Source organism: Cannabis sativa, chromosome 4, assembly GCF_029168945.1.
Source record: "Cannabis sativa cultivar Pink pepper isolate KNU-18-1 chromosome 4, ASM2916894v1, whole genome shotgun sequence".
NCBI classification, from domain to species: domain Eukaryota; kingdom Viridiplantae; phylum Streptophyta; class Magnoliopsida; order Rosales; family Cannabaceae; genus Cannabis; species Cannabis sativa.
The window spans coordinates 32903783-32975871 of NC_083604.1; the positions used below are offsets into that span (position 1 = coordinate 32903783).

At 34.1% G+C, this 72089-nt stretch overlaps 3 protein-coding genes across 3 annotated transcripts; 2 read left to right on the forward strand and 1 right to left on the reverse strand.

Moving 5' to 3' along the window:
• Positions 1–23465: 23465 nt before the first annotated feature.
• LOC133036893 (uncharacterized) lies at positions 23466–24615 on the forward strand. The gene is made up of 2 exons (XM_061113665.1): positions 23466–23488; positions 23781–24615. Exons 1-2 carry the CDS (start codon positions 23466–23468, stop codon positions 24613–24615), a joined length of 858 nt encoding a protein of 285 aa, XP_060969648.1.
• Positions 24616–25383: 768 nt separating this feature from the next.
• On the forward strand, positions 25384–26232 carry LOC133036894 (uncharacterized mitochondrial protein AtMg00310-like). The gene has a single exon (XM_061113666.1). The coding sequence runs from the start codon at positions 25384–25386 to the stop codon at positions 26230–26232; it is 849 nt and encodes a 282-aa protein (XP_060969649.1).
• A 1815-nt stretch (positions 26233–28047) lies between these two features.
• LOC115712907 (translocase of chloroplast 34) lies at positions 28048–37980 on the reverse strand. Its single transcript, XM_030641322.2, has 8 exons — positions 37812–37980; positions 37107–37210; positions 36860–36967; positions 36622–36746; positions 36262–36526; positions 28838–28906; positions 28584–28745; positions 28048–28449 (listed from the first exon to the last, which is right to left on the reverse strand). Exons 2-8 carry the CDS (start codon positions 37203–37205, stop codon positions 28339–28341), a joined length of 939 nt encoding a protein of 312 aa, XP_030497182.1. The 5' UTR covers positions 37206–37210; positions 37812–37980; the 3' UTR covers positions 28048–28338.
• Positions 37981–72089: the final 34109 nt, after the last annotated feature.

The following is a 72089-nucleotide window of genomic DNA, read 5'->3' on the forward strand; positions in this document are numbered from 1 at the left end:
TTAAGTAACTATCACAATTATCAACCTAATGAAGATGGGTATAGAACTTTAAAATTCTCCCACTCAATTAAGGTAGTGTGAAACTTTAACAAAGAACTTTCAAAGGTATCATACTTTTACTTACAATAGTAAAATTGAAATGGAACATACAATCAAGATCAAGAATTTATATTGACAATAGCTGACTCATTATATTACTTCTATGTTTAAACAAGATATGTGTTACATAGGGAATTGTGGAATATACTCCACCCCTAAGAATATACATATAGGGTACTATGGATAATCTCCACCCCTAAGTATATAAAGATTATGATCCACCCCTAAAGGTTGTAAAGATCATGATTCTCTTAGTGTGATAGAGTTTATGTGAAGTTGAATACTATCCAGAGTTCATTAGATATAAAAGATCGTTGAACTGCATAGTTTTCTTAACTTTTCTCCACCCCTACCAGATCATAAGATCCTTTTATTAAACAAATTCTTAATAATTGTATGAGAATTAACAATTATTGATAAACATAGAAATAATTTCTAGTGTTTATATAATATAACTCTATGAAGAGTTGTAAATATTATAGAATTTGCATCAATAATAAAAACACTTACACATACAAACATACAAATATAATGTGGTAATAATTGATGAAGATAAAATAAATGAAGCTCAATCTCATAAATTGCAATAGTGAATTTCGAAAAAAAGAAACTTTATTAATAAAAAAATATTGCAACAATATGAGAGAAACAGGGATAAATATCCCTGACTAAAATTTGAAATCCAAATTGTTTTTTAAATTAAAACAGTTAATTCAAAAAAAAAATGAAGAGCTTCATCTTCATCTGGACGATTTCACCCTTGGTCTAGCTTTCTGATCGAACTCATTTGAGTTCAAGTAGCTTGGCCTAGAAGAAGAAAACAAATAAACAAAGCTAGTCCAGAATCATAAATCCAATTGGATAATAATTCACTAAAACTCTTAAAGTTTATTAATGGAAATACCTTGTTTCTTTGCAAGAAGTTTAGGACACTGGGGTTTCCAATGACCTTTTTCATTGCAGTAGAAACACTTTCCTTTAAGTGTAGCATCACCAGAAGGAGCAGCCTTTTTATTGGCTTTTGTTCGCTTCTTGGTGTTCTTCCACTTCTTCTTCGATTTGGGCTTTGAAGCAGAGGCAACATTTGCTTCAGGTTTCATCGTCGCATTACCATTACCAGGATTGTGAGGTTTACTCCCTTTCTTCTTGGGTCCTCCAGTCAAATTTTCATAAGTTTGAAGGTCATTGACTAATTCATGAAAGTCAATTTCCTTCTTATTCATGACATAATTTGATGTGTATGGTAGAAATGCTGGAGTCAGGCTATTCAAGATAAGACTAACTTGAGTAGCACTGTCCATTTCAGCACCATGATCCTGGGCTTCTTGGAAATAACTGGACATGAGGAGAACATGATCACGCATGTTTTGATGAGGTTCCATCCGTGCGTTAATGTACTTCTTAGTCGCGTCAAAGCGTGACTGAAGTGATGCCTTACCGAATAGCTCATTTAACTTCGTCATAACTTCAGCAGCCTTCTCAGTTTTAGAAAACTGAGTTTTGAGGGTGTCAACCATGCTAGAAAGCATAAAGTATAGAGCTTTGTCATTTGCTTTCTGCCAACGCTCATACTTTTCTTTCACAGCTTTGGATGCATTATCCCCAGGCACTTCAGGTGACGGCTCAGTTAAAACAAACAAGGCACTTTCTCCTATGAGAGCAATATTAATGTTCTCATTCCATTTATTAAAGTTAGATCCATTCAGCTTATTTTCAGTCAACAGTGATAACATGGGATTCATTTTGAAAAACAGGATACTACAAAATAATAGAAATCAACAAATTGAAATTAAATAATGGTTTAACATACAAAATCAATTCAGAAATTATAAGCACATAGCAAGTAGGAATGATATGAGAAAATACTTAAAAAATTCAATCCTAAATAATTTCCAAGGTTTTCAACAAACTGATATCAGTGTCCCGTTTAGGCGAGAGTCAAAGCTACCATCCATTGAATAGAGTTGTCAGCTCATCTAAAATGTTAAACATTCTAGCAACCTTTTATTAGATCAAGATCAGAATCCAGCGTTGTCCCGTTTAGGCGAGAGTCAAGGCTATTCTATCTTATGAGCTTCTACCATTGTTTCGCAATTTGCAAGTCAAATATGGTCGCCACCATTAGGGTGATCTATACCATATAAAACACTTACAAACCACTTATCATGCGAGATTAAACGGTGCGAAATTGCTAATGAACGTTCCTCCATTAGGGAGGATTACTCACTAAAACAAACGCGGTGTAAAACCCACAATGCAGATCGAATATCTTAATAATAATAAAGCTCATTGTTTAAAATGTATTTTCTTTATTATTCTAATAAATAAATCTCATTAAATTCTATTTAAGAATTAAAATTCAAAAATAAGAATTTAATATAATATTTATAAAATTATACTTAGATGGTGATTGAAATAAAATAAATTATTTCCATCTTAGTAATAATCTTAAATATAAATATTAAGGAAATTAATTTAAGTTGAATTAAATAAATAATTAGCAACTTAAAAATTTCCTTTGAGAATATATTTATTGGGTTCGAAAATTTAAAGTATATAAATATACAATTTTCGAAAATAATAAAAAAATAGAAAAGAAATACTTCAAGCAAAAATATCATCTATCTAGATTTTCTTTGACTAGTTAATTCAATTTCTAATAATATATATATATTTTAAATTCACTTATTTTAAATTAATCAATTAAATGAAAAAATCATTGTCTTGAGTTGGTCCAAGAATTAATTAAAATAAATAATTAATTTACAACTCAATCTATTTTTCAAAAAAAAAAAATCGAAAATATTGCATAATTAAAATGCAAATTTCGAAATTGATTAATAAAATAAAGAAAAATATATATATTGAAAATTATTTAAATTTAAGTTAAAAAATTAAATTTTAACCTAAAAATAATTTTCTATTTAATTAAGTGTCATGAAAAATCAATAAATAGTTAAGTATCATGATGAAAATCAACTTAGATATTTAGATTCTTCAAGTTAATTAAATGTATTAAATTCAAGAAATAATAATTAAGTGTAGAGAAGGCTTAATTATTAATTTCTATTTAATACTAGGAAAAATATACTTAATAAAATTGTACCAAAATTAATTATTTAAATAATTAATTTCACAAAGTATGATTTTCCTATTTAAATATTAGAAATAATAAGTAGTCTAGAAATTACTATCTAGAAAATATCTTATTTGACTAAGTATCTTTTCAAAATTTGAAAAATATCTAATTTAAGTTATATAGAAAAAATCTAAAACTTAAATAATTTCAAATCTAGATTTAATTAAATATCACAAATTAAGTTGTAACCACTTAATTTGAAGATATCTTTTGAAGTTAATATTTGAAAAGATATTAACCAAAAAATATCTAAGATATTCCATTTCAAGTTAATATTTGAAAAGATATTAACTTAAAAAATATCTTAAGAATCTTTAATAACTAATGCCTAAGATTCCTCAACTTGATTTAAAATTTAAATCAAATATTCAAATTTAAGTTAGTTAAGAAAAATCAGTTGATACAACTAATTTATAACTTAAATAGGAATATTTAATTAAATAAGCTCCAGAAAGAATCTAGTTAGTTAAAATTCTATATTTAATTAAATACAAGAAAAATACAAATAGTTTGTCTAGAAATAATATCTAAACTAAAAGTGTTTTTCTTAAAATTAACTTTAAAATATTAAAATGAAAATAAATTTCATATATTTTAAAAGTTAATTATGTTGCTAATTCAATTTTATTAGGTCAAACTAATATAATTAACCTAGTACAGTTTTTCAAATCAGGCAAATGGGCCTTCACAATTGGGGTAGTTCATGTGAGGGGGTGCTGGGTTCAGTATGTCGTACCCACTTCTATGGCTCCCAACTCTCACACGAGGCCCAAAAGAGAGGAATTTAACCTTAAAATGAATAACTGTTATTAATTGAATAGGTCCAATAACTAAATGGACCTAAATAAAATCTATCATGGTGTGACATTTTATTTAGCAACAATCTATATGCATCTATATAATAAAATAAACATATAGGCTCACACAGGCACACTTTGGATGGATCCTATCATGTTGCTAGGTCATACACAGATGAAAGAAGATTGTAAAATTTACCTGTTACAAATTATTAACTTGACCAAGGGAGCCATCAGATCATTAGATCTGGCAAAAAGTAACCATGGCTATTTGCAATCAAGTAATAATAGGTTTTTAAAACTTACACACAAGCTAAAAACACATACTCCTGCAACAAGGTTAGCTGGATAGTTGGAAGTAGGATTTATTTAATTTTAAATAAATAATTTCGAAAAATAAATAATTAAAAAAAAAAATTCGAAAAATAAAATAAAATTAAAAAAAAAATTATTTCGGAAATAAAAAAAAAATTCGAAATTTTAAAAAAATATTTAAAATTAAACCTACTTTTTGAAAAATTAGGTTTCAACTAACCTAAATATCATTTCAAAATTTGCTAACTACTTTTAAAAATTAAATGTTATTTTAAAAATAAAAATTAAATAAAAATTAGAAAAGATAAATGAAATATCTTTTCAGATTTTTTAATTTAATTTAAATAAATAAAATAACAAAATTTAAAAGTTTGCAAAATATCTTATATCTATTTAAAATTACATGATTATAAATATCTTATTTTAAATTTAAATAAGGTCAAAATATCTAAAAAGATTTAATTAAAAAATCTTAAAAGATAAGATATTATTTAAAAAAATATATCTTAAAAGATAAGATATTTTAAAATATCTTAAAAGATATTATAAATATCTTAAAAAATATTATAAATATCTTATAAAATCTCACCTTAAATTAAAAAAAATAAGATATTATCAAATTTAAAAAATAAGATAGATATTTAAGCAAGAAGATAAATACTAATTCTATTTGAATTCAAATTACACTAATATCTTGAATTAAAATTAAAAAATATTAAATTAATTCAAAATGATAATTAGAATTGAATTAGGAATAGTAATAGTATATATACAAAACCATACAAGGTATGAAAAATTGAAGAAAAAAAGGAAAAAATCGAAACTGTACGGACAGTTCTGCGATCGCAGGAAACTATCAGCACAGCCCCGATTTTGTCAAATCTTCAAAAAATCATAACTAATTCAAATAAAATCCAAATTAAGTTCTGTAAAAGGCTAACTTGCTTAATTTTTTCCATACTATCCAATAAAAATAATTCCAGAAACGAAATCACAATTATTTTTCACGAAAATTTCACAAACATCAATCAATCATCAAATAACACTCAATACAACATGATACCATCCAAAAAAACATACAAACAATCGTTTTAAAGTCCAAATTACATGTAAGTAAATCAATTACCATGGCTCTGAGGCCAGTTGTTGGATATTATTTTACCAGGATCTTAGATCTACTCACAAGTATGTTTATTAACATCCTAAATATGAACTTTCTAAAACGATAAATTAAACACATATAAAGTTAAGAAAACCTTACATTGATGCAGCGGAATAAATGTCTCCTTCCACTCAGATCTCTAACCCTTAATTCCTTTCTGTAGCAGAGTATAATCAAGATCTGAGCCCGAATCTCCTTCTTCTTCAAGCTTTGATCCTTCACAGTCTTCCAATCTATGATTGAGTTACTGCTTGCTGTGTGTGGGCACTTACTCTTTCACTAGGGTCATGAAAAAGATGAAGGGAAAAGAGAGAGAGAGATTTCGGCCAAGGTAGAGAGTGAGGAAGGCTCAGTTTTCTGAAGAGAGAAATTTCTGTTAGAAAGATGATCTGAAAACTTATGTTTTGACTGAGCCATCACTTTCTATTTATAGGCAACTACTAGGTTTAGGTTAGGATTTATTTGGCATTAAAATAATGAAAATATTAATTTGAAAAATCTATTTAAGTGGTCGGCCATATGGTGTTATTGGGCCTCACTTAATTTTGCAATTTTATCAAATTTTATCTCTATTTTCTCAAAAATGCCAATTTTCAAATTCTAACCTTTTAAATGCCAAAACTAATTATTTAATAACTAAAATAGATTATTAAATAATATTGTCATTTAATTTAATTATTAATTAGACATATAAAGTCCATTAATAAATAAATAAACCTAGAAAACTCTTTTCCTTACAATTTCACCCCTGCTTAGTAAAAATTCATAAAATTAGACATAGTCTAACTTTAGAATTATAATTGACCAATCACGAATCAATTAATGAGTCTTACAAGCAGAATATTCTCAACTAGAATGGGGACCATGGATCTATATGCTGAGCTTCCAATAAGTGAACCAAATTTACCAAGTAAATTCCTACTTATTAATTCTTCGTTGAATCCACTCTTAGAACTTAGAATTGCACTCTCAGACTTATATAGAGCATATTGTATGTTTCACGATACCAATATACTATCTCATTTAACCATTGTTATAATCTTATTGTGATTTAAAGATCCTCTATATAGATGATTTACATCGAGATGGGATTTCTTTACCGTTCTCACCCCTCAATGTATTTTGCCCCTTAAAACACTTAGCTACCTGTAAATGGTGTTTAGTGATCTAATAATTAGTCAGTTAAACAAGAGCTCATCCATTTACTTCTATTTGCTAAGCTCGAAGGGAATCATCACTTAACTTCTATACACCAGTAGAAGCTATAGATTCCATATTTATGTTTAGCACTCCCACTCAATCATACTATCATGTTCCCAAAATATACGTATCACCCTGACCCAAAGGTAGGCTTAACTAATAAATCTAAGAACATGAATAGCACTCCTGAGTTGAGCCCAAGCATATCAGGATTTAGATTCTTTTAATCTTAAGATCAACTACTGATATTGACTTGGAAAGATATGTATAACGGTAAGTTTGTAATATCTTAACTTAGTTGCAATATCGGTCCAGTCCAATGTATACTCCATACATTCGAAACTAGTATACTTTACTAACGTCCTGGAAAGAACATAACACTTACTCCAAGTGTAAGTACACATCATCGCTGATTATCACATTAGTGTAAATCCAATAACACTGATGAAACAGGGACCAAAACTTTTGATTCATATGATCACAATCACATTCCACTGTGTTGACGATACTGTAATTGTGAATAAACATATGATCTGGATTTAACTGATTTTGTGTGTATGAATGTAATAAACATATTAAACATATTAAACCATTAGCATGTAAAATTCATGCAAACATCAATCACTTCTAATTTCTTATGTTGATTACTAATCAGATTGTAAAGAGTTTTATTTAGGGCATAAAACCTAACAGCATGTTAGTAGCCTGATAGTAGAATAGGCGCATGTTTCGTTTTTAATTTCCAAATTAAGCGGCATTAGTAAGCTCACCTTGAATACGACCTGATATGCCAACTCTTGGTTTCGCAGGCGGTTCTAGTCTGATGGACGCCAGGCGGACCACCAGGAGTCAGGGCAACTCAGTGGGGTCGAATCAAGGTCAGGGAGCTCAGTTTCCCCCACCTGTTAGGGGCCGAGGTAGAGGTCCCCGAGGCAGGGCTCGTGGTCGGGGTGATGAGAACCCACCACAGGCTGCCCAGGCTCCCCCAGCCGATCAGGGAGCCCAAGTGGGAGTTGCGGTTTGCGGAAATGCAAGCCCGGATAGAAGAACAAGACCTCGAGATTCGCAGGTTGAGACGAGCAGGTGCTCTGCAGCCCGGTGCCCATAGTTCCGGTGGCACCGCCCTCGCCGCCTGTGCCGAGATAGTGGTGGCGGCCCATAGATTGGAACCCCTGTACGAACGGTTCCGGAAGCAAGCACCTCCGGTTTTCCTGGGAGGTCCGGACGTGATGAAATCCAAGCAATGGCTGACGGTGATTACCAAGATCCTGAACTTTATGGGTGTCACCGGTAACGACAGAGTGGTGTGCGCCACATTCCAGTTCCAGGAGGACGCTCTGGTCTGGTGGGACATGGTGTCTCAGATCCATGACGTCACCACCATGACCTGGGAAAGGTTCTAGGAACTCTTTAACGCAAAGTACTACAACGAGGCGGTCAGAAGCGCCAAGAGGAAAGAGTTCGCTCACCTGACCCAGCGTGAGAATATGAGCGTCACCGAGTATACTACTCAGTTTGATCGGTTGGCGAGGTTAGCCTCGGGAATTGTGCCGACCGACTTCAGCAAGAAGGAGAAGTATCTGGACGGGTTGAATGCCAAGATCAGGCATGACTTGATGATTACCACGGACGACAGCACCACCTATGCTCAGATGGTGGAGAAGGCACTGCGAGCTGAGGGCGCAGTTGGGTGTATGTCGGAGTCAGCTAGTACTCCGGTGAGTGGCGGGGCTCCTACCCCTCCTGCATCAGGCTTTAGCAGGGGGAGTAGTGGTTCGGCCATTGACCAGAGGAAGAGAGCACCCACTGCTTCCGGTGGCTCGAGTCAGAACAAGAGGTTCCGGGGAACCAGAACAGAGGGAGTCGTCCTGGTGGTACTGAGACCCGATTCTCCTATCCCGAGTGCCCTAGCTGCAAGAGGCACCATCGGGGTGAGTGCAAAGGTCAGGGATGCTTTCATTGTGGCATGCCCGGACACTTCAAGAGGAACTGTCCCCAGCTCCGATCAGAGGCACCGAGAGCTCCAGCGATACCCACTCCAGCCAGGGTATTCGCTATCACTCAGGCTGATGCAGATGCCAGCCCATCAGTTGTCACAGGTCAGCTTTCTATTAACAACTCGCTATATTCGATCTTTGTTTGATTCTGGGGCTACACATTCTTATGTGGCGGCCAGAGTCTTTAGTAAATTGGGTAGACCGTATGATAGATATGAATCAGGGTTTGGAACCCTATTACCTGGCGGAGAATTGGTTATCTCCAATAGGTGGATTAGGTCTATGTCGATCAGGATAGATGGTAGAGAGTTAAGCGCTGATCTGATAGAGATGAGTTTAGTCGAATTCGATATTATTTTAGGAATGGATTTCCTATCTAAATATTCGGCGAGCATTGATTGTAAAAGGAAGATGGTGATCTTCCAACCGGAAAGTGAAGAACCATTTGTGTTTGTTGGTTCAGTTCAGGGATCCCGGATCCCGGTGATTTCGGCCATGTCAGCTAGAGATTTATTGCATGTCGGTTGTTTAGGGTTTTTGGCCGTGGTGGTGGACACCACTCGGCCAGATACCATTCAGCCAGAGGACATCAGGGTGGTTCGGGAATTTTTGGATGTTTTTCTCGAAGAACTTCCAGGGTTACCACCTCAGCGGGAGATTGATTTCGTGATAGACTTGGCACCAGGGGTGGAACCGGTTTCCAAAGCCCCGTATAGAATGGCTCCAGCTGAACTTAAGGAATTAAAGATTTAGCTCCAAGGGTTGCTTGACATAGGGTTCATTCGGCCCGTGTGTCACCCTGGGGAGCCCCGGTTTTATTCGTCAAGAAGAATGATGGATCTATGAGGATGTGCATCGACTACAGAGAATTGAACAAGCTGACGGTGAAGAATAAATATCCATTACCTAGGATCGATGATTTGTTCGATCAGCTTCAGGGGAAGACGGTCTTTTCTAAGATTGATCTCCGTTCGGGTTATCATCAGTTGAGAATCCGAGAGGAGGACATTCCGAAGACGGCTTTCCGCACTAGGTATGGACATTATGAGTTTCTGGTTATGTCATTCGGACTAACCAATGCTCCTGCAGCATTCATGGACCTAATGAATAGAGTATTCAAGGATTTCCTCGATATCTGTGTGATTGTGTTTATCGACGACATCCTCGTGTACTCTCAATCAGAAGAGGAGCATGAGTTACATCTTCAGATGGTACTGCAACGGCTTCGAGAACATAAGCTTTATGCCAAGTTCAAGAAATGTGAGTTCTGGCTATCTCAGGTGTCCTTCCTAGGGCACATTGTGAGCCAAGATGGGATCAAGGTGGATCCCGAGAAGATTGAATCCGTCAGGGATTGGCCGAGACCGAAGACAGTGACAGAGATTAGAAGCTTCTTAGGTTTAGCTGGGTACTACCGTAGGTTCGTCGAAGGGTTCTCTAAAATTTCAATGCCCCTAACCGAGCTTACAAAGAAGAATCAGCGATTTATTTGGTCAAACAAGTGCGAAGCTAGTTTTCAGGAGCTAAAACAGAGGTTGATTACTGCTCCAGTACTAGCTTTGCCTTCGGACAAGGAGAAGTTCGTAGTATATTGCGACGCATCCAAACAGGGTTTGGGGTGTGTATTGATGCAAGCTGATCGGGTCATCGCCTATGCCTCCCGTCAGTTAAAGGATTATGAGCAGCGATACCCGACTCATGACCTAGAGTTGGCCGCGGTGGTTTTCGCATTGAAGATTTGGCGGCATTACCTTTACGGGGAAAAGTGTGAGATCTACACCGACCATAAAAGTCTCAAGTATTTCTTTACTCAGAAGGATTTGAATATGAGACAGAGGCGTTGGTTGGAATTAGTGAAAGATTACGATTGTGAGATCCTCTATCACCCCGGAAAAGCCAATGTAGTGGCCGATGCCCTGTGTAGAAAGGGTCCCGGGCAAGTGGCTAGTATGGTTCAGATCTCACCTCAGCTAGCAGAGGATATGGTTAGATCCAGCATTGAGTTTGTGGTAGGTCAGCTTCACAACTTAACGATGCAATCTGATCTGTTGGAAAGAATAAAAGTCGCTCAGATGACAGATCCGGAGTTAGTGAAGATCCGAGATGAGGTGTTGGCTGGTCAAGCCAAGGACTTTTCAGTGTCAGACAGTGGGATGCTTTTATATAAAGCCATGGTTTGTGTTCCGAATAGTGTGGAACTTAGGAATGAGATCTTTGAGGAGGCTCATTCTACCCCGTATTCTCTGCATCCCGGCACCACTAAGATGTACCAAGATTTGAAACCGTACTTCTGGTGGAGCGGTATGAAGAAGAATTTGGTAGAATTCGTATCGAGATGCCTCACTTGTCAGCAGATTAAGGCTGAACATCAGAGACCAGCAGGGTTGTTGCAGCCTCTAACCCTACCAGAATGGAAATGGGAAGATATCACGATGGATTTTGTAATATCCCAGAAAATAAATAATATTTAAATGGACATATTTTATTAAATATGTAATTACTTGGAGAATGAAGTAGGATTATGATCTTACTTATATGAATTTTTGAGAAATTATTTAAGTAAATACGTTATTTTGGGCCCGGTAATTGTGGAAATTTAGCTATGTGGTTAGCAATGTCACGACATTTAATGAAAGAATTATTTTGAGAATATCCCGGATTAAGTTAGAATTTTATTAGAATGTTGGATTGGGGAATTAGTAAAATTACCAAAATGCCCCTAGGGTTTTCTTTTAAAAAAAAAATGTGAGAGGGGTAAATTAGGAATTCAAGAAAAACTTTTTTGGTTTTTTTCCTCTTTTCTTTGCTGCTGCCCATTTTTTATTTAAGGAAGAAATTTTAAAAAAAAAAAAAAAGAAAGAAAAGCATTTTAAAAGGAAGAAGGAGCTTCCTTCCAAGACAAGCAACCTTTTTTTTTTCTCTCTTCTTCTCTTCTTCCTTCGAGCAAACTGAACCAGCTTCTTGAGGGATTGTTTTGCTTCAGCCAACATCAATTTTCAGAGCTAAACTCCATCTCCAAGTTGACCTTGCACCCTAGGTAAGTTCATCCTTTTAGTTTTGGTGTTTTCTTAGGTTTTCAAGCTAGGTTTTGTTATTTTTTTGAAAATTTTCAAAGCTGTAGGTTTAGTGAGGGTGTAGGTTTGTTATCCAAGTTAAATATGGTTTGTTAATGCATGTTTGGATTGAATTCATGGCTGTTGGGATTGATTGGTGAGTGAGAAAGCTAAAAGAAACTTGATTTCTTCACTTGAGTGTGTGATTTCAAGCTAGAGATTGAACCATTGTGTTTTGCAGCTTAGGTTATGTCATATGTATGTTAATAAACTGTTCTGGAAAGTTTGGATAGGTTTGGAAGGGTTTTGGATCGATTTTGGTGAAAAGGAACTTTTGTTCTGCAGTACGCGAGCAGGTCGGCCGGATGGGTTACGGTATACCGAGAGCCAGGTCGGCCGATTTTGCTGAGAGAATTTCTTCGGGTTTGTTTTATGTTCGGTTTGACCAGGAGTTGTGTGCTATCTGTTTTAAATTAAATATGGGATGCTTGACCTAAATTAGGGTTGTTGGGAGTTAGGTTACGTTTGATTTCTAAATTAGGGTTTTAAATCCGGAATATTAAGTTAAGGTATTTATTGTGTTTCTCAATTGTCGTGACATAGGACCGGGATTGCCTAGCTTGTTTTTCCACCCAAGTCGGCCATATTCTTGACTTCTGAATTAAGGTAAGAAAAGTGGTAAGCACCGTATGTGGTTAAAAATCAATGAATGAATGGAGGTGATCTTGATTATTATCATGATGTTAATTAAAGCTTATTAAGCCTAGGTTATTACCTAGGGTTGGAAACTTGATTATTACCGTTATGAGTAATTACTCTTGAAACCGCGGTTAGGTTTCTTACTTATCGTTTGCGTTATTGGGCAACGATAGTGACATATTCAGCTCGTATGTAACGAGTGGTAAAAGTGGTACTTTATTAAGTACCAGGAATGTATGATGTTTACGAAAATGCTTATTATTATCGAATAGTGAGTAAACATAATGGCATGAGAATAAGTTGATAATCATTTTCTTTCAATTATTGTTTTAGTCACTTTCTTGCTGAGTCTCTGTGACTCACTGGTGCTTTATGGTGCAGGTAAAGGAAAAGCTAAAGTCGAACAACCATGAGTTATGGTCACGACGGCAATGTACATACCGGTAGCGAGCGGCCGATTCTGAGGATGCTCTATTTTGATTGTATTTTGGAAAATATAAAGTTTATGTTGTAAAATACTTTGAAACCAGTTTGTAAATATTTTGGAAATAGGGGGACCCCATAAATCATGTTACTTATCTTTTGTTAAATAGTTTAAAGGTTGAGTTTTTAACTATCAAAATTTTTAATTACCCACACTTTTAGTATAATTACATCTTATATAATTATTGGTATTTTAAATAAAGTGCACACACGTGGCGTCCCTGTTGGACAGGGCGTTACAACATGGTATCAGAGCGCCAAGGTTTTTAGATCACGAAGGCGGTTTGATATGTACATTGGGTACAAGGACTGATCGACTCATGGTTTAGTAAGTTTTAAGTTAACGAACATTGTTAATTTTACGATTACTGATTACAGTTATGTCGATATCAAAATGTTGTGGGAAGGATTATAATATATGGAAATACTTATCAGTATTGTTATTACTTGGAATGTGATCGCAGGTGTATAGTTATGCACCCAAGGCGGAGTGGTAGGGGTGCCGCGAGCTAGTGGGCTCGGGGGGTAAATTTCATTGAGGGAGAGAACCACTTACCACCACCTAATTGGGAACGTTATATCTTTGTATGCAAGAAACTATTCGGCGACGGGGTGAGCAAATCGGAGAATTAAGAGAGCGACGAGCTCGGCACACTCTAATCCCGAATCTGATCCTCCGGCACCTCCCAGTAGTGCCACCGGATGCGGGAAATCGTTTGGAACCATTGTATGAACGGTTCGAAAGCGAGAACCGCCGGTGTTTGAGGGTGGTGCTGATCCACTCAAACGAGCAATGGATGAGTATGATAACATCCATTTTCGATTTTATGCGAGTTGAAGATAATGACCGGGTCAGGTGTGCTACCTATATGCTACGAGATGATGCCCGTATTTGGTGGGAGATTGTATCTCAGGGCCACGATCTGAATAATATGACACAGGAAACTTTTTGGGCCTTATTTTTGAGAAGTATTATAATGAGTCTATTAAGGCGGCAAAGGCAAGAAGAGTTTATACGGTTAACTCGGGGTAGTATGACGTGACGAGTATGCTACTAAGTTTGATCGGCTTGGCAAAGTTTGCCTCGGATGAGGTGGCTACTCGAAATTTCTTAGAAAAGCCAAGTTTATTCGGGGGCCTGGATGAACACATTGCCGGGATGTGATTGTTGCTTCTAAACAACGGGGGTTGCCGAACTTATGCTCGAATAGTTGAGTTGGCTTTAGTTTACGAGGGTGTAGAGGCTCGGATACGAAAGAAAATATTGCCGAAGAGATTCATGGAAACAATCGGCGGAGTCTTTGGTTCGGGGGTAGAATCTTGATCTTGGTGACCGCGGGGAAAGACCTAGTGAAACATCGGCGGCGAGCCCAAACAAAGATTCCGGGGGTAACCAAGGTTTCCGTCGTAGTGGGAATGAAAAGCTGGCGGACTTTTCTGAATGTCCAAGGTGTAAAAGGCATCACACAGGCGAGTGTCGAGGGCTAGGGCTGTTTCCCTTTGTGGAATGGTGGGTCATATGAAGAGAAATTGTCCACAATTGCTACGGTTAGAGCAAAAGAAGGATGATACACCCGCTCTGCTCGAGTATTTGCCACGACTCAAGCGAGGCCGATGCTTGGTCCTTCTGTGACGGGTCGGCTTTACATTCTTTGGTACTTTATTATTTGTATTAATTGATTACGGTGCGACGCATTCTTATATTTCAAGTAGAATAATTGAGCGGTGAATAAACCTAGTGATGTGCTTTCTAGAGGTTTTGGAACCTTGTTGCCCCTCTTGGGGAGTTGGTTATCTCCGGCGGAGTGGGTTCGATCCCTTCCAGTGTTTGTGGAAGGAAGAGAGTTATCAGTTGATCTGATAGAATTAAATACGGAGGATTTTGATGTTATTTTGGGAATGGATTGGCTTGCTAAATACAAAACGCCACCATTGATTGTAAAAGAAAGATGGTAACTTTTCGGCTGAGGGCGAGGACCCTTTTGTATTTGTGGGTAAGATGCAAGGATCTCGGATTCCACTTAATTTCAGCCCTTAAGGCAAGGGATTTGTTGTGTGAAGGGTGCATTGGTTTCTTAGCAAGTGTTGTGGATATTTCCGGGGAACCACTAGCGGGGCCCGGAGCATGTCCCGGATGGTTCGAGAATTTCTGGATGTGTTCCCGGAGAAGAGTTACCGGGGTTGCCACCTAAACGTGAAATTGATTTTGAGATTGATTTAATACCGGGGCGAGCACTGTATCGAAAGCTCCCTACGGGATGGCACTTTGCGGAGTTTGAAAGAGTTAAAAGTTCAATTACGGGGATGATGGATTTGAAATTTACTAGACCTAGTACTTCACCTTGGGGTGCACCGGTTTTGTTTGTGAAAAAGAAAGATGGAACATTACGAATGTGTATAGATTATCGGGAGTTAAACAAATTAACGAGTGAAGAACAAGTACCCTCGCAAGAATAGATGATTTATTTGATCGGTTGCGGGGTAAAAGCTTGTCTTTTCTAAGATTGATCTTCGATGCGGTTATCACCAATGAGGATTCGAGAGGAGGATATTCCCAAGAGACAGACTTTTCGGACCGGTATGGTCATTATGAATTCTGGTAATGTCCTTCGGATTAACAAATGCCCGTGACATTTATGGACTTGATGAAGCGAGTGTTCGGAGATTTTCTGGATGATTTTGTTATTGTCTTTATCGATGATATTCTAATTTATTCGGACTCGGAAGAGACTCACGAAAGACATCTTCGAATGGTATTACAACGTCTCGGGGAGCATAAGTTGTATGCCAAATTTAAGAAATGTGAATTTTGGTTACCTCGGGTGAGTTTCTTGGGGCATGTGGTGAGTAAAGATGGTATTTTAGTGGATCCGGTAAAGGTTGAAGCGGTGCGTGGCCTCGACCTAAGTCGGCAAGCGAAGTTAGAAGTTTCTGGGGTTAGCGAGGGTATTACCGAAGGTTTGTTGAGGGCTTTGCAAAGATTTCTACGCCTTTAGCGAGTTGACCGAAAGAATTGTAAGTTTGTTTGGACGACAAGTGTGAAGGTAGTTTCCAAGAATTGAAGCAAAAGGTTGATTACCGCTCTGTGCTAACCTTACCAAAAGGTGACGAAAAGTTTGTGATTTATTGTGATGCGTCCAAACAAGGGTTAGGTTGTGTTCTTATGCGGTCGGGAAAAGTGATTGCTTATGCATCCGAGCAATTGAAGGAGTATGAGCAACGATATCCTACCCATGATATTGAATTAGCAGCGGTTGTCTTTGCACTAAAAGTTTGGCGTCACTATACGTACGGTGAGAAGTGTGAAATTTATACGGATCACAAAAGCCTCGAGTACTTTTTCACTCGAAGGATTTAAATATGAGGCAACGACGATGGTTAGAGCTGGTCGAGGATTATGGCTTGCGAGATTCTCTACCACACGGTAAAGCAAATGTGGTAGCGGATGCTCTAAGTCGGAAAGGACCGGGGCAAGTTTGTGAACAAGGAAATCTCGGCCAAGTTGGTGAGGATATGACGAAGCGGGAATTGAATTTGTAATTGGAAAACTTGCTAATATCACCATACAATCTAATGCGATTTGGAAAGAATTAAAGTAGCCCAACAAGGTGACCTTGAGCTACGGGGACATAAGGAGAAGTTAGAGGTTTGGATTGGCAAGAGACTTTTCATGCTTATCGATGGGTTCTTTGCGATACAAAAACGGAATACGTATAGGTTGACAAAGAAATCGAGACAAGAGATTCTTGATGAATCTCATACTACACGAGTACTCCTTACACTAGGGAACAACCAAGATGTATCATGATGTGAAAGCTTTATGCGAGTGGCGGGTATGAGAAGAGGGATATTGTTGAATATGTGTCAAAATGCTTAACTTTTGTCAACAAATTAAAAGCGGAACACCAAAGGCGGCCGGGTTTGCTTCAACCTCTAAAGATTCTGAATGGAAATGGGAAGACATCACCATGGATTTTGTGGTGGGATTACCCGGAAACGGTAGGGTATTATGATTCTATTTGGGTGATAGTGGATCGATATACGAAGTACGCTCACTTTCTCTAGGTGAGGACAACGTATACGGTGGATCAATATCTTGATTTGTATATTAAGGAGATAGTTCGACTTCATGGTGCCCCAAAGTCGATAGTTTCAGATCGAGATCCAAAATTTACATCCAAGTTACGGGAAGTTTAGGCGAAGCAATGGGTACTAAGTTGAAATTCGGTACGGCTTTTCATCCTCGAAATAGATGGTCAATGCGAAAGGACTATTCGGATACTTGAGGATATGTTGAGGGCATGTATAATGGACTTTGAAGGTTCTTGGAACAAGTACCTACCTCGATTGAGTTTTCTTATAACAATAGTTATCGAGTACCATTGGCATGGCTTTCCGTATGAGATGCTTTATGGAAGGAAATGTCGATCACCTATTCAACGGATGAAATTTGAGGCCGGTGAACGTAGGTATCTTGGACACAGAAGTTTGTCCAAGAACGAGCGAGGCTATTGAGAAGATTCGAGCTCGTATGCTTGCTTCCCAAAGTAGACAGAAAAGCTACGCGGATCCAAAGCGTAGAGATGTTGAATTCCAAGTTGGGGATTTTGTTTTTCTTCGGGTGTCCCCAATGAAGGGAATTCGAAGGTTCGGGAAGAAGGGAAAGTTGAGTCCCAGATTTATTGGTCCATTTGAGATTCTTGAGAAAGTAGGTCAGGTAGCTTATCGGTTAGCTCTACCTCCTGCCTTATCTGGGGTTCATAATGTGTTTCATGTCTCGATGCTTCGGAAATATGTATACGTACAACTCATATCTTAAGTTATGAAGACATTGAGCTTCAAACGGACTGTCATATGAAGAACAACCGGTACGGATCTTAGACAGGAAAGAAAAGGTGTTGCGAAACAAGACTATTCCACTAGTCAAAGTGTTGTGGCGGAATAGCAAAGTTGAAGAAGCGACTTGGGAATTAGAGTCACAGATGCAGGAGTTGTATCCCGAGCTTTTCAGGTAAATTTCGAGGACGAAATTCCTATAAGTGGGGGATAGTTGTAATATCCCAGAAAATAAATAATATTTAAATGGACATATTTTATTAAATATGTAATTACTTGGAGAATGAAGTAGGATTATGATCTTACTTATATGAATTTTTGAGAAATTATTTAAGTAAATACGTTATTTTGGGCCCGGTAATTGTGGAAATTTAGCTATGTGGTTAGCAATGTCACGACATTTAATGAAAGAATTATTTTGAGAATATCCCGGATTAAGTTAGAATTTTATTAGAATGTTGGATTGGGGAATTAGTAAAATTACCAAAATGCCCCTAGGGTTTTCTTTTAAAAAAAAATGTGAGAGGGGTAAATTAGGAATTCAAGAAAAACTTTTTTGGTTTTTTCCTCTTTTCTTTGCTGCTGCCCATTTTTATTTAAGGAAGAAATTTTAAAAAAAAAAAGAAAGAAAAGCATTTTAAAAGGAAGAAGGAGCTTCCTTCCAAGACAAGCAACCTTTTTTTTTTCTCTCTTCTTCTCTTCTTCCTTCGAGCAAACTGAACCAGCTTCTTGAGGGATTGTTTTGCTTCAGCCAACATCAATTTTCAGAGCTAAACTCCATCTCCAAGTTGACCTTGCACCCTAGGTAAGTTCATCCTTTTAGTTTTGGTGTTTTCTTAGGTTTTCAAGCTAGGTTTTGTTATTTTTTTGAAAATTTTCAAAGCTGTAGGTTAAGTGAGGGTGTAGGTTTGTTATCCAAGTTAAATATGGTTTGTTAATGCATGTTTGGATTGAATTCATGGCTGTTGGGATTGATTGGTGAGTGAGAAAGCTAAAAGAAACTTGATTTCTTCACTTGAGTGTGTGATTTCAAGCTAGAGATTGAACCATTGTGTTTTGCAGCTTAGGTTATGTCATATGTATGTTAATAAACTGTTCTGGAAAGTTTGGATAGGTTTGGAAGGGTTTTGGATCGATTTTGGTGAAAAGGAACTTTTGTTCTGATGCCGCGAGAACGGTCGGCCGGATGGGTTACGGTATACCGGAAGCCGGTCGGCCGGTTACTGCGAGGAGAATTTCTTCGGGTTTGTTTTATGTTCAGTTTTGACCCGGGGAGTTGTGTGCTATCTGTTTTAAATTAAATATGGGATGCTTGACCTAAATTAGGGTTGTTGGGAGTTAGGTTACGTTTGATTTCTAAATTAGGGTTTTAAATCTGGAATATTAAGTTAAGGTATTTATTGTGTTTCTCAATTGTCGTGACATAGGACCGGGATTGCCTAGCTTGTTTTTCCACCCAAGTCGGCCATATTCTTGACTTCTGAATTAAGGTAAGAAAAGTGGTAAGCACCGTATGTGGTTAAAAATCAATGAATGAATGGAGGTGATCTTGATTATTATCATGATGTTAATTAAAGCTTATTAAGCCTAGGTTATTACCTAGGGTTGGAAACGGTTATTACCGTTATGAGTAATTACTCTTGAAACCGCGGTTAGGTTTCTTACTTATCGTTTGCGTTATTGGGCAACGATAGTGACATATTCAGCTCGTATGTAACGAGTGGTAAAAGTGGTACTTTATTAAGTACCAGGAATGTATGATGTTTACGAAAATGCTTATTATTATCGAATAGTGAGTAAACATAATGGCATGAGAATAAGTTGATAATCATTTTCTTTCAATTATTGTTTTAGTCACTTTCTTGCTGAGTCTCTGTGACTCACTGGTGCTTTATGGTGCAGGTAAAGGAAAAGCTAAAGTCGAACAACCATGAGTTATGGTCACAGCAGCAATGTACATACCCGGCGCGGGCGGCCGCAGGTTCTGAGGATGCTCTATTTTGATTGTATTTTGGAAAATATAAAGTTTATGTTGTAAAATACTTTGAAACCAGTTTGTAAATATTTTGGAAATAGGGGGACCCCATAAATCATGTTACTTATCTTTTGTTAAATAGTTTAAAGGTTGAGTTTTTAACTATCAAAATTTTTAATTACCCACACTTTTAGTATAATTACATCTTATATAATTATTGGTATTTTAAATAAAGTGCACACACGTGGCGTCCCTGTTGGACAGGGCGTTACAGATTTTGTGGTCGGGTTGCCTAGGACCACGGGTTTATTTGATTCCGTCTGGGTAGTGGTGGATCGATTTACGAAATCCGCTCATTTTCTGCCGGTTAGAACAACATTTACAGTGGATCAGTTGGCAGAATTGTATGTTAGAGAGATCGTAAGACTTCACGGGGTACCGAAGTCTATAGTTTCGGACAGGGATCCGAAATTCACCTCCAAATTTTGGCAAAGTTTGCAACGGGCAATGGGTACAAGGCTGAAATTTAGTACAGCATTCCATCCTCAGACAGATGGTCAGTCCGAAAGGACAATTCAGATATTGGAGGACATGTTGAGAGCCTGTGTTATGGACTTTGAAGGCTCATGGAATAAGTATCTACCGTTGATAGAATTTTCTTACAACAACAGTTATCAGAGTACGATAGGGATGGCTCCCTATGAACTGTTATATGGTAGGAAATGTAGATCCCCTATCCACTGGGATGAGACAGGGGAGAGGAAATACTTAGGTCCAGAGTCAGTGCAACGGACCAATGAGGCAATAGAAAAGATAAAAGCTAGAATGCTTGCCTCACAGAAAGCGCATGTAAAAGTTACGCAGATCCGAAACGCAGAGATGTTGAGTTCCAACTAGGGGACCATGTGTTTTTACGGGTATCTCCGATGAAGGGGATTAAACGTTTCGGGAAAAGAGGCAAGTTATGCCTTAGATTTACAGGACCTTTTGAGATTCTCGAGAAGATAGGTCAAGTGGCATATCGGTTAGCATTGCCTCTAGCTTTATCAGCAGTTCACAACGTATTCCATGTCTCAATGTTGAGAAAATACGTTTCAGATCCCTCTCATATACTCAGTTATGAGAGCCTTGAGCTACAGCCAGATATGACTTATGAGGAACAGCCAGTGCAGATCCTGGATAGAAAGGATAAAGTCCTTCGGAATAAGACCATAGCATTGGTCAAGGTTCTCTGGAGAAACAGCAAGGTGGAGGAAGCCACCTGGGAGCTAGAGTCAGATATGAGAGCTCAATATCCAGAGTTATTCAGGGTAGATTTCGGGGACGAAATCCTTTTAAGGGGGGGGGGGGGGTAGTTGTAAAACCCGCTTAGTTTAATTTGGAAATTAGCAGTTTATTATGATTAATTATGAAAATTATTTATAGCTATTTAAATAATTTATTATACTGTTATTTATGGAATTCAGAAATGCATGATTATGTTATTCAGTAGTTTTCATATTTTGCATTTCCGGTGCCCGGTATTTTGGAACTCGGCGTTTGGCTCAGTAGAAATCACAACTTAGTATGTTAGTAGTTTTGGACGGGTTTTAGACATTGGGAATGTCGGGAATGGCCGGGAATTTAGAATTTCCCAAAAATACCCCTTTAGTATGATTTATGTGGTTTTAAGGTGGAGGGGCAAAATGGTCTTTTTGCCCCATTAGTGTTTTGTCTTTTAGTGACTTTATTATTTGAAAATTAAATATTTATTTTAATGTTTACTTGGCTGAAATAATGTGTTATATGCCTTAAAAATCTTTTTCTCTCAATTTCTACACTTAGTCAAAAATTAGAAAGAACATTTCAAAATCACACTCAAAGCTCTCTCTCTCTTTTCGGCCAAGGCTTGGGCTGCTAGGGCTGGGATTTTTTCTGCTCAAATCTTGTGATTTTCATCTCCTCTTTGTGTAATCCTAGTCAAGGTTTGATCACTTGTAACTTCCCTTTGTGTTTTCTTGAGTTTTGAGAAAATTTGATGTAATGCATGCATGAATTGTGGCTGTTGTTATTGCTGTGTTTTATTATTAATTTCTGGGGTGTAAGCATGTTAAATTGAAGTTAATTAAGTTGTTAGAAATGCATGTAAGCTACCTTGTTTCAAGTTTGGATTTTCTAGCTCAAATATGTGATTTTTGAAGAAATGTAGTGAATCTGTTTCTGTGTTGTTGTTATTGTTTTTAATTGTTTTCAGAGGCTTAGTTAAGCTTGATTAAGTAGAATTAAGTTGGTTTGAATGCATGTTAGGTGGTTTTGCTCAAGTTTGAGTTTAGAACTCAAAGCTTGAGCTCCAATGGCATTTTTTGTATCTGTGGTTTCTGGGTTGTTTTAATGCCTTGGAAATGTTATTTGGGATGTATGGAGTAGGTTTGGAAGGTTTGAATCAATTTGGGGTTGAATTGGTTGAGATATGAATTTTTGAAATTCTGTCTGCGAGGAACCGGAATTCCGGTTGTGCATCCAGAATTCCGGATGGGCTTCAAAAATTCCCAGAACCGGAATTCCGGTTGGGGAAATTTCAGAAACCCTAGATTTTCTCGATTTTATGTTTTAAGGGGTATTGCCATGCTTTTTATCGATGGGGAAACTTTTAGTTCCTAGTTTAAGTCCCCGGGAAGTGATTTAGCACGTCACTTATAGTGTTGTGATTTTTATGGTTTAGGAGCACATGTCCGTAATCCGCTCGGCTAAAGTTCCGGTCGGGTTGACCACACACGAATTCGGAATCCATGTAAGATTAGTATAACGGTTGCATATGTAGATTACATGTTTAGCGAGCATGTAGGAAGCCTCGTTAGATTACATTAGTTATGTATGTTGGCTTCGAACCATCCAACCCCGTCACGTCGGTACAGCCGGAGTATGACCAAGAATGAGTATGACCGGCTCGACCGATCAGCCGACACTTGGTTGGTGGTTCCGTACTATTGACGTATCCCATCGGCAGACAGCCGGAGTATGACCAAGAATGAGTATGACCGGTTCGACCGATCGGGAGGATATAGTAACACGTCGGTACAGCCGGAGTATGACCAAGAATGAGTATGACCGGTTCGACCGATCGGGTTGTTACGTGTCAATAGTAACGTCCCTATGAACGTTCAGAACTCAGTACCATGTTGGACATGGCAGTAGTGGCTTAGTACCGTGTTGGACACGGCAGTAGCGGGACTCAGTATCGTGTTGGACACGGCAGTTAGGGTTATGATCAGGGGTATGGGCGTCTGATCATAACCGGGTTTATGTATGAGTATTATTATGCTTTTCTTACTGAGTCTGTCGACTCACAGTTTTACGTTTATGTGTAGGTAAAGGCAAGGCTAAAGCTGATGGGCCGTGAGCGAGCTTGTGAAGATTGTACATGTCGGGGCGGTTAGGCCTGGAGCGTACGATCATCGGGACAGCGAGGCTGATTTTTGTAGCTGGTCGTTAGACGACATTTATTTTGTGTATCAGTTAAACAGTTAAATCTTTTTGTAAATGATTTTATAATCGGGATCCCGAGTCTTTTGTAATATTATTTTATAAGTTTAATTAAAAAGCAAAAATTTTAATTAATCACGTTTTTCCATAAACCTCGTTGATTAGCAACGAGCTGCACAGCATGTTTAAAAATCACGTAATACGCCTATGTTAGTTAGGGTGTTACATTGTATAAGGGGCATGTCAACATGGCGCCTAACTGGCTTCTACGGTAAACCAAACAGAAGACAACGGGATCGAATATGGACTCTTCTTCGTTCATTGCACTGCGAGTCATCTCTCCCATGGTGTATCATCGGTGATTTTAATAATATTTCAATCCAATCCGACAAGAGAGGCGGGCGTCCGTACCCAACTTCTCTTATTGATGGTTTCCAATCAGTTCTTGATGATTGCAACCTTATTGATCTGGACCTTCGCGACTATCCTTTCACCTGAAATCGTGGACGAGGCACAGACCATTGTGTAGAAATTCGTCTCAATAAAGCAACTGTCTCTCTTAGTTGGTTAGACACTTTTACTGAAGCTACTCTCACCAACATTGGTTTTTCTAGTTCCGATCATACTCCCATCTTTTTACAACCTGATGCCCATCATAGTACTTTCAATGCTCCTCGTTTTCGTTATGAGAACGCGTGGTCTCGAGAGCCCATTTGTGCACAGATTGTAAGAGATTGCTGGGATATGCACAGGAACTTATCCCTCTTTGATAAAATAAAATTTTGTGGGGATAATTTGACAAAGTGGGCTTCGGATCTCACTGGTAATTTCAAGGGTCGTATTTCTACCAGTAAAAAGAAAATGGCACAACTGAAGCAGCACCATAATTTTCCCTTGAATGTCGAGTTTGTTAATGAACAAAATAATTACTCTGAACTTTTAGCTCAACAAGAGATCTATTGGAGACAAAGATCGAAGCAATTTTGGTTACACAACGGGGACAAAAACACCAAATACTTTCATGCCAATGCTAGTCCCAGAAAAAGGAACAATCAAATCTTGCACTTAAAAAATTCTGCTGGAGCTTGGACCGATTGGGGAAACGGTCTTGACCAGGTTATCACCTCTTACTTTTCAGATTTATTTACTGCTAATTGTTCCTTGCAAAATACTGTTGCTACTGATGTCAGATGCTCTGTAACTAATGCTCAAAACGAAGAACTTTTGAAACCAGTTGTCGAAGAAGAAATCAAAACTGCCCTATTCCAGATGCATCCAGACAAAGCACCTGGCCCTAATGGTATGGGTCCGGGATTTTTTCAGAAACATTGGGACATTGTGAGAGCAGATTTGGTTAAACTTGTTACTTTGTTACCGGCTGTTTTTTGCGGGAGTTGAATGAAACAAACCTTGTTTCGATCCCTAAGAAGAAGAATTTCACCTCCATGGGTGATCTACGACCAATTGCTCTTTGTAATGTTGCTTATAAGGTGTTTTCAAAAGTTATTGCTAACCGTATGAGAAGCCTTATAGATCTTGTTATTTCTGACACCCAAAGCGCTTTCATTCCTGGACGTCTCATTTCAGATAATGTTATGGTGGCATTTGAAGTGATGCATTATCTTAAGAGGAAGACTAAAGGCAAAAAAGGTTTTATAGCTCTCAAGCTAGATATGAGCAAGGCCTATGACCGTGTGGAGTGGGATTATCTTAGGCTCGTTATGGCTTGTATGGGTTTTGTTGAGAGGTGGATTAATCTAATTATGTCATGTGTCTCTTCGGTCAGTTATACTGTTATTCATGGAAGTCATACTATGGGTTCAATCATTCCTTCGAGAGGTATTCGACAGGGTGACCCTCTTTCGACATATCTTTTCATAATCAGTGTTGAAGGTCTTTCTTCACTTATCAAGAAGTTTGAATCTCAACGACTTTTACAAGGATGCAAGGTGGCTCGTGGGGCACCACTTATCACTCATATGTTCTTTGCAGACGATAGCTATTTGTTTTGACAATCAACTACCAGTGCTTCCGGCAGGGTCTCAAACTTGCTCAATCAATTTGAAACTGGATCTGGACAAAAGGTGAACTTTTTCTAAGTCTACTGTGTTCTTTATTCCTAATACGTGTCCTGCAACCCGTGTCCAGATTTGTGATATTCTCCATATGCCCAAAGCCTCTGACGGAAGCCTCTATCTGGGACTTCTAAACATTATTGTGAGAAACAAAAATATTGTACTAGGATTTCTAAAGACCAAGGTAATTGCAAGAATTAATAGTTGGGATGGAAAACTTCTTTCTCGTGCCGGCAAAGAAATTCTCTTGAAAATTGTTGTTCAATCGCTCCCCACATATGCTATGAGTGTTTTCCTCCTTCCACTTGGTACATGTAATGAAATTGAAAAACTTATGGCCCGGTTTTGGTGGAAGTCATCTTCTAGTAAAGATAAAGGTATTATTTGGAGGTCTTGGGATCGTTTGGCTACTCATAAATACGATGGTAGCATGGGTTTTTGGCACTTGCATGATTTCAACATTGCCATGCTCGCTAAACAAGGTTGGCATCTACTTTGCAATCCAGATACTCTTGTTGGAAAAGTCTATAAAGCTAGATACTTTCCCCACTCTGATTTCTTGTCAGCAGAACTAGGAAGTAACCCAAGCTTTGTCTGGAGAGGTATTTGGACTACCCAATCTCTACTCCGTTCGGGTGTCAGAAAAATAATCGGATCAGGGGACACAGTAAGCATACTAAACCACCCGTGGCTACCTGTACAAGATAACCCATATGTTTCAACAATACACCCTGGTTTAACGAGCCATGTTAGCTCCCTTTTTCATGTGCATAGCCACTCTTGGGACTATGACCTTGTACGAGATATGTTCAATAATCGAGATGCTGATATTATTTTGGGCATCCCACTAAGCTCAAATGTCTCCATTGATACATGGTCTTGTGAGGGGGAAAGAACGGGCGAGTTCTCGGTCAAAAGTGCTTATAACATGCTCCAATAACAAAAGCGCACCAAAGAGATGGTTGCAAACTCAGACTTCTGGCGGCAACTATGGCAATTGAAGGTTCCCCCAAAAGTCAAAAACTTTTTGTGGAGAGCCGTTACAGGTACATTACCAACTTGTGTCCAACTAGTGATCAAGCATGTCGATATTTCAGTCACTTGTCCTGTTTGTAATCTACAACCTGAAACCATCAGCCATGCCCTCATCTCTTTGCCCGTTTGCATTTGATTGCTGGAGCCACTGTGCAACTCCAGTAGTTTTTGATCCTGGCGGTTCTTTCGACAATTGGTTGGAGACCATCTTTAAGCAAGTTGAAGCTGATATGATTTGTCTTATTGCCATGTATAGCTGGGCAATCTGGAAGGCTAGGAACAAGGTTGTTTGGAAAAAGAAACACTCATCTGTTAATGACGTGCTTACTTCTGCACAAGTAGCTCTTGATCACTAGAATAAAGCTCAGGATAAAATTTTGTTGTCATCAATCTGTCTGGAAAGCATCGGTGATGGCGCTGAGTCATGGACTAGACCCGCAAAAAACATAATCAAGATTAATGTAGATGCAGCACTCTTTGATAGCAACAATAAGTATGGTTTCGGAATTGTTGCCCGAAACCATCATGGTCACCTTGTTGCAGCACAGGCCGATTGCCATGGCGGAAGATATGCAGCTGAAGTCATTGAAGCCATGGAGATTAAAGAAGCTCTCAGTTGGGTAAAGACCAATAATTGGCAATATGTTCAAATTGACACGGACAGTCTTGTTTCTGTACAAGCTATTTGAAGCAACCAAGCAATGAGGTCTACTTTCGGGCTTTTAATCAAAGACTGCTAACTTTTGTTATCTACTCTCCCAAATGTTAATTTATTTTTCATTAGACGATCAGCAAACTGAGTAGCACATTATGTTGCTAGACATTCTCGGTATCAATCTGATCGTAGCATTTCTGATATTTTTATTTATGGTGAACTCTTACATCTTTTGTATTTAGCATGCTAAATTATTCAATGAAATTGATATTTCATCTAAAAACATATGTTAATCAAGTGATATATCACAATTCATTCTTAACCATTTCCACCACCTCTTTTTTGGTTTTAGGATGTCACAGCCAATTTAATTAAAACGTCTCTTTGTATACATTTTAATGTGGAGCTTATTTCAATCCATATATGCCTTGTTCGGTTCGTACACATAATTTGGGAAGTGAGGATCTTCAAAGCCTTAAGGTTGCTTGACATACACTTCCTCTTGAATAATTCCACTCAAAAATGCACTTTTCACATACATCCCACACTATTTTTTGTGTGGTAAATCGATTTGAAAGACGGTATGAATTTCTAATCAGCCAAAAAAATTCAACTTACGAGAAATTTCGAAGATACTCCTTAGATACATTAGATACAATTCTAAGTTTAATTAAATAATATTTAAAGTACGTATCCATATTTTTCTTCCCTATCAGTTCGTAAAATCCCACTTTAAGAAATGGTCGGACCATTTAACAAACATGTTTTGGACCGCTAAAGCATTGCACGGGAGCAAGCCTAACATTAAAAATTCGTGTTGATGAAACAAACACTTCTCCACTTGAAAATTATCATATTAAGGATTTCAAACCACGTACAAAATAGTGTTAGAAGAAATGGTTTCTAATCTATCTTCAAGAGATATTCCTTCTCTACTCTTGTAGAAGATAACCCCACTTCCTCAGCTGAACTAATACAAATGGATACATTTGACAATACAATGCGAAATAAGAAAGCACCATCCACCTAGTAAACCCCAGCAGGCACCTTGAAACAAATATACACTAGACAAAATAATCAACTTATATATAGAAATCTTTATGGAAGAACATACCAAGGTACCAAAATCCAATTCTCTCTAAAAACAATCCAGCCGCAAATTATTGCTATTGCATAATATACTAAAAGAACATGAAGAGACACGGTAGCCTACTTATAACAACTCAAATAACCAAAGAGGGGATAAGCCCACTCACATATAGCAAGGTAGATGAAACAAGAACAGACAGGTTCCACTCAGAAAAAATGCCTCTAGATATAACAATGACAGAACACGATGACTAGACCAAAGCAAAATCAGAACCTGCGACTGACCATGCTTGTATCCCGTGTCTCCCATGAGGGTCTACTCTCCTGTGCAATATCACCCCTGATTGCCCACTCAATTGGTTTTATGGCAAAGAAGTACTGTAAACAAGACAAACAAAATTATCAATTTTGGCAATGAAAAAGACAGAAAAAACCACCGCAAGTATTAAAATTTAAAATGAAGAGGATTCTTTTGTCGAGAAAAAGTGTGAGAAGAAATCTTAGGGGCTTACTTGGAAAGCTAAAAATATAGGAATCAAGATTTTTCCTCTATCGTTGGGGTTTGGCCCTTCGATCAATTTCTTGTCAACAACAATAGACTTGCTTCCATTCAAGGCCACTTCTGTGATAATTTGAACTAAATGAGAAATCCAAGGAGTGCCAGTTGGAAGAATCTGTCAATTCAATGATATGAAAATGATAAGAATTGACAAAAGATACACTCAAGGGGTTGACATGTAAACATAGAATAGGGAAGATGATTGACCTTTTCTTCATTCTCATTCTTATTACACCTCCCACTGTTCTCAACCAAAACCACAGGAATTGCTGAACCCTGAGAGAGAATAAGGTAGAAAATAACAAAGTAATGGCTTAGTAACACAGACTAACACATTGCCCATAAAAAGGTAAGGAAAAACAAACATCAATAATAAGAATAGATGACAGCTAACCCCTATGAAAATAAAATGCAGAAGAATATGAGAAATAGAAACAATTTTATGATGCCATCATGGTAGAAATCAACGCCTACTGAACTTATTCTTCTCACTTGATGGTAGAAATCAACGCCTACTGAACTTATTCTTCTCACTTTAATGTTTGGGCATCAGCGCATATGTGTAAAATAAATTCATATAGCAGAAAGGAAACAGCTAAAAGCGAGAGAAAACACTTAATATACCAATTTAATCCAACTTGATACAACCGAATTTATAGATCAAAGTCTCATTTAACTTCCATAATAAGTTACATCATTTAAAAAGACACATCTCAGTTTGAGACGAAGGAAACAATCCCCAAGGTGTAAGCATCGCCTCAGATGGCGCATCATAGAGTTGAGGGAGGCGTGCATCTCCCTCAATCTCTTGAATTAAAGGCCAAAAAACTGATTAAATTGGGTTTTAATTTTAAGAGTTTAAGATACTATAAAAAGAAAAGCCCAGTATTTTCTAGAAACCTTAGTCCCTTTAGTAGCTGCCCTGCCCCTTTATCATTCTAGCTTCCTTCAACAAATTGAAAAGAAAAAACAAAAACGAATGCCAACTATCCACTACTCAAATTTGTTCTAGAATAATAGAATCTAAGATTCTTGAAACTAAACTTTTGTCTTTATTTTAGAGTTCTAGACAACTTATGAGACATTTTATATTATGCTTGAGTTTGATTGACATTGAATGTGTTATGTAAGATTTTAGGGTTATTCTTAGTTTTAACCATTTGCTGTTATGTTATGTTTAATTATTTTTAATTATTCATCCTTGATATTATTAGGTTTTATAAAAGTAATTTTCAATAAAATATAATAGGCTTTTTGAGGCTTATGCCTCGAAATTAACATTAAAAAAATTGTGATTTTTTCATTGAGAAAGTTCTATAGCTACAAGGGCAAACCAAAACCCAACGCTTAGGTAGCGTTTGGTTGGGAGGAATGAAAACATAGGTGTTAAATCTGTATGCCTAGGTTCTATACACGTGTCCATATGTCTTTAGTCAATTAGTTAAGTAGTTAGTTGTTAACAGGTTCAATAGTTAGGTCTGTTAACTTCTCAATCTTAACTCGAGTCTTAACTTGAGTATGCAAGTATTCTATTAGTAACTTCTTAACTGTAAAGCAGATGATTCTTTATTGTAAATACTCAGTATAATAAAGATAAAATTTCATTAGAAAGGTTTTGCCTTGTGTGTGTGCGCGCTTATGTTCTATGAGTTGTGAGTGTTCTCAGATTGTTCTTGGAGCCATTCCTGGCATGTGGGATTGAGCTCGAATTACAACAAGTGGTATTAGGGCTTGGAGATCGAAGAGAAATCTTGTTTTGGCTCGAAAGTTTAAGATTCTAGTGATCAAGCAAGAAAATGAGGAATGTGAAGTTCGATCTTGAAAAGTTTACAGGGAAGAACGATTTTGGTTTGTGACGTGTGAAAATGAGAGCCTTGCTAGTTCAACAAGGTCTGCAATCAGCTTTGTTGGGAGAGAAGAGTATGCCTGAAGGTCTAACCCAAAAAGAGAAAACACAGATTCTCAAGAAAGCACATAGTGCTATAGTTTTGAGTCTTGGTGACAAAGTTTTAAGGGAAATGTCGCAGGAAGACTCAATTATAGCGATATGGTTGAAACTGGAAAGTCTTTACATGACAAAATCGTTGGCAAATAGATTGTTTCTTAAGCACAAACTGTACTCTTTTAAGAAGATGCAAGGAAATTGAAGATCGTCTTGATGATTTCAATAAGGTGATCCTCGACTTGGAGAACATTAAAATTAAAGTTGAGAATGAGGACCATGCCATCATTGTGCTGAACTCTCTTCCCACAGAGAACTATGAACACTTTGTGGATACCATGATGTATGGTAAGGATTCATTGACATTAGAGTAAGTCCAAAATGCATTAATGTCAAAGGAATTGAAGAGAAAAGCAGGGAAGCAAGATGAAGGTGCTAGACATGGATTACTGATTTAAGGAAAAGGGTCCAAGAAGGAGAACAAGGACCAGAACAACACAGGGAAGTGTCGAAGGAAGACTCAGCTGTAGAGATACGGTTGAAACTGGAAAGTCTTTACATGACAAAATTGTTGGCAAACAAATTGTTTCTCAAGCAGAAACTAGACTTTTTTAAGATGATGCCAGGAAAGGAAATTGAAGATCATCTCGATGATTTTTTTAAGGTGATCCTCTACTTGGAGAACATTGCAATTAAAGTTGAGGATGAGGATCAAGCCATCACAGAGAATTATGAACACTTAGAGGATACCATGATGTATGGTAAGAATTCATTGACATTCGAGGAAGTTCAAAATGCATTAATGTCAAAGGAATGGAAGAGAAAAGCAGAGAAGCAAGATGAAGGTGCTGGGAAATGGATTACTGATTCGAGGAAAATGGTCCAAGAAGGAGATCAAGGACCAGAACAACACAGGGAAAGGTAAATCGAAATCCAAGTTTCAAAGGAGATGTGCAACAAACCATCTCACCTTAAGAATGATTGTCCAATCTTGAAGGATTACAAATCCAAGAAAGATGGAAATGCAGACATTGTTTCAGATGTAGAAGACAGTGATGGCTAAGACAATGCCAGTGTGTTAGCCATCTCAAAGAACAAGTCAAAAGTGGACTAGATCATAGATTCTAGATGTTCATTTCACATCTGCCCTATCAAAGAACATTTGAATACAGAAATGTTCAAAGTGGAACTGTCAAACTGGGAGACAATAGAGCTTGTACAATTGCTGGTATTGGAACAGTCAAGTTGGAACTGGAAGATGGCAAAGTTGTTGAGTTGAAACAGGTCAGGCATGTACCAAGATATCAAGAGAAATTTATATTCTATGTCCATGTTAGACCAAGATGGTTTCAATGTCAAGATTGAAAATTGCACTTTGAAGGCTATGAAAGGTTCTTTAATTATCATGAAAGGCAAGATTGTTAATGGTATCTATGTCTTACAAGGGACCACAAAGAAAAGTCAAGGCTAATGTTGTTGCAACTAATGGAGAGGATTAGACCTTAGTATGGCACAGAAGGCTTGGTCATGTCAGTTATGGTGGTTTGAAGATACTAGGCAAGAAAGGTGTTCTTGGATAGTTTCATGTCAACCCTATAAGGCTTTGTGAGCATTGTGTTCTTGGCAAAGCAACCAAGGTGAAATTTGGGGTAGGTAAACACAAATCCAAATCTATTGTGAACTATCTACACTCAAATTAATGGGGACCATCTAAAACACTTTCAAGAGGTGGAGCCAGGTATTTTCTCACCTTCATTGATGACTTTTCTAGGCTTGTGTGGGTCTATCTTACTATTATAAAAGTGTCATAATAGTGATAATTGTAATGACAATTTTCTCCTTGGTGAAATCAAATAAAATGTGATATAAAGACAATTTTGCCATTTGAAAAGTCAAAATATACTCATATTTCTCTTTTTCTCTCTCTAATTAAACAAGTACTCTCTTTAATATTTTTATAAGCTTAGTTTGATTTGTTTAAACACTCCATATTATTCTTCTAACCAATAAATGTGATAAATATAAAAATATACATACAATAATATATAATAACCTCCTAAACAACCATGTATAATAAAATTTGTTGTTAATTTATATTATATATTTTTAATCCTCAAAATTATTATGTGAGAGAGATTGTTTTTATATGTGTTAAAAATATTGATTTTTTTTTACTTAATATAATCTAATAATTATTTTTGCTATTATTTATTTAAATTTATTATGGTTTTGAACTAAAATTTTTACAATTTTCTCCTTGTGAAATCAAATAAAATGTGATAGAAAGACAATTTTGCCATTTGAAAAGTCAAAATATACTAATATCTCTCTTTCTCTCTCTCTAATTAAACAAGTACTCTCTTTAATATTTTTATAAGCTTAGTTTAATTTGTTTAAACACTCCATATTATTCTTCTAACCAATAAATATAAAAATATACATACAATAATATATAATAACCTCCTAAACAACCATGTATAATAAAATTTGTTGTTAATTTATATTATATATTTTTAATCCTCAAAATTATTATGTGAGAGAGATTGTTTTTACTATTATTTATTTAAATTTATTATGGTTTTGAACTAAAATTTTTAAACACATTCTAAATGAACTAAAAATTACATAGTTTGACAAATAGAATTGAACAAATTTATCTCTCTAATTTTTTCTTTTCTAAAAAAATTTATCTCAGTGGTACCCAGTTAAATACATATTTTTGTCCCAATATGTATTTTCAAAAGCATAATAATAAAAAAAAGTAATTGTCGGAGTCAAAATTTTTTTATGTTTAAATTTTTATTTACTTAACATTTTAAATTTTTTTTGTGACAATACTCCTTTAATTTTCGATTGCAAATTTGAGACGTCTGTTAAAATTTCAGGATTAACTTCTGACAAGAGACCGAGAGAAGAGAACCATAAGACCACCAAACAGATTTGGTTTTGTAGATGTGGTTCACTATGCCTTGAACATTCCTGGTATTGACTATGACAAGCCAAAGTCTTATGAAGAAGCAATGTTGTCAGAAGATAAGAATGAATGGGATAATGCTATGAGTCAAGAAGCGGTGTCTCTAAAGAAGAATGGTTCATGGATTCTAGTGATAAGGCTTGCAGGTTGCAAGGTAATAAGCTGCAAATGGGTTTACAGATACAAGGAAGGAATTCCAGGGGTTGAGAAGCCTAAATTCAAGGCCAGATTGGTGGGAAGAGGTTCCACACAAAAGGAGGGGATTGATTATAATGAAATCTTTCTCCCCTGTAGTGAAACATACCTCAATAAGGCTACTGCTCAGCATAGTTGCAACTAAAGACCTAGAGCTAGAACAGCTGGATGTAAAAACAGCTTTTCTTCATGGAGATCTTGAAGAACAGATCTATATAAAGCAACCTAGAGGCTTTGAGGTCAAGGGAAAGGAGGACCATGTGTGCTTACTTTAAAGATCACTCTATGGACTCAAGCAAAGTCCAAGGCAATGGTACAAAAGGTTTGATGACTTTGTTCTAAAATCTGGCTTTAAAAGAAGTGCCTATGACAGTTGTGTCTATGTCAAGAACTCTAAAGCAGATGTGTATCTTCTTCTATATGTGGATGACATGCTTATTGCAAGTAAGAATATGGAAGAGATAACAAGGTGAAGAAGGTTTTGAACAAAGAATTCGAAATGGACCTTGGACCAGCAAAGAAAATTTTGGGAATTGAAATCATTACAGACAGGAAGCTGAGAAGCATCAAACCGGCTCAGAGTGGATACATCTCAAAGATTCTGAATAGATTTGGTTTTAGCAATGTGAAACCAGTTTCTACACCCTTCACACAGACATTTAAACTCACCAAAAGTCAAGCTCCAACAATAGATGAAGACCTCAGTTATATGGAGAAGATACCCTACACCAGCATAGTTGGAAGCATCATGCATATGATGGTGTGCACCAAGCCAGACCTATGCTGTGGGGTAAGTTTGATGAGCAGATTTATGAGCCAACCAGGAAGAGAGCACTGGGCGGCAACTAAATGAATCCTGGGATATCTAAAAGGTACCTCAGAAGTTGGACTAATATATGGAGCAACAAAAGGAAGAACCAATGTAATTGGATATGCAGACTCAGATTTTCCAGGTGACCTTAATACAAGGAGATCACAATTTGGATTTACATTCCAATTAAATGGCTGCACTATTAGCTGGAAGTCCAATTTACAGCCCATTGTAGCTCTCTCAACGACTCAGGCCGAGTACATAGCATGTACAGAGGCAGTGAAAGAAGCAGTATGGCTCAAAGGTATCACTGGTGAAATGGGAATTAATCAGAAGTGCATTACTGTACTTTGTGATAGTCAGCAGAAACCAAATGTTTCATGAGAGAACCAAGCACATAGATGTCAGACTACATTGCATTAGAGATATCATCTCAAGTGGCAAGGTTCAACTGTCAAAAGTCTCCACAAAGGACAATGCAATTGATGCTCTAACTAAAGCCTTACCTACAACAAAGTTCTCTCACAGCCTCAAGATCTTAAATGTAGCTACCAATTGACTTAAGATTGCAATGTACAGAACACTAGTTCAGGTGGAGAATTGTTAAATCTATATGCCTAGGTTCTATACACATGTCCATATGTCTTTAGTCAATTAGTTAGGTAGTTAGTTGTTAACAGGTTCAGCAGTTAAGTCTGTAACTTCTCAGTCTTAACTCGAGTCTTAACTTGAGTATTTAAGTATTCTGTTAGTAGAGGTATTTAGTCTATAAATACCTCTAACTTCTAAACTGTAAAGCGGTTGATTCTTTATTGTAAATACTCAATACAATAAAGATATAATTTCACCAGAAAGGTTTTGCCTTGTGTGTGTGTGCGTGTGCTTATGTTCTATGAGTTGTGAGTGTTCTCGAATTGTTCTTGGAGCCATTCCTAGCATGTGAGATTGAGCTCGAATTACAACAATAGAAATAGGAATGGGAATGGGAATAGGACTGGAATAAAATTTAAAATGTATAAAAAATTGATAAAAAATCATTAAATTCTTTCTCATGTTACATTGGAATTTAAAATGTGTAAAAAAAATTATTTTAAAATGGAATAATCATTCTACCAAAATGGTAGAAAGAGCTATTGGAAAGATATTCCAATACTTTAAAATACAACCAAACAAAGGAATTGGATAAAAAATTATTTCCTTTCCATTCCATTCCATTTCATTACCTCCAACCAAACGCCACCTTAAGCTCTTTGGGGAAGATCTATATCTTTATTAATGGAGATCTATGAGCATCCACTATATATGTATATCATGTAACAAAATGCTCAAGAAGATGAAGACTTGTCAATAACATAAATTCATATTTGCATTAGATATTTGCATATATTTATATTTGTCAATAATTGTCTTTATAGAAAGATCTTGATTAGTATATCAAAACAATTAAAGACCTGGAGCTAGCAACACTATTTCAATTTACGAGAAAAGACAATGCAAGCTTGTGTTGCAACTACTTGGGTGGAGCTCACTCCCAAAAGACTATCCTATGAGAGGAGGGTAGCCAAGTGACTATAGACCACCAACTAAAGCCATGGTTAGTTGATGTGGGATCCAAATAAATTGTTTTCAACAGGCAGCTAAATGGTCAGCATCTTTTGAATGCACATACATGAGACTACCCTACGAGAAGATAGCCAAAGGTTGTTTACCTGCATATCATGTTTCTTTAGTCCAGCACCAAGACGAAGGGCTCTTATAAGGGCCTCTGATCTTTTTGAAAAGAACTCATCATAAGGCAAACCATCAGGCGGCGAGAGCTGTGCATGTGTAAGGACAACCAATGCCCTATTCCAAATTGCTTTTCCAAGACTATCTGTTATGGCTTTGACAACCTCTCTGTCCAAGTTATCAACCCTATATGAATCTAATCGATCCACATAGAGTAGAACATCTATTGTCTTGTTCAAAAGAAAGCTATTCAAATAACAATTGGAATATCACAAGTCAAGAAGCATATTTGATAATTGTAAATTCAGATGAGATACATACGATAACAAAAAAGAAAAAACCTCTTAATGTTATTAAGTGCCATATCATTGATATATCCCCCTTCTATGAGCCCAGGCGTATCAATAACATTCAATGTAAATCCCGCCCTTGAGCGGGACACCATCACCGGTCTTGTACCTTCAGACTATCAAAAAGAAAAGCATACATAAGCTATGTAAAATGGAGGCATAAACCAGTCAAAACAATTTACATCATATCACAAGCAACCAAAAAAATGTAAAGGAAAACGACAAGTACCTGAAAAGGACTAATAGAAACTGCCCTTTCTCCAATGAGTGAGTTCACAGTGGAAGATTTTCCAACTCCACCTTTTCCCATCACAAGTATAGTCAAAGTATTCACATTCTACAAGTACACCCATGAACAAATGTTAATAAAATATCAAGCTTTTAAGCCCACAATTGAGTAAACAAACAAACAAAATTATTCATGATAAAACGAAACATGGATTTTAGAATTAAGAATGAAAAACTAATAATGGAACCTCAATCTTGAGCTTTCCTAACAATTCAAACAACTTGGTTTGAGTAGCTGGTGCAAATGTGTTTATCCCTGACCATTCTCGGATAACTTGGGAAGCCATGGCACCTAAAATTGAAAATAAACATATAAATTAGCACTAAATACACAAATATACAATGCTACCAACGAAAGCATTTGTGGACACAGATTTTGGACCAAGCCATGAATTTAAAATTGCAAAAATCACATGCAAATAGACTATTGAATTTGACTTTGGTCATAGAAAACTATGGATCAAAAGTCAATCAAATATTTAGTAATCTTAAATCGACTTAAGAAACTCCTCTTGCATAGTACTCACAGAACACAACTCTAATTAGAAAATACAAATGCATAACTAGTATCTGCAATGTACTCTATAAATATAAATACATCGTTTCGAAAGGCTAAAATGTGAGAAGAGGCGTTTTCCCGTAGTACCTACCGCGAGGCGTTAGCTTCGAGGTGCATTGAGGGGTAAGCCTCGACAATAAGAATAACATAAAATTCATATAACAACACATAATTCCATATCAAAGTCATAAAATTCATGAATTACTAATTATAAGTCTTAAAATCATAACCAATATCATTAAAGGTTCAAAATAAAAATCATTGACAGAGATGGAAGGACTGCTTTGAGGAGATGGACTGGTTGTGTGATTAAAGAGAACAGAGAAGATGAGACCTAGCTGTGTTGCTGCGTGCGTGACTGAGGAGGACGAAAGCTTGCTGTATTGTTGCGTGTGTGAAGAGAAGAGAAGAGAAGGGGAGAGGAGGAGACTATCGTGAAAGAGATAAGGGTAAGAGATGAGTGTTTTTAGGCTATTCTCATTTAGTTATAGTTTGGGAATCTTCCAAAAATATTAAATTTTGGTTAATTTTTAAAAAAAAAAAATACTATCACACATAAATTTTTTAAAAAATACTGTATTTTTTACAAAACAGTAGAATTTAAATAACTAAAAATAACAGTGGAACAACTAAAAAAAATAACAGTGAAAACTTTACATAGTACACAGTATTTTTGAAAAAAAAATACAGTATTTTTTAAAAAAATTCCATCCCACACTATAAAAGTAACAAAATTGAAAATTTCAATATATATGGTGTAATTATCTTTATTTTTAGGGAATCAATCCATCTATATATCTATTAATAGAATTCTTTCCTTCTTGCAGTGCACCCCTCCTTGAATTATTTTGTCATGCAATACTTATTGAATACGAAGAACTAAATTAATTGAATATTATTAATTTTGGAATTATGATATTAAAAAAAACTAAAAACTACAATAAAATTAATAATACGCGACTTGGCACGTAACATTTATCTAGTCTATATATATCTATAGGAGAGATATGAAGTGATGACGTGGCAACGAGGCTGTCTAAAATTATTTTAAATGTTCTTATCTAATCTCCCCTTAATTCTCTCATTCTTTTAATTTTTTTATTTGAAAAATAATTTTTTTTCTCTTATTTTCTAATATTTTAACAAAAAAAAAAACATAAAAAATTTTAAAAATTAAAATTAAAAATTACGTAATTTATTTATTTTTAATATTTTCTTATTTTTTTATTTTAAAAATAAACATACCTTTATTCAAAAAAAATAAATAAATAAATATACCTAAAAATTAAAAATTAAAAGCTACGTAATTTATTTATTTTTAATATTTTCTTATTTTTTTTTATTTTAAAAATAAACATACCTTTATTCAAAAAAAATAAAATAAATAAATATACCTAAAAATTAAAAATTAAAAGCTACGTAATTTATTTATTTTTAATATTTTCTTATTTTTTTTTATTTTAAAAATAAACATACCTTTATTCAAAAAAATAAATAAATAAATAAATATACCTAAAAATTAGAAGCCTACGTTCAGATTTTAACTATTTATAATTATTAATAATTAAAAAATTAAAAATATCAATAGTTTCAAACTTATTTTTGCTATTATTGTAAATAATAATAATAAAAAAAAAACAAAAATATTTAACTAAAAGAAATTATATCAACATATAGGACATAATATTTTTTTTTTCAGATTTACATACGCATATATTTTCTAAGTTTTACTTGTTTTAGAGTATATATAATACCTTAATAATAAATAGAAAAATTACCTCATATACTATTTTTTATTTTTTTAAAAAAAAAAAATTACCGTTTGGATTGCTACAGTAGTTTTTTCGGTAGTTTCAATGTAGGTTGCTATGTAGATTTTGGTTGCAATTTAGGTTGCTATGATATCAATTTTAAATACAATAGTGACTATAAATGAAATACGGTGATGATAGTTGTTCTAAAATTATATGATGATTTTTTTATAGATTTATTATATTATTTCTGTTTTAGATCTCTATTTTGTGTAAAAAAAAATATTTAGTTTCTAATTTTCTTCACTATAATGTATATTTTTTAAAAAAAAAAAAAATTGTGTGATTTTTATTTATATAAGAAGTTGTATGATAATTTTTTTTAATTATTTAGAGTTTTCTATATAAATTTATTATTTTTTAATAAAAAAATACATAAAAATTAATTTGAAATTATTTGATATTATTATTTATATAATTATTTAACGTCGTGCGCGAAGCGCGGTCTGTTTTCTAGTCTATATATAAAGGAGTAGTATGAAGCGGTGATTTGGCACTCTAAAATCTTTCTAATTAACATTATTTGTACTCTCCTTAATTCTCTCAATTTTTTAATTTTTTATTAGCTTCATAAAAATTAATTGATTAATTAACTAAAATAATATAACCACAATTTTTTTAATATCTTTATCTCTTTATCTCTTTATATATAAAAAGTGTTTATCTAACTGTTTTTTGTTGTTTAACAGAATATACTTTAAAAATAAAAAATATTCTTGTTAAATTTAACGGAAGATTAACGTTTGAAGTTAACACTTCTCTAATCTTATACGACCACTAGGAAACAAACCGCGCTTCGCGTGCGAGTTATAAATATTCTCAATTATTTATATAAAATTATTTTAGTAATATTTTTATCATAATTCACAATATTATAATAATAATAATAATAATTTACTCAATTAATTTTATAAATATGCCCCCGACTATAAAAACCTTACGATTATTAGGTTATTTATAAATCGTGTCTTCTAATATAAGGATAGACTCTTTTCCTTTTGAGTACAATGAGCATAGACTCCTAATGTGTAAAAATATAATAATTATAATATAAAATGAGAAAAAAAATACAAAAAATGTACCAATTAGAATAATAAATAGGATATTTTTTTTCTTTATTTATGGTTTTCTAAACTTTTTTTTTTAAATTTTTTTCTATACTATAACTATCATTACAAATGCTATTTTTATTTATTTCTGTTCATTTTCTTAAATAATTTGCTAACATGACACTATTGTATTTAAAAAAGAAAAATTTGATATATTTATATAAAAAGTAATTTTTACCATAAAAAAAAAATTTGAGAAATCATCCAAAAATGGGGAGATCTAAAACAAAAAAAAATGTGGAAAATTAAAAAAAAATACTAATTAAAAATTAAAATTTTAAATATTAAAAAAGAATAAATACAGTAAACTAAAAATCCAAATAAGTGGTCAGTATGAAATATAAAATATTTTACTTATTTGAATTTTGTTTTTTAAATTATCAATAAAAAAAAATTGAATCTAAAATAAATATTTAATAAAGAAGTTTTACGGGTTTTTTTTTTTTTTTTTTTGAGATTATTCTTATTTGAATTTTGTTCTTATGAAATATAAAATAATTTTCATATTTGAATTTTATTTTTTAAATCATCAATAATCAAAATTTGAATCAGAAATAAATATTTAATAAAATAGTTTACGTACTTGTTGACCGAGGTTTTCGGCAACCAATATAATAATAATAATTAAGAAAGCTATAAGGAATCAAGAGAGAGATTTTTACGTGGTTGGGGCATTAATGAGCCTTAGTCCACGAGTCTGTGTATTTATGATAGTATTTATTATAAAGAATGTTCTTGGTGGATTTTTCCTCTTCTAGTTCTTATGAAACCCAGAATTCTCGACCCTTGCCTTAATGAGTTTGTGGGGTATTTATAGTATTTTTGTGGGGTGATCCCTAGAATTGAGGTACATGTCTTTCTGTAATTCTCAGTAAAGGCACACATTCCCAATGAATATATTGTTGGGTTTTATGCCCTAAATAAAACTCATTTCAATATAATCGGATTTACTTATTAATATAGATCAGAAATAACATTTAATGTTGCATGGTTCACATGATTTATTTCATGATTATATGTACATAATATATAAATTTATCTGAAACCCTTTTCACATACTTGATCCTGTTTATTGTGCCGTCAACACATTGGAAAGTAAACATGACTATGTGAATAAAGTTTCCTAGATTTATCAGACACAGGGTTTTACTGATATGATAATCTACAACAGAGTTTACTTGCATTTGGAGAAGTGCTATGTTCTTTCCAGAACATTGGTTAAAGTAAAGCTCAGGTTGGATGCATGGAGTATGCATCGGAAGGGACCGATATTGAACTTTGACTTAGATTTAATTAAACTTACCGTAAAATCTATTCAAGTCAATATCGCCTAGTTGATCCTAGATCAAATGATCTTAATCCTGATATGATTAGGCTCAATCTCGAGAGGCTATTCGTGTTCTTTGATTTGTTAGTTAAGCCTACTTTTAGGTCAGGGTGATACGTACATTTTGGGAACACGGTAGTGCAATTAAGTGGGAGCGCTATCATAAACATGGAATCTATAGCTTCTATCTGGCGAATAGTAAGCAAAGGATGATCTCCTTCGAGCTTGACCAAACGAACATAAATGGTGGAGTACTCATTTCACATAAGCTGAAATATCATTTATACGGGGTCAAGTGTTTTAAGGAATAAATATGTTGTAGGGTGTAACGGTAATTTAATCCCTTTACAGTGTAGATCATTCATATAGAGGATCATTGATCAAATTAGGATTATAACAATGGATAACTAATGATGTGTCTATATGGTGGAACATATAGAGCATTCTATATACTGAGAGTGCAATTCTAAGTTCTATGCGTGGATTCAACGAAGAATTAATAAGTTAGTGAATTTTAGTGCTAAATTCTTGATCTACTTATTGGAAGCTCGGTTATATAGACCCATGGTCCCCCCACTAGTTGAGATAATATTGCTTGTAAGACTCATGTAATTGGTTTTGATTAATCAATTATAATTCACGAATTAAACTATGTCTATTTGTGAAATTTTCACTAAGTAAGGGCGAAATTGTAAAGAAAGAGTTTATAGGGGCATATTTGTTAATTATGATACTTTGTATGGTTCAATTAATAAATATGATAAATGACAATATTATTTAATAATTATTTATAGTTATTAAATAGTTAGAATTGACATTTAAATGATTGAATTAGGAAATTGGCATTTTTGAGAAAATCAGATGCAGAAAAGATAAAACTGCAAAATTGCAAAAAGGAAGGCCCAAATCCACTTGTATAGGGCTGGCCACTTTTGTAGGAAATTTAAACTGATATTTTCATTATTTTAATGCCAAATAATTCAAACCTTACCCTAGTGGAATGCTATAAATAGATAGTGAAGGCTTCAGGAAATTTACACTAAAAATTTTCTAGACTTTCTGATTTCTCTCTCCCTATCTTTAGCTACCACTTCTTCTTTCTTCTTCCTTTGAATTTCGAAATCCTTAGTGATTAGAGTAGTGCCCACACACATCAAGTGATACCTCAATCATAGTGAGGAAGATCGTGAAGAAAGACTTTCAGCAAGAAGGAGTTTCAGCATCAAAGATTCAGAGAAAGAGATCCAGGTTCAGATATTGATAATGCTCTGCTACAGAAAGGAATCAAGGGCTAGATATCTGAACGGAAGGAGTCATATTATTCCGCTGCACCCAATGTAAGGTTTCTTAAACTTTATATGTGTTTATTTCATCGTTTTAGAAAGTTCATATTTAGGGTGTTAATAAACATACTTGTGAGTAGATCTAAGATCCTGGTAAAATAATTTCCAACAACTGGCCTCAGAGCCATGGTAATTGATTTACTTGCAAGAAATTTGGACTTTAAAACGATTGTTTGTATGTTCTTTGGATGGTATCATGTTGTATTGAGTGTTATTTGATGATTGATTGATGTTTGTGAAATTTTCGTGAAAAATAATTGTGATTTCATTTCTGGAATTATTTTTATTGGATAGTATGGAAAAAATTAAGCAAGTTAGCCTTTTACAGAACTCAATTTGGATTTTATTTGAATTAGTTATGATTTTTTGAAGATTTGACAAAATCGGGGCTGTGCTGATAGTTTCCTGCGATCGCAGAACTGTCCGTACAGTTTCGAATTTTTCCTTTTTTCTTCAATTTTTCATACTTTTTCATGGAATTAGCTTCCAATTTTTTGTATGGTTTTGTATATATACTAGGGCTGTACAGAAATTTTCGTAAACCGCCCAACCCGAATAACCCGACTAAACCAAACCGACAAAACCGAAAAAAAATACAAACCGACATAACTTGACAAAATTCTAAACCGCCCAATCTGTAAATTGGGCGGGTTGAATTTTGACCCAAACCGCCCAATGAACCCGCCCAAACCGATTTAACCCGATTAAGAGTTTTTTTTTTTTTTTTTAATATATATATATTATATATTATATAATATATAATAATATATCATATATATTAAAAAAAACCCAATTCCTAAATTGAATTTAGATTTGGAATATTAGGTATTTAATGTTATTAATTTTTATTTTAGTTGAATCAAAAAAAAAAAAAAAAAAAAACTCCTAATTCGGTTTGGGCGGGTTAACCCGCCCAACCCGTCGGTCGGGTCCAGAATTTTTTTTTTTTAAATTGGGCAGTTTGCATGCAGAATTTTATAACCCGATCTTTATGTGGGGTTGGAAAATATATAGTATAAACCGACTAAACCGACCGATGTACAGCCCTAATATATACTATTACTATTCCTAATTCAATTCTAATTATCATTTTGAATTAATTTAAATTTTTTTTTTAATTTAATTCAAGATATTAGTGTAATTTGAATTTGAATAGAATTAGTATTTATCTTTTTGCTTAAAAATCTATCTTATTTTTAAATTTGATTATATTTTTTTTAAATTTAAGGTCAGATATTTTAAGATATTTATAATATCTTTTAAGATATTTATAATATCTTTTAAGATATTTAAAAATATCTTATCTTTTAAGATATTTATAATATCTTTTAAAGATATTTATAATATCTTTTAAGATATTTTAAAAATATCTTATCTTTTAAGATATTTTAAAAATATCTTATCTTTTAAGATTTTTTAATTAAATCTTTTTAGATATTTTGACCATATTTAAATTTAAAATAAGATATTTATAATCATGTAATTTTAAATAGATGTAAGATATTTTGCTAACTTTTAAATTTTGTTATTTTAATTATTTAAATTAAATTTAAAATCTGAAAAGATATTTCATTTTTCTTTTCTAATTTTTATTTAATTTTTATTTTTAAAATAACATTTAAAATTTAAAAGTAGTTAGCAAATTTTTGAAATAATATTTAGGTTGGTTGAAACCTAATTTTTCAAAATTGTAGGTTTAATTTTAAATTTAATTTTTTTTAATTTTCGATTTTTTTTTTAAATTCTTTTAAAATTTTCGAAATTTTTTTTTTATCATTTAATTAATTATTTTGAAATTAAAAAATTTAATTTAAAATTAAATAAATCCTACATCCAACTATCCAACTAACCTTGTTGCAGGAGTATGTGTTTTAGCTTATGTGTAAGTTTTCAAAACCTATTATTACTTGATTGCAAATAGCCATGGTTACTTTTTGCCAGATCTAATGATCTGATGGCTCCCTTGGTCAAGATAATAATTTGTAACAGGTATAATTTACAATCTTCTTTCATCTGTGTATGACCTAGCAACATGATAGGACCCATCCAAAGTGTGCCTGTGTGAGCCTATGTGTTTAATTTTATTATAGATGCATATAGGTTAATGTTGCTAAAATAAATTATCATAGTTATTGATAGAATTTATTTAGGCACATTTAGTTTTTGGGCCTATTCAATTAATAACAGTTGTTCTTATTAAGGTTAAATTCCTCTCTTTTGGGCCTTGTGTGAGAGTTGGGAGCCATAGAAGTGGGTACGACATACTGAACCCAGCACCCCCTCACATGAACCACCCCAATTGTGAAGGCCCATTTGCCTGATTTGAACAACTGTACTAGGTTAATTAAACTAGTTTAACCTAATAAAATTGATTAGCAACATAATTAATTTCACTTATTTTGAAATTAATTTAAGAAAATTATAGTTTAAAGAATTTTTTATTCTAAGCTAAACTATATGTATTTTCTTGTATTTAATTAAATATAGAATTATAACCATCTAGATTCTTTCTGGAACTTAATTTAAATTTTTCATTAAATATTCCTATTTAAGTTGATATTTAGTTATCTACAACTAACCAACTTAAATCTGAATATCTTTTGAATTTCAAATTTTAAAATTAAGTTGAGGAATTTTAGGCATTGGTTATTAAGATTCTTTAGATATTTTTTAAGTTAATATCTTTTCAAATATTAACTTAAAATGGAATATTTTCAAATTAAGTGGTTATAACTTAATTTTGATATTTAAATAAATTTAAATTTGAAAAATATTTAAGTTCTAGATTTTTTCTAATACAACTTAAATTAGATATTTTTTCAAATTTTGTGGAAAAGATACTTAGTCAAATAAGATATTTTCTAGATAGTTATTTCTAGACTACTTATTATCTCTAATATTAAATAGGAAAATATTATACATTGTGAAATTAATTATTTAAATAATTAATTTTGGTACAATTTATTTTAAGTATATTTTTTCTAGTATTAAACTAGAAATTAATAATTAAGCCTTCTCTACACTTAATTATTTATTTCTTGAATTTAATACATTTAATTAATTTGAAAATTAAATATCTAAGTTGATTTTTATCATCATACTTAAATATTTCTTTCTCATGACATTTAATTAAATAGAAAATTATTTTTAGTTGAAATTCAATTTTTCAACTAAATTTAAATAATTTTCAAAATATATTTTTTCTTTATTTTACTAATCAATTTTCGAAATTGCATTTCTTAAATGCTAGAATTTCAAATTTTATCTTGAAAAATAGATTAAGTTGTAAATTAATTATTTATTTTAATTAATTCTTGGATCAACTTAAATCAATGATTTTTTCATTTATTGATTAATTTAAAATAAATTGAATTAAAGTATATTATTAGAAATTGAATTAATTAGTCAAAGGAAAATTTACATAGGTGATATTTTTGCTTGAAGTATTTTTCTAGTGTATTTAATTAAATAGAAAATTAATATTTAAGTTGATTTTCATCATCATACTTAAATATTTGAAATTTTTCTTATATATTTAATTAAATAGGAAAATTATATTTTTTGTTGTAAATTAATTTTATTAATTAATTTTGGGCCAACATTAAATTAGAATAATTTTTCCAGGATTTATTTTTTATTTTAATATGCATTTTTTCGAAAATTGTATTCTTATATACTTTAATTTTTCGAAATGCAATATATATTTATAGAAAATTAAATTTGAGTTGTAAATTAATTTAAATTAATTTTGTAACAACTTAAATATTTTTTCTAAATATTTATTGGAAATTATTACTAAGATGGAAATAATTCATGTTATTTTCATATCCATCTAAGTAAAATTTATAAATATTAAATTAAAATTTATATTTAGAATTTTTCATTCTAAATTGGAAATTTTAATTAAATAAATATATATTTAAAATAAATAGAATAAATAAAGAGAATAAAAGAAAATACAATTTTTTTTTAAATAATGAGCTTTATTATCTAGAGACATTCGATCTCCATTGTGGATTTTACACCGCGTTTGTTTTAGTGAGTAATCCTCCCTAATGGAGGAACGTTCATTAGCAATTTCGCACCGTTTAACCTCGCATGATAAGTAGTTTGTAAGTGTTTTGTATGGTATGGATCACCCTAATGGTGGCGACCATACTTGACTTGCAAATTATGAAACAATGGTGGAAGCTCATAAGATAGAATTGCCTTGACTCTCGCCTAAACGGGACAACGCTGAATTCCAATCTTGATCGAATAAAAGGTTGCTAGAATGTTTATCATTTTAGATGAGCTGACAACTCTATTCAATGGATGATGCTTTGACTCTCGCCTAAACGGGACACTGTATCAGTTTGTTGAAAAACCTTGGAAATTATTTAGGAATGTATGTTTTAGTATTTTCACTTGTCATTCCTACTTGCTATATGCTTATAATTTCTGAATTGTGTATGAATTTATATTGAACCATGTTATTTTCTGTTATTAAGTTGTAGTTTAATTTCGAAACTTCATTGTTGGTCCAACATGTTTGTTTATCTAATGAGATAAATCCCTAGTGGATTTTCACCATTAGACATACATAATAGTGTTAGATCTCGAAAGATAAATATTGTATATGCGACATCTAGCTGTTCATCAATTGATGACACCTTAGACTAGTATTTTTACAATATGAAACAAGAAGATTACATAAATAAGATTACTTTGACTTTCGCTAATCGAAGCATCGTTGGATTCTTATTTATAATCGAAATTATCCTAATTCCTCTTCGCTTATTCATTTCGAATTAGCTCCATAATATATCATTGGATGAATGGTCTATAAATCATTTCATGTCATTATATTTTCTCTTAAGAAATTAAATGACGCTTATGATTATAATCCCGAAATTCTATTCCCAATTGATATAAATCCTCAATCTTAGAAATCTCCTACTTGTATGGGCAAATCAGACTTAGAGTTATATTAGTAGTGTTGGTCCAAGAAAGAATTACTCATTATATTTGGTTGAATTTAAGTCTTTGACTTTAATTTTAGAATCCAAACGTAAATATTCTTATATTTCTAATTCCAGAATACAATACGGTTACACTTTCTCAAGTGTTTAATATCCATCTTTTATTAATGGATTAAAACGTATGGAATATGAGTTAGGTGATTCTGTGACCAGATCCACTTGCAGTATTCTAAGAACTCTTTGATGTAACTATACCTAAGTCATCAAAACGACACAACCACATTTTTCTTAATCTATGGCATTTGTATCTTGTTCATAGTGGATTTGACAAGATCAATCTCTGCAAAGAGTTAATATGCCTATATCCACTGAAAGTAGTTCATCTCATTCGCAGATGGATGTACATTCAGGGGTGGATATGAGTTCTTCGTTGTATTCTTAAAACGATAACTCTAGATTATACCTTTTAGCAAAGAAATTTGAAATGTTTGAAAAATTTCATTAATTTCTAGCAATGGTTAAAACCATTAAGGTAAGTGGTTAAAGATCTTGCGAACTGATAGGGGTGGAGAAATAGTTAGTTGATATGCAGTTCAAAGATCATTAAATTGATTTTTGAATTATATCCAAACTTACCTCCCCAGAAATTTCGAGTTGCATGTTGATGATTAGTTACTAGTCGTTGCCTAATTCCTTCTATGGTAATACAATTTCAGAATGATGTAATGGTTGTATACTTAATGTAAATCATTACTAGATTCATGGATGACCTAATCAAAATCTTAAGAAAAGCTAGAACTGTTAACCATGGTTTGTTAGCTATTCTAAGTGATTAGGGGTGGACCATCCCATTGTCAATAGATAAGAAAGTGTTTGTTCAAACAAATACTACTTTTCTAAGATAATGACTAAGTCTGAAAACAAGTAGCAAATAAAGGAGATATTTAATTCTTGATTCCAAAAGTGTTCTATCATCTTATATAACATATGATGATCCCACTGCCTCTGTTGTCTTGTCACAACCAAAGAGGTTAATACCATTTAGTTTTCTTCGACATAATTCACGGTACCTCGCCGTAGTGGGAGAGTTTCTAGGAACTCACCTTCTTATGACTTGGGAGACACTAGTGATTAAAATCCATTGTGAGTTTAAACAAGTAATGGATTGTCAAGATAAGAAACTAAGAAGAAAGCCAATAGAACTATGGTTTAATCCATTCACATGGAGTAACCTAAAGTTTTCTATTACAAGGACATAAAAGGAAATTTTTGTTCATAAGTCTATTCAATGGACTTAACAAACTTCCTGTTCTTAGTATTATAGGTTTGAGTTTATCTAAACCTATGGCTTGTGGTATACCTGGTAATTACTTACTCTAATGCAAGCAACTTACTTTAGTAAGATGCTGAAGCATTTTCTTTCTAATGGCAATCTATAGAAGCTTCACAACTTCTTAGGTATAGATTTTATTTATCTAAGGAAAAGTCTTAACTATTCCAGAAAAGATAAATCCATGAAAGAATTTCTTATATCAACAGTGAAAGGTCTTAGATATGCTTTTGTATGCCTTAGACCAGACACCTGCTGTTGAGTGGGAGTAATGAGTAGGTATCAGATTAATCCAGGAGAAGAACATTGGAAGACAATCAAGTAAATCTTAAGATTAAGAAGAGGAACTATATGTTAGTCTATAAGGGTGTGTTTAAAACTCTTAGACTACACCATATCAGATTTTCGAAATTTGCCTATGTGCTAGTAAATATTTCTGATAAGATGGTGGTTACTCTGGGGGTGGAATAGTGATTTTGGAGAAGTGTAAAAACCTATCTGAAGTCTCTAGGTCTACCAGAGAGAGACTGAATGTTAAAGTCAGGAAAGGTACTTATTCAGTCTAAGGAAAGTTTTATACATCTTTGGCACCATTCCAAATTGCCTTAAACTACTAGTGTTAATTTCCTGATTAACCAAAAGTAGTTGCCAAAGGTATAGAATCCAGTATCCCAAGAGAGTAGACATATAGAGAGGAATTTCACATTATCAATGATTTTGTGATTAAGGAAGAGTAATGGTGGAGAAAAGGTTGTGGTTAATTCAACCTTTCAGATCCTATTACGAGGAGTTTACTACTACTACACTTGATTTGTATATCAAGGTGTTGAGATTATTTGAAACGCACTTTTTGTTTTATATTAGTGCAAGTGGGAGTTTGTTGGGTTTTATGCCCTAAATAAAACTCATTTCAATATAATCAGATTTACTTATTAATATAGATCAGAAATAACATTTAATGTTGCATGGTTCACATGATTTATTTCATGATTATATGTACATAATATATAAATTTATCTGAAACCCTTTTCACATACTTGATCCTGTTTATTGTGCCGTCAACACATTGGAAAGTAAACATGACTATGTGAATAAAGTTTCCTAGATTTATCAGACACATGGTTTTACTGATATGATAATCTACAACAGAGTTTACTTGCATTTGGAGAAGTGCTATGTTCTTTCCAGAACATTGGTTAAAGTAAAGCTCAGGTTGGATGCATGGAGTATGCATCGGAAGGGACCGATATTGAACTTTGACTTAGATTTAATTAAACTTACCGTAAAATCTATTCAAGTCAATATCGCCTAGTTGATCCTAGATCAAATGATCTTAATCCTGATATGATTAGGCTCAATCTCGAGAGGCTATTCGTGTTCTTTGATTTGTTAGTTAAGCCTACTTTTAGGTCAGGGTGATACGTACATTTTGGGAACACGGTAGTGCAATTAAGTGGGAGCGCTATCATAAACATGGAATCTATAGCTTCTATCTGGCGAATAGTAAGCAAAGGATGATCTCCTTCGAGCTTGACCAAACGAACATAAATGGTGGAGTACTCATTTTCACATAAGCTGAAATATCATTTATACGGGGTCAAGTGTTTTAAGGAATAAATATGTTGTAGGGTGTAACGGTAATTTAATCCCTTTACAGTGTAGATCATTCATATAGAGGATCATTGATCAAATTAGGATTATAACAATGGATAACTAATGATGTGTCTATATGGTGGAACATATAGAGCATTCTATATACTGAGAGTGCAATTCTAAGTTCTATGCGTGGATTCAACGAAGAATTAATAAGTTAGTGAATTTTAGTGCTAAATTCTTGATCTACTTATTGGAAGCTCGGTTATATAGACCCATGGTCCCCCCACTAGTTGAGATAATATTGCTTGTAAGACTCATGTAATTGGTTTTGATTAATCAATTATAATTCACGAATTAGACTATGTCTATTTGTGAAATTTTCACTAAGTAAGGGCGAAATTGTAAAGAAAGAGTTTATAGGGGCATATTTGTTAATTATGATACTTTGTATGGTTCAATTAATAAATATGATAAATGACAATATTATTTAATAATTATTTATAGTTATTAAATAGTTAGAATTGGCATTTAAATGATTGAATTAGGAAATTGGCATTTTTGAGAAAATCAGATGCAGAAAAGATAAAACTGCAAAATTGCAAAAAGGAAGGCCCAAATCCACTTGTATAGGGCTGGCCACTTTTGTAGGAAATTTAAACTGATATTTTCATTATTTTAATGCCAAATAATTCAAACCTTACCCTAGTGGAATGCTATAAATAGATAGTGAAGGCTTCAGGAAATTTACACTAAAAATTTTCTAGACTTTCTGATTTCTCTCTCCCTATCTTTAGCTACCACTTCTTCTTTCTTCTTCCTTTGAATTTTGAAATCCTTAGTGATTAGAGTAGTGCCCACACACATCAAGTGATACCTCAATCATAGTGAGGAAGATCGTGAAGAAAGACTTTCAGCAAGAAGGAGTTTCAGCATCAAAGATTCAGAGAAAGAGATCCAGGTTCAGATATTGATAATGCTCTGCTACAGAAAGGAATCAAGGGCTAGATATCTGAACGGAAGGAGTCATATTATTCCGCTGCACCCAATGTAAGGTTTCTTAAACTTTATATGTGTTTATTTCATCGTTTTAGAAAGTTCATATTTAGGGTGTTAATAAACATACTTGTGAGTAGATCTAAGATCCTGGTAAAATAATTTCCAACATATATCATAGGAAATGCATGGTCTAATCCCTAGGCCTTGTATTGGTTGTATGGACGTAGTGTTAGGTTTTGTGCCCTAAATAAAACTCATTTCAATATAATCAGATTTACTTATTAATAAAGATCATAAATAACATTTTATGTTGCATGGTTCACATGATTTATTTCATGATTATACATATATAATGTATGAATTCTATTTAAGTCCAGAACATATGAATTTGTTAATGATTATAGTGTTGTCAGCACAGTGGAATATAATCTTAATTATATGTTCGAAAGTTTATTCCCTGATTTGTCAGTTCACTGGATTTAGACTGACATGATAATTAGCGATAGGTATTCTTACACCTTGGAAAAGTGTTATGTCCTTTCCAAGGCATTGGTAAAGTTTACTAGTATCGGATGTATGGAGTATACATCGGAAGGGACCGATATTGAACTTTGATTAGATATATTAAAATTTACCGTAATATCTATTCAATTCAATATCACCCGTTGATCCTAGATCAAATGACCTTAATCCTGATATGTTTAGGTTCGATCTCAAGAGTACTATACATGTTCTTTGATTTGTTAGTTAAGCCTACTTTTGGGTCAGGGTATACATACATTTTGGGAACATGATGGTATAATTGAGTGAGAGCGCTAACATAAATATGGAGTCTATAACTTCTATAGGAATTTAGAAGTGAAACGATGATATCCTTCGAGCTTGGCTAAACAGAGATAAAATGGTGGAGATCTCATTTCACTTCGCTGAAATATCATTTATACGGAGCTAAGTGTTTTAAGGATAAAATACATTGAAGGTGTAACGGTAATTTAGTTCCTATTCAATGTAGTGTTGGAAATTATTTTACCAGAATCTTAGATCTACTCACAAGTATGTTGATTAACACCCTAAATATGAACTTTCTAAAACGATGAAATAAACACATATAAAGTTTAGGAAACCTTACATTGGGTGCAGCGGAATAATATGACTCCTTCCGTTCAGATATCTAGCCCTTGATTCCTTTCTGTAGCAGAGCATTATCAATATCTGAACCTGGATCTCTTTCTCTGAATCTTTGATGCTGAAACTCCTTCTTGCTGAAAGTCTTTCTTCACGATCTTCCTCACTATGATTGAGGTATCACTTGCTGTGTGTGGGCACTACTCATACACTAAGTATTTCGAAATCTCAATGAGGAAGAGAGAGAGAGTGGGTTCGGCCAAAGATAGGGAGAGAGAAGGCTCAGGTTTTTCTCTGAAGGAAAAATAGAAAATTTAAGTGTAATTTTCCTGAAGCCTTCACTATTTATTTATAGCATTCCACTAGGGTTAGGTATGAATTATTTGGCATTAAAATAATGAAAATATCAGAGGTAAATTCCTATAAAAGTGGTTGGCCCTATACTAGTGGATTTGGGCCTCACTTTTTGCAATTTTCCAGTTTTATCTTTTCTGCATCTGATTTTCTCAAAAACGTTAATTTTCTAATTCAACCATTTAAATGCCAATTCTAACTATTTAATAACTGTAAATAATTATTAAAGAATATTGTCATTTATCATATTTATTAATTGAACCATACAAAGTATCATAATTAACAAATATGCCCCTAAAACTCTTTCTTTACAATTTCGCCCTTACTTAGTGAAAATTTCACAAATAGACATAGTCTAATTTGAGAATTATAATTGATTAATCAAAACTTATTACATGAGTCTTACAAGCAATATTATCTCAACTAGTGCGGGGACCATGGGTCTATATAACCGAGCTTCCAATAAGTAGATCAAGAATTTAATACTAAAATTCACTAACTTATTAATTCTTCGTTGAATCCACCAATAGAACTTAGAATTGCACTCTCAGTATATAGAATGCTCTATATGTTCCACCATATAGATGCGTCATTAGTTATCCATTGTTATAAGCCTAATGTGATCAATGATCCTCTATATGAATGATCTACACTGTAAAGGGATTAGATTACCGTTACACACTACAATGCATTTTATCCTTAAAACACTTGACCCTGTATAAATGATATTTCAGCTTATGTGAAATGAGTGCTCCACCATTTATGTTCGTTTGGTCAAGCTCGAAGGAGATCATCCTTTGCTTACTATTCGCCAGATAGAAGCTATAGATTCCATGTTTATGCTAGCGCTCCCACTCAATTGCACTACCGTGTTCCCAAAATGTACGTATCACCCTGACCTAAAAGTAGGCTTAACTAACAAATCAAAGAACACGAATAGCCTTTCAAGATTGAGCCTAATCATAACAGGATTAAGAACATTTGATCTAGGATCAACTAGGCGATATTGACTTGAATAGATTTTACGGTAAGTTTAATTAAATCTAAGTCAAAGTTCAATATCGGTCCCTTCCGATGCATACTCCATGCATCCAACCTGAGCTTTACTTTAACCAATGCTCTGGAAAGAACATAGCACTTCTCCAAATGCAAGTAAACTCTGTTGTAGATTATCATATTAGTAAAACCCTATGTCTGATAAATCTAGGAAACTTTATTCACATAGTCATGTTTACTTTCCAATGTGTTGACGACACAATAAATAGGATCAAGTATGTGAAAAGGGTTTCAGATGAATTTATACATTATATATATATATAATCATGAAATAAATCATGTGAACCATGCAACATTAAATGTTATTTCTTATCTATATTAATAAGTAAATCTGATTATATTGAAATGAGTTTTATTTAGGGCATAAAACCCAACATGTAGATGATCTATTAGAGGGTCATTGATCAAATTAGGAGTATAACAATGGATAACTAATAGCATATCTATATCATGGAACATATAGAGCATTCTATATGACTGAGAGTGCAATTCCAAGTTCTAAGTGTGGATTCAATAAGGAATTAATAAGTTAGGGAATTTACTTGGTAAATTCGGTTCGACTTATTGGAAGCTCGGTTAATATAGGCCCATGGTCCCCATACTAGTTGAGACCATACTGTTGGAATTATTTACCAGGATCTTAGATCTACTCACAAGTATGTTGATTTAACAACCTAAATATGAACTTCTAAAACGATAGAAAATTAAACACATAAAAGTAAGAGAAATCTTACATTGGGTGCAGCGGAATATATGTCTCCTCCTACTCAGATCTCTAACCCTTGATTCCTTTCTGTCACAGAGTATAATCAAGATCTGAGCCCGAATGTCCTTCTTTGTTGACTCTGAATTCTACACAGTCTTCCTCACTATGATTGAGGTATTACTTGATGTGTGTGGGCACTACTCTATCACTTAGAGGATTTCGAAAAATAGAGAAGGTAGAGAGAGAGAGAGAGTGGCGGCTTCAAGATGATTTTTGAGTGAAAGAAAATAATGTCAAAGTCTGTCAAAAACCTGAAGCCTTTACTTTCTATTTATAGAAGACCACATAGGGTTATGGTTGAATTATTTGGCATTAAAAATGAAAAATAAATGGGAAAAGGGAAGCAAAGGTGGCCGACCTAGGCAATGTGGAAACAAGGCCTTCCACTTTTCCAACTTTCCTTTTCCAACATTCCTAGTTTCCCATTTTGTCAAAAACTGCCAATTCTCTTATTCAACCACATAAATGTCAAATCTAATTATTTAATAATTATAATTAATTATCAAATAATATATTGTCATTTATTTATTAATAATAAAACTAATCAAAGTTTTCCAATTAATAAATATACCCTTCAAATTCTTTATTTACTGTTTTGCCCTTAATAAGTGATAAATTCTCAAATAGACATAGTCTAACTTGAGAATTATAATTGATTAATTAAAATCAATTAAATGAGTCTTACAAGTAATATTGTCTCAACTAGTGAGGGGACCATGGGTCTATATATCTGTAAAGACCGCTTAGTTTAATTTGGAAATTAGCAGTTAATTATGTTTAATTATGGAAAATTATTTATAGATATTTAAATAATTATTTATGCTGTTATTATTGAATTCTGAAATGCATTTTATGTCATTTAGTGAATTTCATAATTTTGCATTTCCGGTGCCCGGTAACATGAAACTCGGTGTTTGGCTCAGTAAAATCACAACGTAGTATGTTAGTATTTTGGGACGGTTTATTAGACATTGGGAATGTCGGGATTGGCCGAGAATTTAGAATTTCCCAAAATACCCCTTTAGTGCTCTTTATGCTATTTTAGTGTGAAGGGGCAAAATGGTCATTTTGCCCAATTTATGTTTTGTCCTCTTGTGGACTTAGTGTTGTGAAATTAATTAGTTTATTATGTTATTTGTTGGCTGAAGTAAATATTATTACATGCAATTTCTCTCATTTTATAAAAATTAGAAAGTTAGAAAAAAAATTAGAAATTTCAAAGGAAAAGCATTTTCTCTCAACTCTCTCTCTCTCTCTCTCTCTCTCTCTCTCTCTCTCTCTCTCTCTCTCTATTTTCGGCCTCCTTGAGCAGCAAGGATCTTTGAATTTTTCTTGTGAATTCTTCTCCTTTTTGGTGTTCTAATCAAGCTAGGTTAGCTCCTAATCTCTCTCTCTTTAAGTTTGTTGAAAATTATGAAAAAATGAGTGTTGCATGTTTGGTTTTTGAGGTTGTTGCTGCTGTGTTTTTGATGTTGTTTCTGAAGTTTAAAGCATGATTATTTGAGTAGATTATAGCTAGTTTGATGCATGATAGTAGCTTTGTTTCAAGCTTGAAAGTTTTTACTCAAAAATATAATTTTCAAAGAAAAAATGAAGAATCTGTTGCTGTTGCCTTTGTTGATGCTTGCTGTTGGTTTCTGCAGTTTCTATAGGCTTGATTATGTAATTTTATTCAAGGTTTAATGCATGTTAGTTAGTTTTAACCAAGTTTGAGTTTTGAACTCAAAGCTTGGAGCTTTAATGGTGATTTTTGATTCTGTGTTTTCTTGGCTGTGTAGATGCTTTAGAAATGTTCTTTGGGGTATTTAGAATAGGTCTGGAAGTTTTGGTATGGTTTGGAATTGATTTGAGTAATGTATGAATTTTTGAAAGTTTCCTGCGAGGAACCGGAATTCCGGTTGTGCATCCAGAATTCCGAATGGGGTTCAGGAATTTCCAGAACCGGAATTCCAGTTGTGCAACCGGTCTGCCGGTTGGGAAATTTTCAGGAACCCTAGATTTTCTCGTTTTTATGTTACTTGGGGTATTGCCATGCTTTTTATCGATAGGGAAACTTTTAGTTTCTAGTTTAAGTCCCCGGGAAGTGATTTAGCGTATCACTTATTAGTGTTGTGATTGTTATGGTTTAGGAGCCTGTAAACCGCCGTGCAGTTCATTCCAGTCAGGTTGACCAGCACACCTGAGTTCGGAATTGAGGTAAGATTAGAATAACATTATGCATATGTACTACATGTTTAGCGTGCATGTTAGGAAGCCTTTTATATTACATTAGATATGTATGTTGGCTTCGTACCATCCGACCATATCACATCGGTTAGGCTAGAGTATGACTAGCAACTGGAGTATGACCAGTACACCTAGTATAGGCTGATACTAGGGTTGGTGGTACAGTACTATGTGACCGTATCACATCGGTTAGGCTAGAGTATGATTAGCAGCTGGAGTATGACCAGTGAACTGAGTATAGGCTGATACTGTAACACATCGGTACGGGCTAGAGTATGACTAGCAGCTGGAGTATGACCAATGTACCGAGTATAGGCTGTTACTTGTCAATAGTATCGTCTTATGAACGTTCGGGACTCAGTATCGTGTGGGACACGGCAGTTAGGGTTATGGTCAGGGGTATGGACGTCTGATCATAATTCGGGATTTATGTATGTTTATGATTTATGCTTTTCTTACTGAGTCTGTCGACTCACAGTGCTATGTTTATGTGTAGGTAAGGGCAAGGCTAAAGTTGAAGAACCGTGAGAGCGAGCCGGTGAAGATTGTACATGTCGGGGCGGTTAGGCCTGGAGCGTACGATCCTCGTGACAACAGTGCTTGTTTTGTAATTAGTCGCTAGGCGACAAATATTTTGTATAGTCAGTGAACTTTTGTAAAATGTTTTGTAATCGGGATCCCGAGTATTTTTGTATAAATATTTTATAAGTTTAATTAAAAAGTAAAAATTTTAATTAATCACGATTTCCATAAACCTCGTTGATTAGCAACGAGCTGCACAGTACGTTTAAAAATCACGTAACACGCCTATGCTAGTTAGGGTGTTACAATTTGGTATCAGAGCCGCCAGGTTGTCTTCCGAAGATCATCACAACATGTACAATCATCATCAGCAGTTAGCTCGTTCTACGGTTCAGTAAGCTTTTATTGCTTTAGTAGCTTATTATTTATTATGAAATAAGAAAAGCCTGATAGGAAGCATGTTAGTAGCCTGATAGTAGAATAGGCGCATGTTTTGTTTTTAATTTTCAAATTAAGCAGCATTAGTAAGCTCTTTGTGATCATGACCTGATGTGCCAACTCTTGGTTTCGCAGGCTGTTCAGACTAGATGGACGCCAGGCGGAATACCAGGAGCCAGGGCAACTCAGTAGGGTCAAATCAGGGTCAGGGAGCCCAGTTTCCCCCGTATGCTAGGGGCCGTGGTAGAGGTCCCAGGGGCAGGGCTTGTGGTCGGGGTGATGATAACCCGCCACAGGCTGCCCAAGCCGATCAGGAAGCCCAGAATTGGGAAACTAGGTTTGCTGAAATGCAAGCCAGGATAGAGGAGCAAGATCTTGAGATACAGAGATTGAGGCAGCAGGGGGCTCCTGCAGTGCCTGTGCCAGAAGTTCCTGTGGCACCCGCCCCTGCTGCTCAGGTCGAGATAGTGGTAGCGGCAAACAGAATGGAACCCCTGTATGAAAGGTTCCGTATCTAATGTAATCTAACACCTTCCTAACATGCACGCTAAACATGTAGTACATATGCAACCAATAAAATATTATAAGATTAAAGAGCTGTAAGAAAATTAGAGAAGGATTTTTACGTGGTTGGGGCGTTAATGAGCCTTAGTCCACGAGTCTATATTATTTATGGATGTATTTAATACACAGAATGTATTTGGTGAGTGTTTCACTTTTATAAATACAGAGAATGTTCTTGGTGAGTATTTACTCTTCTTGCTCTTATGTAGCCCAAGATTCTCGACCCCATTTAATGAGCTTTGAGGGGGTATTTATAGTATTTTTGGTGGGGTGATCCCCAGAATTGTTGTACAAGTGTATCTGTAAGTATCCATAAAGTTGGGCATTCCCAATGAATATACCATGGGTAATGCATGGTCAAATCCCTAGGTGTTGTAGGGCTTTTATGTGGAATGTCCTTATTGTCTTTTGACTGATGTGACCCTTGACAATGTAGCCGTCGATAGACTTAAATGATCATTACTTTGTAGCTGTAGATTGGGGGTTGTGCCGTCAGACTTTATTGCGTGTAGCAGTCCCAACACGTTTCCTCCCATGTGGCATTAAATGCGACTTGATTACTCAGGGGAAGCCTGACACCTCGCGTAGATGCCTTAGTATTATTTGGGCTTCCGGGAGCGTATGGGGCTCCCTATGTCTTCTCCGGGAGGCATGTCCCGGATGCTGCCTTATTACATAAGGTCTTAGCAAATAATTTGAATGCTAAGCTATTTGATCCACGTGTCCTTGACTGGTTGGTCCACGTATATTGGGCAAAATCAGGGGCAACAATGTCATTTAGTAAATTTCATAATTTTGCATTTCCGGTGCCCGGTAACATGGAACTCGGTGTTTGGCTCAGTAAAATCACAACGTAGTTTGTTAGTATTTTGGGACGGTTTATTAGACATTGGGAATGTCGGGATTGGCTGGAAATTTAGAATTTCCCAAAATACCCCTTTAGTGCTCTTTATGCTATTTTAGTGTGAAGGGGCAAAATGGTCATTTTCCCCCATTTATGTTTTGTCCTCTTGTAGACTTAGTGTTGTGAAATTAATTAGTTTATTATGTTATTTGTTGGCTGAAGTAAATGTTATTACATGCAATTTCTCTCATTTTATAAAAATTAGAAAGTTAGAAAAAAATTAGAAATTTCAAAGGAAAAGCATTTTCTCTCAACTCTCTCTCTCTCTATTTTCGGCCTCCTTGAGTAGCAAGGATCTTTGAATTTTTCTTGTGAATTCTTCTCCTTTTTGGTGTTCTAATCAAGCTAGGTTAGCTCCTAATCTCTCTCTCTTTAAGTTTGTTGAAAATTATGAAAAAATGAGTGTTGCATGTTTGGTTTTTGAGGTTGTTGCTGCTGTGTTTTTGATGTTGTTTCTGAAGTTTAAAGCATGATTATTTGAGTAGATTATAGCTAGTTTGATGCATGATAGTAGCTTTGTTTCAAGCTTGAAAGTTTTTACTCAAAATATAGTTTTCAAAGAAAAAATGAAGAATCTGTTGTTGTTGCCTTTGTTGATGCTTGCTGTTGGTTTCTGCAGTTTCTATAGGCTTGATTATGTAATTTTATTCAAGGTTTAATGCATGTTAGTTAGATTTAACCAAGTTTGAGTTTTGAACTCAAAGCTTGGAGCTTTAATGGTGATTTTTGATTCTGTGTTTTCTGGGCTGTGTAGATGCTTTAGAAATGTTCTTTGGGGTATTTAGAACAGGTCTGGAAGTTTTGGTATGGTTTGGAATTGATTTGAGTAATGTATGAATTTTTGAAAGTTTCCTGCGAGGAACCGGAATTCCGGTTGTGCATCCGGAATTTCGGATGGGGTTCAGGAATTTCCAGAACCGGAATTCCGGTTGGGAAATTTTCAGGAACCCTAGATTTTCTCGTTTTTATGTTACTTGGGGTATTGCCATGCTTTTTATCGATAGGGAAACTTTTAGTTTCTATTTTAAGTCCCCGGGAAGTGATTTAGCGTATCACTTATTAGTGTTGTGATTGTTATGGTTTAGGAGCACATGTTCGCCGTGCGGTTCATTCCGGTCGGGTTGGCCAAGCACACTTTGAATTCGGAATTGAGGTAAGATTAGTATAACAGTATGCATATGTACTACATGTTTAGCGTGCATGTTAGGAAGGTGTTAGATTACATTAGATATGTATGTTGGCTTCGTACCATCCGACCATATCACATCGGTTAGGCTAGAGTATGACTAGCAACTGGAGTATGACCAGTACACCGAGTATAGGCTGATACTAGGGTTGGTGGTACAGTATTATGTGACCGTATCACATCGGTTAGGCTAGAGTATGACTAGCAGCTGGAGTATGACCAGTGTACTGAGTATAGGCTGTTACTTGTCAATAGTACCGTCTTATGAACGTTCGGGACTCAGTATCGTGTGGGAGAGGGCATTTAGGGTTATGGTCAGGGGTATGGGCGTCTGATCATAATCTGGGATTTATGTATGTTTATGATTTATGCTTTTCTTACTGAGTCTGTCGACTCACAGTGCTATGTTTATGTGTAGGTAAGGGCAAGGCTAAAGCTGAAGAATCGTGAGAGCGAGCCGGTGAAGATTGTACATGTCGGGGCGGTTAGGCCTGGAGCGTACGATCCTCGGGACAACAGTGCTTGTTTTGTAATTAGTCGCTAGGCGACAAGTATTTTGTATAGCCAGTGAACTTTTGTAAATTCGGGATCCCGAGTATTTTTGTATAAATATTTTATAAGTTTAATTAAAAAGCAAAAATTTTATTAATCACGATTTCCATAAACCTCGTTGATTAGCAACGAGCTGCACAATACGTTTAAAAATCACGTAACACGCCTATGCTAGTTAGGGTGTTACAATATCCGAGCTTCCAATAAGCAGATCAAGAATTTACAACTTAAATTCACTGACTTATTAATTCTTCGTTGAATCTACGCATAGAACTTAGAATTGCACTCTCAGTTATTAGAACGCTCTATATGTTCCACCATATAGACACATCATTAGTTATCCATTGTTATAATCCTAATTTGATCAATGATCCTCTATATGGATGATTTACACTGTAAAGGGATTTAATTACCGTAACTGCAATGTATTTTATCCTTAAAACACTTAACCCCGTATAAATGATATTTCAGCTAAGTGAAATGAGTACTCCACCATTTATTTTTGTTTGGTTAAGCTCGAAGGAAATCATCCTTTGCTTTCTATTCGCCAGATAGAAGCTATAGATTCCATATTTATGTTAGCGCTCCCACTCAATTGCACTACCGTGTTCCCAAAATGTACGTATCACCCTGACCCAAAAGTAGGCTTAACTAACAAATCAAAGAACAAGAATAATACTCTTGAGATTGAACCGAACCATATCAGGATTTAGATCATTTGATCTAGGATCAACTAAGTGATATTGAATTGAATAGATATTACGGTAAGTTTAATAAATCTATTTCAAAGTTCAATATTGGTCCATTCCAATGCATACTCCATGCATCCAACCCAAGCTTTACTTTAACCAATGTTCTGAAAAGAACATAGCATTTCTCCAAATGCAAGTAAACTCTGTTGTAGATTGTCTTATCAGTAAAACCCAGTATTCTGATAAATCTAGGAATTCTTTATTCACATAGTCATGTTTACTTTCCACTGTGTTGACAACACAATAAACATGATTAAGTATGTGAAAAGGGTTTGAATGAATTTATAAATCAAAAAGACAAACATTGATAAGGTGAACCAAAACATACACAAATGAATGAAAAATACTTATGTTACTTTATTGATACCGAATATTCTGGATTACATTGAAATAGAGTTTTATTTAGGGCATAAAACCCAACAAGAATATGCATAACATTAATCGACCAAAAGCTACATGAAATAGAAAACAATTCAAAACAAGAAAATCAATCAATTATGACAACCAATTCAAACACAAACCAATCACTCAAAAGCAAAAGCTATTCTTCCCCGGTACATTTCCCAATCAAACGGATCACATTAGCATGTTTCACACAATGAAGTTTCAAAGTAAAGAAGTCAAACTTCATCTCCTAAAATAATTCGACCACAAATAGAGCATTGATCCTGAGTCAGAGATTAAAATTAACAGCTTATTAAGCTAACAATGAACATACACACCCATATATACAAAAAAAAAGCAGATGAAGAGGGCATCGACAAAGCTTTGTTCTAGTATTAGTGCTTTAGTGTTGAAGTTCAGTCAGATGGGTATAACTTATTTGTCCCAATAGCCATTGCATAAACAGGTTAGATAAAATTTGACCTAGGTAGACTATACATACATACATCATGTATGTAGCATTTAAACAAATAAATACACTCAAAACCCAGATAGTAATAGGAATAGGTCATTGAAAATATGGGCTGGTGCAGAAAGGACCTTTCCTTATATTATTATTTATATTTATATGATCATTGTACTATTTATGATGTTAATATTTTATTTACATTTTAGTGAATTGCTTATTTTTCAGCCATTGATACTATATACACACCGATAATATAGTATACGAAATATACTTATGTTATTTGGATTTCACTAAATGCTAGAAATCCAAATAACATAAGTATAGCAACAGCCACTTTTCTCAGCCCCAAAAAATCCAAACCCAAAATCCCATTGAACCTAGACATCAAACCCAAAAAAAAAAAGCGATCCAAAATCACCATGCCTGAATTACATTTCAGTCTCATTCAAACGACCTAGAAGCATCAAGACCCACATGCTCCATCTCAAGGCGTTCGAGGGCTTTCTGGTGAGCCCAAGTCTCGATTGTAAGATCATGCTTGGCTTTGAGATATCAAACTCAAAACTAATTTGAAAGATTAAATCCAAAAAACTAATAAAAGCTCAGAAGAAATTTTCTCAAACAAAAATCCTAAAATCAAAATAAAATACAAGAGAAATTCATACCTGTAATAGCAAAAAAAGTATTTCTCTCTAAGAAACCACTTTCATTGTCATGCTCTTCTCATTTTTTCATTTTCGAATCTGAGAATGAAGGAATAACAAAAAAAATCTGAGAAATAAGGAGAGAGAGAGAGAGAGAGAGAGAGAGAGAGAGAGAGAGAGAGAGAGAGAGAGAGAGAGAGAGAGAGAGAGAGAGAGAGAGGAACAGAGATCCGTATAAATATACAGAGAGAGATAAAGAGAGGAAGAGATTTAGATGTAATAGTGAAGTTGAAGCCATGGAAACTCCTCTGATGAAGAAGGTGACTAACGAGAGAAAGAGAAAACCAAAAGTGATAAAAGTGTTTTTAAAATTTTTTAAAATCATCTAAAATCTGTTTTTAAAATTCAATCCATTCTGTTTTTTAATTTTAAAAACAAAAAGCGAAATTGAGTTACCAAACATAATTTTCATTTGTATTTTCAAAATTTTAATTTTAAAAACAAAAAACCATTTTTAAAATGGTTACCGAACATACCCAAAATAAAATAAGTTTGAAAATTTTATGGTTAGAAACCCTAACATTTCTATTCAAACCTCAACTAACAAATTTTTCAAATTTTCATGTTTTTTTTGCCAAAATAAATTTTAATAAAAAAAATTATCTAATAAGATAAAATGTTAAAACTAACACTTATCAAATCTTATAATTTTAATTTAATAAAATATTTCAAAAATAACAAATTTGAAAAAAAAAATATATGGTTAGCAAATTTTAAAATTTGAACTAGATTATTTTTTAAAAAAATATTTGAATATCAAAATAAGATCATTCAAATTTTAATAATAAAAAAAATGTAATATCTGATCTTATAATTAAAATAAATAAAATAATCTAAAATTTTAAAATTAACCATAAGGATATTTTTGTGAAAAAGCAAATTTTTAAAAACAAAGCCTACTAACATCTAAAACTAATTTTAATTAAAAAATTAATAAAAATTAATTTTATTTTGATAATTAGATTTTTAATTGAAAATTTAGATTCTACACAAAAATTCTACCAAAATTTGAATTTTGTTTCAATGAAAAACGATTTTTGAATCAAAAGATATCACCAAAACAAGATTGCACTAGGGGAGTATGGCACGATAGGCTGCAAATGGGCGACAGAAGGGCTGCTAGCAGCCTCATGGGGGACAAAACTTGGTCAGGAGGGGCTTAGGACAGCCCTTGTCCGAGTGAATTCGGACATGGGCGTGTCTGAAGCCGCGTCAGACCCTATCCGCGCGCGCACAGCGTGTTGCTCGGTTTCAGATATTTTTATCCAAATTCAAAAAATCATAACTAATTTATAAAAAATTCAAATTGAGTTCTGTAAAAGCCTAAATTCATTAATTTTTCGTCTACTTTCTAGTAAAAATATTTCCAGAATGAAACAAAAAATATTTAACAACATACATTGCGATTTCCACACAATCATCAAATATGCACATAAACCATCATGAAACCATCTAAATCAACACAAACATCGTTTTAAATCCATATTTCATGAAAGTAAATCATTACCATGGCTCTAAGTCCAGTTGTTGGAATATTTTTACCAGGATCTAGATTTACTACCATGTATGTTTTTAACATCCTAATATAAATTTCTAAAACAATGTAATTTAAACACATAAAAGTTATGAGAAACCTTACAGTGGGTGCAGCGAAATTAAATGACTCCTTCCACTCAGATCTCTAACCCTTGTATCCTTTCTGTAGCAGAGTATCACCAAGATCTGAGCCCGAAACTCCTTCCTTATGTTTGGATTCATCACAGTCTTACCTACTATGATTGAGGAACAACTTGATGTGTGTGGGCACTTACTCAATCACGAATGGCTGAATTTATTTTGTGAAGAAAGGCTTAGTGTTTCGAAAATTCAAGAGGAAGAAGAAGAAAGAAGAGGTCTCATCAGAAAGCTAGGTTTTTAGCTTTGGAGGCATTAGGTGCATGAAGAGACCATAGCCTTCCTTTTATACTATCTTCAATAGCGTTTGGGTTGAATTATTAAGAATAAAAAAAATGATAAAAATAGGGTGAAAAACCACTTGATGGCCGGCCACTTAATGAGCCCCACAAGTTTGGGTTTTGTCACTTTTTCCAACTATTTTACCTATTTTTCACAAATACCACTATTTACAATTTCAACCCTATAAATGGCAAAACTATTTATTTAATAATTAAAATAACTATCAAATAAAATTGTCATTTATAATATTTATTAATTAGACTCCATAAAGTCTCTTAATTAACAAATAAACCCCAAAACACTATTTCTTCACAATCAAGCCATATCTTAGTGAAAAATTCATAAATTAGACATAGTCTAATTTTAGAATTATAATTGATTAATTAAAATCAATTAACTGAGTCTTACAAGCAGTTTGTCTCAACTAGTATAGGGACCATGAGCCTATATAACTGAGCTTCCAATAAGCAAATCTAGAATTTACTAAGTAAATTCACTAACAAATTAATTCCTCATTGCATCCACCATAGAACTTGGAATTGCACTCTCAGTTATATAGAACGCTTTATATGTTCCACGATATAGATACGCTATTAATTATCCATTGTTATAATCCCAATAATCAATGATCCTCTATAGATGATCTACATTGCATAGGGACAAAATTACCGTTACAGCCTTTCAATGTATTTTATTGTTAAAACACTTGGCCACCTATAAATGATATTTTGGTGAACTAATATAATCACTAAAATGAGATCTCAATCATTTATTTCTATTCACCCAAGCTCGAAGAAAATCATCGTTTCACTTCTAAATACCTGTAGAAGTTATAGATTCCATATCTATGTTCAGCGCTCCCACTTAATTGTACTATCATGTTGTTGGAAGTATTTTACCAGGATCTAGATTTACTACCAAGTATGTTTCATTAACATCCTAATATGAATTCTAAAACAATGAAATAAACACATATAAAGTTTAAGAAACCTTACATTGGGTGCAGCGGAATATAATGACTCCCTCCATTCAGATCTCTAGCCCGTGATTCCTTTCTGTAGCAGAGCATTATCTAGATCTGAATCTGGATATCTTTCTCTCCTTCCTTTGATGCTGATTCTCCTTCTTGTTGTTTAGATTCTTCACAGTCTTACACACTATGATTGAGATACCACTTGATGTGTGTGGGCACTACTCTATCACTCAAGGTATTTCGAAATTCAAGAGAAGAAAAGAGAAGAGAGGGGCGGCAATGGCTTTTCTCTGAAAGAAACAATATGCAAGTCATAGTTTCTTGAAGCCATTACTTTCTATTTATAGAATTCCATCTAGGTTTAGGTTAGAATTGCATGGCATTAAAATAATGGAAAAATAAATGGTAAACCCTTTGCATAGTGGTCGGCCATATAAGGGAAATGGGCCTCACTTTGCAACTTTCCCATTTTGTCATTTTTCAATCTCATTTTCTCAAAAATGTCAATTTTCTAATTTTAACCATTTAAATGCCAATTCTAATTATTTAATAACTAAAAATTAATTATTAAATAATATTACCATTTAATATATTTATTAATTTAGACATATAAAGTCTCTTAATTAATAAATAAACCTAGAATCTCTTTTCTTTACAATTTCGCCATTGCTTAGTGAAAATTCATAAAGTAGACATAGTCTAACTTTAGAATTATAATTGATTAATTAAAATCAATTAACTGAGTCATATAAGTAGTATGGTCTCAACTAGTATGGGGACCATGGGCCTATATAAACCGAGCTTCCAATAAGTCGAACCGAATTTACCAAGTAAATTCCCTAACTTATTCATTCCTTATTGAATCCACACTTAGAACTTGGAATTACACTCTCAGTCAAATAGAACGCTATATATGTTCCATGATATAGATACGCTATTAGTTATCCATTGTTATAATCCTAATTTGATCAATGACCCTCTAATAGATGATCTACATTGAATAGGCAAAAAATTATTGTAACACCCTAACTAGCATAGGCGTATTACGTGATTTTTAAACATACTGTGTAGCTCGTTGCTAATCAACGAGGTTTATGGAAATCGTGATTAATTAAAATTTTTGCTTTTTAATTAAACTCATAAAATATTTATACAAAAATACTCGGGATCCCGATTACAAAACACTTTACAAAAGTTTACTGACTAAACAAAATACTCGTCGCCTAGCGACTAATTACAAAAAGCACTGTTGTCCCAAGGATCGTACGCTCCAGGCCTAACCGCCCCGACATGTACAATCTTCACCGGCTCGCTCTCACGGTTCCTCAGCCTTAGCCTTGCCCTTACCTACACATGAACATAGCACTGTGAGTCGACAGACTCAGTAAGAAAAGCATAAATCATAAACATACATAAATCCCGGGTTATGATCAGACGCCCATACCCCTGACCATAACCCTAACTGTCGTGTCCCACACGATACTGAGTCCCGAACGTTCATAAGACGGTACTATTGACAAGTAACAGCCTATACTCGGTACACTAGTCATACTCCAGCTGCTAGTCATACTCTAGCCTACACCGATGTGTTACAGTATCAGCCTATACTCGGTTCACTGGTCATACTCCAGCTGTTAGTCATACTCTAGCCTAACCGATGTGATACGGTCACATAGCACTGTACCACCAACCCTAGTATCAGCCTATACTCGGTATACTGGTCATACTCCAGTTGTTAGTCATACTCTAGCCTAACCGATGTGATATGGTCGGATGGTACGAAGCCAACATACATATCTAATGTAATCTAACAGGCTTCCTAACATGCACGCCAAACATGTAATATATATGCATACTGTTATACTAATCTTACCTGGATTTCGAATTCAGGTGTGCCGGTCAACCTGACTGGAACGAACTGCACGACAGTTTACAGGCTCCTAAACCATAAACAATCACAACACTAATAAGTGATACGCTAAATCACTTCCCGGGGACTTAAACTAGAAACTAAAAGTTTCCCTATCGATAAAAAGCATGGCCATACCCCAAATAACATAAAAACGAGAAAATCTAGGGTTCCTGAAAATTTCCCAACCGGAATTCCGGTTCTAGAAATTCCTGAACCCCATCCTGAATTCCGGATGCACAACCGGAATTCCGATTCCTCGCAGGAAACTTTCAAAAATTCATACTTTGCTCAAATCAATTCCAAACCACACCAAAACTTCCAGACCTGTTCTAAATACCCCTTAGAACACAACCAAAGCAACAAAACAGTCCAGAATACACAGATACCAAAAATGCCATTAAAGCTCCAAGCTTTGAGTTCAAAACTCAAACTTGGTTAAATCTAACTAACATGCATCCAAATCAGTTCAAACCTACTTAAACATGCATAATATAACCTCTGAAAACCACAACAAACATCAACAAAACAACAGCAACAGATTTCAACAATTCTCTTTGAAAACCATAATTTTGAGCCAAAATTTCATATCTTAATAAAATCAAGTAATCACTAGCCCTATGATGCTTGAATCAACATTTTAAATCATAAATAAACCTCTGAAATCAACATCAAATTACAGCAGCAAGAACAACTCAAACTAAGCATGCAAACTATTTCTTTTTCATCAAAAATCAAGAAACTAAAAGAAAAGAAGCTAGAACAAGGATTACCTCTACTAGAATTACTATGAACTTTTTGAAAATCACATGAATCAAACAAAGAAACCCAGCCCTAGCAGCTCCCAAGCTTGGCCGAAAAGAGAGAGGGAGAGAGAGAGAGAGAGAGAGAGAGAGAGAGAGAGAGAGAGAGAGAGAGAGAGAGAGAGAGAGAGAGAGAGAGAGAGCTCTTGAAAATTCTATTTTTTTTTCTAACTTTTTACTTTGAATGAAAAATGAGAGAACATTTAAAATAAACCTTTTATTTCAGCAAAAATAAATCAAATAACATTTAAATTTCCAATTTCTAAGTCCACAAAAGGACAAAACATAAATGGGGCAAAATGACCATTTTGCCCCTTCACATTAAAATAACATAAAGAGCACTAAAGGGGGTATTTTGGGAAATTCTAAATTCCCTGCCAATCCTGACATTCCCAATGTCTAAGACCGTCCCAAAATACTAACATACTACGTTGTGATTTTACTGAGCCAAACACCGAGTTCCATGTTACCGGGCACCGGAAATGCAAAATTATGAAAATCACTAAATGACATAAAATGCATTTTAGAATTCAATAATAACAGCATAAATAATTATTTAAATAGCTATAAATAATTTTCCATAATTAAACATAATTAACTGCTAATTTCCAAATTAAACTAAGCGGTTTTTATTATTATCGTTACACCTTCAATGTATTTTATCCTTAAAACACTTAGCTCCGTATAAATGATATTTCAGCAAAGTGAAATGAGATCTCCACTATTTATCTCTGTTTAGCCAAGCTCGAAGGATATCATCGTTTCACTTCTAAATTCCTATAGAAGTTATAGACTCCATATTTATGTTACCGCTCCCACTCAATTATACTATCATGTTTCCAAAATGTATGTATCACCCTGACTCAAAAGTAGGCTTAACTAAAAAATCAAAGAACATGTATAATACTCTTGAGATCGAACCTAATCATATCAGGATTAAGATCATTTGATCTAGGATCAACAGGTGATATTGAATTGAATAGATATTACGGTAAATTTTAATATATCTAATCAAAGTTCAATATCGGTCCCTTCCGATATATACTCCATACATCCGATACTGGTAAACTTTGCCAATGCCCTGAAAAGGACATAACACTTATCCAAGGTGTAAGAATACCTATCGCTGATTATCATGTCAGTCTAAATCCAGTGAACTGACAAATCAGGGAATAAACTTTCGAACATATAATTAAGATTATATTCCACTGTGCTAACAACACTATAATCATTAACAAATTCATATGTTCTGGACTTAAATAGAATTCATACATTATATATATAATCATGAAATAAATCATGTGAACCATGCAACATAAAATGTTATTTCTGATCTTTATTAATAAGAAAATCTAATTATATTGAAATGAGTTTTATTTAGGGCACAAAACCCAACAAACTCCCACTTGCACTAATATGAAACAAAAATGTGCATTTCGAATAATCTCAACACCTTGATATACAAATCAATTGTAGTAGTAGTAGACTCCTCGTAATAGGATCTGACAGGTTGTGTTAAACACAATCTTTTCTCCACCATTACTCTTCCTTAATCACAAAATCCTTGATATTGTGAAATTCCTCTCTATATGTCTACTCTCTTGGGATACTGGATTCTATACTTTTGGCAACTACTTTTTGCTTTGCATACCATCCGTACAGCTCACAATTTTTTCGTTTTTCTTCGATTTTTCATGCTATTTCATGGAATTAACTTCCGATTTTTTGTGTAGTTTTGTATTTTGATTTTTACTTTTCATATTTCAAATCTAATTATCAGAAATAAATTAATTTGATTTTTTAAAATTAATTTTAGATATTAGTGTAATTTGAATTTGAAAATAGGTAAAAATCTATTTTTGCTTACTTCTTTTGTTATTTTTTAAAATTTGATTATTTTATCTTATTTTTAAATCTAAGGTCAAATATTAAATTTTTTTTTATAAAATATTCTATTTTAAGTAATTTGACCTTATTTAGATTTAAAATAAGATTACTATAATCATGGTATTTTAAATAGAAATAAGATATATTTGCTAACTTTTAAATTTTGTTATTTTTACTTAAATTAAATTATAAAATCAGAAAAGGGTATGTATTTATCATTTTATTTTATTGAATATTTAATTTATAAAATAACAGGAAATTTAAAAGGTGGTTAGCAATTTTATTTTTTTTTTGAAATGATATTTAGGTTAGTTGAAACCTAATTTTTTCAAAATTGTAGGTTTAGTTTTAAATATTATTTTATTTCATTTAAAATCTGAAAATATTTTTTATTATTATTTAATTATTTTCGAAATATTATTAATTATTTAAAATTTTAAATAAATCTTACATCCAACTATCCAAATTCAACTTGTTGCAGGAGTATGTGTTTTAGCTTGTTTGTAAGTTTTCTAAAACCTATTATTGCATGATCTAAATTGTCATGGTTAACTTGTTGACAGATCCAATGATCTGATTTTAACCCATGGTTCAATTGTCAATAGGTCA

Excerpts from the sequence above, each read along its gene's own strand:
- LOC133036894 (XM_061113666.1), top strand. The coding sequence starts at position 25,384 with ATGCCCAAAGCCTCTGACGGAAGCCTCTATCTGGGACTTCTAAACATT.
- LOC115712907 (XM_030641322.2), bottom strand. The coding sequence starts at position 37,205 with ATGGCTTCCCAAGTTATCCGAGAATGGTCAGGGATAAACACATTTGCA. Across the intron at positions 36,527-36,621 it reads GCACTTAATAACATTAAGAG|CTTTCTTTTGAACAAGACAA; the intron begins GTTTTTTCTTTT and ends TTATTTGAATAG. Across the intron at positions 28,746-28,837 it reads AGAATGAGAATGAAGAAAAG|ATTCTTCCAACTGGCACTCC; the intron begins GTCAATCATCTT and ends TTGAATTGACAG.
- LOC133036893 (XM_061113665.1), top strand. The coding sequence starts at position 23,466 with ATGGCGCCTAACTGGCTTCTACG. Across the intron at positions 23,489-23,780 it reads GCGCCTAACTGGCTTCTACG|TTGGTTAGACACTTTTACTG; the intron begins GTAAACCAAACA and ends TGTCTCTCTTAG.